We start from the raw sequence: 72,089 nt of genomic DNA on the forward strand, positions 1-72,089 counted from the left end.
CACTCCGATGTTTCCGCCATCGGTTGGGGTGTGACAGATTGGTATCAGAGCCATAACTATAGGGAATTAGGAAAAGTAGGAATGCTTTAGCCTAGTCTATAGTTTTAGAGCCTTATTCTTATGTTTTACTTGAAACTACTTGCATGCTACCTTATTTGCTCTTATTTATTCTCTTTTGATCTTTTAAGCATATATGTCGCTTATGTGTTAACACTTGACATGCTATACTTGCTTTATTATGTGCTAATACATGTTTTATTGTCCCACTCATTATGTGCTATTCTTAATATGCTTCATTGTGAGTTTATATTTGTTGTTTATTCCTTTAACATACTCTTTCCCTCATGCATTTTACTCGACTATTCTAAATCCGTAAACACTCGAGACGAATTCACCAAAATAGGCGTGAAACCCACAATTTGGTGAACGACTCTCAATCTACATATTCTTTTTTACACGAGATATCGCCATTAAGCTAGGAGTGAAGTCCACATCTTAATGGTAAAACTCAAATTTCAAATTCTAGTGGACCCTCGTCAACATGTCGAAATTAAATTTTGACCCGACGAGTACCAACCACACTTAGGATATGAAATCGTCAAGTTAGGGGTGAAACCCGCACCTTGCCGACTAGTTCCACTCCTTGGTATTTTTTTTTATAAATCCCGCCAAGTCTCGAAATTTCGATTGATTTGGGACATGTAGTAACCGGAAGGGTAAATACCGTTAACCGACTTGTCGGCGAGAGTATTTTACCTATTAGGCCAAAGCATGCTCCTCAAATTCAAAAGACTTTTCGACCACTTTGGTTAGTCAAAGTTCCGTTTTGGAACCATCCAAATTTTGATCAACATGTGTTCCTAATATTTATTTTATACGATGCAATCTTTCAAACTCGAGTATACTTTCGATATTCTCTTTTCATGCACACAACATATTGAACCTTTTCCATACATTTATATATATGCATGATTTCATATAATATAATTTCATATTCCTTGTAACGACGAGTGGAGACATATCATTAAGATTGGAGTGATTTCCTTACCTTGACGACTAACTCCACTCCCCTTTTTCTTAAAAAAAAAAACGACATCACCAACAAGTTAGGGGTGATTCCCTTACCTAGGTGATCGTTACCAAAACGTCTCTTCAAAATATCTTATTATGCAAACTCGATCATATTTTATACCCAAATTATTTATCATTATTCAAAATACCCACTCATACCGATTTCAAAATGCATTGTTTTATCAAACGTACTTCTTATTCTACAATCTATTTTCACTCAACTCATATACGCGAAATTCATAATCATGTCTTAAAACGTTTTATTGCTCGAACTTCAAAACCTTACGAAATGCTACCTACCAATTTAATCGGCTCAATGAAACTCTTGCCCATGAACTTCATATTCGACTTAATCACTAAAACATGCTCACCTTCTACTTTTAATCAAAATCCAACCAACCTTTCTCAAATACTTATAAGATCTTATAGAAGTTATATGATTGTTTTACCAAATACCCTTTTCAACATCAACAAATCATTTGTTAATTTTTTTAATCACTAAGTCCTTTTGCTAAATTTCTCTTCTAAGGATCCTACTTTTCACAAGAACCTCCTAAATTCATAATTTCTTCTTTGATGAAACGAACTTACTTTTTAACGAAAACCCTTTTCCTACACCAATTTACAAAACACGTGGGCAAGAAGACTTCATAGGGACCGACCATTTTTCGGATTACGTAAACCCTTTTAAACAAAATTAGCATTTCTATTTGTTACAAAATACGTTATGCATAACCAACGAGTACTTTATGTTCCTTTACATATACAAACTATATTCTACTTTTCAAACCAGGCTCAATCTAATTTTGATTCGATAAACTCAACGTTTTGTTGGAACAACTATACATGCACATCGTCATACACGTTTTAGTCGATATCTCGTGATAACACCATTTATATCGTTCGTATCTACATACTAAGCCTTTCTAATCCGCGATGCCTCAACGTACACCATATACGCAATATTTATTTTTCATACCTACACCTATGTTCATACGTTTTATGCTTGTACTCATACACATACTACTTATACGTTTTACGCTTCTGCTTGTACACATACTACTTACACGTTTTAAGTTTATGCTCATACATACATGCGTATTCATACTTAAACTTATGCTCATACTTTCATCCTTACTCATGATTCATACATTCGTACCTATACGCGAGCGTAACCTGAGGGATTCGCTTGCGTGGGTCCCACACATACTTAAGCATGGACTTGCTTATATACTATATTCTTGTACGTACACATTCTAAACTTTTTATGTATACCCCGATTCATACACAACTAGTACAAGCTATGCGGATCATGCGACGATCAAAATAATCACGGGTGCACACGGGATTATAGTGATAGGCGTATGAGAACCATAGAGTGTGCTACTGCGTATGGTAATACACGGAGCGTAACATGACACCGAAGACGAAACGGACGTAACATGGTCAAAACATGGTGGATATGCCGCTGGTACTTCCTATATATAAGTGTTTTCACCATGTTACCAAAATTTCGTAAAACGTGCCATGGGAAATTCAGTGTTTTACAGACCTCTTGGACCTAATACAAGCTTTAAGCAACTCACAAACACATTATGTCCGATTATCCATGACGAGACTTCATCCTTAACATGCTACTTTCATCTATCTAATGCCCATATCATTCGTATACTTGCGTTCATTTAGTGTCAATCGTTCCCCCCATGCTCCTATTTCCTTCCTTTCATACGAACCTCGTTCACAATCAAGCTCGTTTAAGCATTCAAATCCTAACTTATCTTATTACCCTTAGAACTTTCTAATTTTTAGCCATTTCAAATCGTTTTACCTATACCTGTTTACCCCTGCTTATGCCTCAAACCCATTTCGGCTCGACAAATCATTTTACAAACTTAACTTTATCTTCCCAAAATCTCGTACTTTTCAAAACGTTTCAAAATCTCGAGTCTCGAACTGTTACCAAAACTCTTTAAATCTACCTCTTAAATAAATTTCGGGACGAAATTTCCTAAAGGAGGGGAGACTGTAATGCCCTGCTTTTTCATACCTTCCATAATTAGAAAGCTCGCCTTGTAATGCTATTTTTGGAAATCTTGTATTATTGTAGTCTTCTTTTCGTTGTAAAATCCGAGACTTGGATCATAAATAAAATTCGTATTTCTTTAAATTCACCATCTACATATTCATACATGTTCATACGTTCGAATTCATTGTACATCGAATCCTTATTTGTAATTCATACTTATACGATACTTATTCACGATGCATGTCCATGCTCGTCCTTAAATTGTTGATACCTAAAAACCCCTAATAATATGCTTATTTATACAACGGTTAATCATCTAATATGTGACATATACTTGTCACTTACAAACATGTTACATACTTGTACATTACACTTTTTACCTAGTTAAATCATGTTTTATTTCATATTTCACCTTGTTACAAGTTAGGGGAAACATTGTTGCATATTATTACACAACTTAATTAACAAAATTACTCATTATAATGTTTTAAAAAAATAAAAAAATAAAGAAATATGGCAGCCCCAATTCAGCAAAATTCAGCCCCATATAGTTGGGTTTTGTGGGCTAGTTTCAAGGTGTAACCCCTTCTAAACACTTACAAAGCCCAACCCATTGAAACCCTAATCCTTCCCCCTATAAATACCGCTTATAACCAGCCTCCCTACCACTTTTGCAACACCAAAAACTCTCAAAACATCCTCCAAACCGTAGCTGAAAGCAAGGGTTCGAGCAGATTGACACCCCTTCACGAAAATGAGCATAACTCACTCATTTCTTAACGAAATCACTTGATTCTTTTTCCTACTTACTTGGATAATCATGGGGTTCGATTCCTAGACTTCTCCTTGGAGAAATCAGACCTGGAAATGCCCCGAAATCATCCATAAACTTTCTGTTTGTTTTTATGTTCATCAAAAACTTGTTTATACCTATGTAACTTGTGTTCAACACATCTCATACCTATGTCCTAATGCTTACAACTTATCCCATGGTTGGTTAAGCTTAAAAACAAGGTTGAGACACTTAAAAATCAGAGGATTAAACCTCATAAACTTGGTGTTTTGTTTAGGGTTTTTAACCCATAAGTCATGTCAAACTTTGTCTTTGATACATGAGTGATTATGGAACAACTTGGGTTGTCCAAACATACAATTCTCACATGATTTGATGATTTCTCTTAGTTAGTGTGTATATTTCTTATTCTTTATTGTATGTTCATGACCCTCCTTGATTGTTTTTTTTTACATCAAGTGTAGTGGTGAACCATAAGAGGTACCTAAATGGAAGCTTGTTCTTCCTAACTCCTACATGAATTCTATGACACAATAGAGGTACCTAAATGAAGATTTATCTTCTACCTCATGCTTGATTATTGGACTAAATAATACATATAATACTTATACATATGTTTACTATTCGAACCCTTGATGGTGGACTTGTGTTCATTCATCGAAATAGTAGAATACATCATCCAAGACATAAGACTTGTTACGATTCTAATGAGTATACTACTCATGAAAACATTAACCCTTGAGGTTTCATAGTGTCAAGAACAAGTACTTGGTGTTAAAGGACGATTACTTTTGAATACATATATTCTTGTGTTTTAACTTCCTAAATCCCTAAACGGACATATTCAACCTTCTAACCTCGTCAACTTCGTCACATTGGATAATCGGAAAGCTTATACAAATTTTGTGAGTATACTCGCAACCCCCTTTTTATGTTTACCACTTTTTGGGGTGTAACATGTTTTACTATTAAACTACACTTAAACTTATTCTTTATGCAATGCACAAAACAATCCTTATACATGAATACTATGTTATGATACTTGATGCTTACGTGGACCATACTTATGTGATATGTTTTAGTCATTAGCTCTCACGAGCCTCCCTTCGACATGTATAGCGCTATAGGAGTAACGCACCGCCCCCCTTAAACTTGGGTCATGTTGAATTAATTAAACTTTCTTGCGTAAACAGAGGTTGGCTAGAAATATTGCATGCCACGCTAGGTTGATCTCGTATAGACTAAGTTGCCATGTGGATTCGTTTTAAACTTTTATACTTATACTTATACCTATGCTTAAACTTGTATACTCGCCTTTGCTTTTGCATTGAACTTTATTTTAAACATGTTACAGGCTGAGGATGATGATGCTATGAAATGAAGTAGCGTTGATGCCTAGATACACATATAGACGTTTAGGTTTAATCGTTCTATCAATTTTGCTTATGTTGTTATATACTTCTTTGAACTTGTTGTATTTGAATTTTTTTTGTAATGTTGACAATCTACTTTATGAAATGAAATCGATTTATTAAATACTGTCACAAATAGCGTTATGTGTGATGAGCAATCTTTCTTCGTCTCACTCCGATGTTTCCGCCATCGGTTGGGGTGTGACAGAAACGGTAGAAATAATAATAATATAATATAATAATATATGTGTGTATGTGTTTTAAAAAAAATAATAATACGAATGCCTACTACTAGTAGTGTAGTTTTAAATTTCAGTCGGTATTGTGATTTTTTTTCAGTACTGGTGTGTAATAGATGCATAATATATGAATGGAGTAAAAGTCTCAATGCTCGACGCTTTTGATCAAAAGTGCGTGTCATGTGATTGGCTATATTCAAATATTATTGGTGATATTAATATTTGGTAAATGTTTAAAATCCAGATGGACAACGAAGTGAATCAAGAAAACCAGAATGATAATATTCAGAACGACAACCACTCGAATAATGATAATCTGAAGAATGAGAATCCGAACAACAATAACAATGGAAACCAAATGGATAATAGTTTCGTTCAACACATAGTGGCACAAGGAATTATAGATGCAATGCCATTTATTATTCAAACGGTTCAAGAAGCGAATAATAAAAGTAAGCATAGCAGTAAGCGACCAACTGAACCAGAATACAGCGTAAACAATGGACCCGTACTTCAGGTGCCCATTCCCAAAAGAAGAAGAACCATGCCATATGGTTGTTCTTACAAAGAATTTTGGTCCTGCAAACCAATAGAGTTCTCGGGCAATGAAGGACCCATTGCAGCTCTACGCTGGATAGAGAAGACTGAAGCTGTTATGAAAATAAGCAAGTGTGCTGAAGAAGATAAGATAATGTTTGCTTCCAATTTGTTTAAGAATTCAGCCCTAGAATGGTGGAACACTATCCTCCAGTCAAGAGGAAGTGATAGGATATACAACATGGAATGGGAGGAATTTAAAAATATGGTAGAAAGGAAATTCTGCCCTCCCAATGAAAAGGAGCAGATAGCCAATAAGTTTCTGAACCTTAGAATGACCGGGGTAGATAGTAAAGAGTACACTACCACATTTTTTGAATATGCTAGAATAGTGCCAACCCTTGCATCACCTGAACCGGTATTAATCTCCCGTTACATCTGGGGATTAATCGGAGAGATTAGGTATGTAGTCAAGGCAGCTAGACCTCAAACCATAGAAGAAGCTGTAGAATTAGCCAATACCTTGACAGATGAGTTAATCCGTACTAGAGAAGAAGACCAGAGGAGAAACCTAACCCAAAGGCTTACCCAAGAATTCCGTTATGGGAATTCCAACCGTAAAAATATAGGATCTACATCTTTAACTTATTGCAAGTATTGCAAAAGGAAGCATTCTGGAAAATGCTCCATATATTGCAATTTTTGCAAAATATCAGGTCACAAGGAAGAAGACTGCAGGAGGAAAGCCAACAATCGGATATGCTCCAACTGTGGAGAAAAAGGTCATATCAAGCCAAACTGTCCGAAATTAGCTCCAGCTGCAAACAACAAGAACCCTAAAAATGCTAAAGCATTTGTTCTAACCGCAGATGAAGCAAACCAAAGTTAATGATATTTTTGCTAAAGTATTATTTGACTCTGGTGCAAACCAAAGTTTTATTAATACTTCGTTTTGCAAACTTCTAAATCAATAATTAACTAAACTACCACAAGAATGTCTAGTAGAGACAGCAAATGGAGAAACTGTTAGGATTTCTGAAATCTTGCAGGGAGCAAGAATAGAAATTTTTAATCGAAAGTTTATTACAAACCTTTACCCAATGAATCTGGCAGGATTTGATATTGTGTTAGGAATGGATTGGTTAATAGCCAACAAAGCCAGTATTTTATGTGATCAAAAGTCAATCCAAGTAAATTCACCAAGGGGTGAAAAGATCACAATTAAAGGAGATAAATTATCTAGGTCCACTAAATTCATCTCTGTGATGAAAACTGCAAGTTATATAAGGAAAGGATCTATAGTGTATTTGATTTCTATAATGACTAACACTAAAGAAAAAAAATTAAAAGACATTCCAGTAGTGTCCCAGTTTTCAGATATATTTCCAGAAGAATTGCCAGGACTACCACCAGACAGGAAAGTTGAATTCAGAATTCATCTGCTACCAGGAACAACACCAATTGCCAAAACATCTTACCGCTTGTCACCCACAGAAATGCAGGAACTGAAGAAAAAGTTAGACAAATTATTGGAAAAAGGATTCATACAGCCAAGCTCATCGCCATAGGGAGCACCGATTTTGTTTGTCAAAAAGAAAGACGGATCAATGCGTATGTGCATTGACTATCGTGAATTGAACAAGGTCATGATTAAGAACCGGTACCCATTACCAAGAATCGATGATCTGTTCGATCAACTTCAAGGAGCTCGATTTTTCTCTAAAATCGATTTAAGATCAGGATATCATCAATTAAAGGTACAGGAAGAGGACATTCCTATGACTGCATTCAGAACAAGGTATGGACATTATGAATTTACTGTCATGCCATTTGGTTTAACCAATGCCCCAGCCGCATTTATGGACATGATGAACCGAATATGTAAGCCATATTTGGATAAATTCATAATTGTCTTCATAGATGATATTCTAATTTACTCTAAGAATAAAGAGGAACATGCAAACCACTTGCACCTACTTGTAAGTCTATTAAGAAAAGAAAAGTTGTATGCTAAGTTTTCCAAGTGCGAGTTTTGGTTAGAGCAGATACAATTTCTTGGACACTTAGTTGATCATGAAGGAATTCATGTGGATCCAACAAAGATCGAGGCAATTACCAAATGGAAAACCCCTGAATCACCAACCGAGGTTAGAAGTTTCTTAGGATTGGCCGATTATTATAGAAGGTTTATTCGAGATTTTTCTAGAATAGCCATTCCGTTAACCAAGTTAACCTGTAAATCCATTAAGTTTGAATGGGGATCAAAACAAGAAGAAGCCTTTAGAATCCTTAAGCAAAGATTAACCCATGCACCCATACTAGCGTTACCAGAAGGAACTGAAGATTTGGTAGTCTTTTGTGACGCTTCTAAGTTAGGTTATGGATGTGTGTTGATGCAACGACAAAAGGTTATAGCTTACGCCTCTAGACAGCTTAAGAATCATGAAGAGAATTATTCAACCCATGATCTAGAACTAGGATCCATAATTTTTGCCCTTAAAATTTGGAGACATTACCTTTATGGTAGTAAGTTTACCATATTTACAGATCATAAAAGTTTAAGGTATGTTTTTGGGCAAAAAGAGTTAAATATGAGACAAAGACGCTGGATGGAATTGCTTAGTGATTATGATTGTGATATTCAATATCATGAAGGAAAGGCCAATGTAGTGGCAGATGATTTAAGCCGAAAGTATCATGAAAAGTCAAAAAGGGTACGTTCTCTTAAATTAAATCTACAAGTAGATTTAAATGATCAAATAAGAAAAGTACAAGAATCAATAATCAAGGATGATACTGAAAAATTAAAAGGAATGATTCAAGAATTAGAACAAGGAACAGATGGAATTGGAGATTCCATAAAGAGAGAATGTGGATACCTAAATTAAGAAACCTACGCCATCGCATATTAGAAGAAGCCCATAAGTCTAAGTATACAATGCATCCAGGAAGTGATAAGATGTACCAGGATTTAAGGAAAAATTTCTGGTGGATAGGAATGAAAAAGGATATAGCAGCTTATGTTTCTAAGTGTTTAACTTGTTCACAAGTTAAAGCTGAACAGCAGAAACCCTCAGGTTTGTTGCAACAGTAAGAAATGCCAGTGTGGAAATGGGAATTGATAACAACGGATTTTGTTACCAAGTTACTCAAAACAAGAAAAGGTAATGATACAATCTGGGTGATTGTAGATAGGCTAACCAAGTCAGCTCATTTCTTACCAATGAAGGAAACTTTCAGTATGGAACAATTAGCCAAATTATATGTAAATGAAATTGTTTCATTACATGGAATACCTTTATCAATTGTTTCTGATAGGGATAGCCGTTTTACCTCTCATTTTTGGGCAAGTTTCCAAAAAGCAATGGGAACCAAGTTGAATCTAAGCACAGCTTACCACCCTCAAACGAATAGACAAAGCGAAAGGACAATTCAGACCATGGAAGGCATGCTTAGAGCTTGTGTAATTGATTTCAGAGGTAATTGGGACGATCACTTACCTTTAATAGAATTTTCTTATAATAATAGTTATCACACAAGTATCAATGCTGCACCATTCGAATCACTTTATGGACGAAAGTGCAGACCCCAGTCTGTTGGGCAGAAATTGGGGAAAAGCAACTATCTGGACCTGAGATAGTGCAGGAGTCAACCGATAAGATCATTCAAGTCAAGGAACGACTAAAAGCAGCACATGATCGACAGAAGAGCTACGCTGATAACCGACGTAAACCATTAGAATTTTAGGTAGGAGATAAAGTATTGTTAAAAGTCTCTCCTTGGAAAGGAGTAGTCAGATTCATCAAACGAGGAAAGCTAAGTCCCAGGTATGTTGGACCTTTTGAGATTATTAAAAGAATAGGACCTATAGCCTATCAGCTACAACTGCCAGAGGAAATGGCAAGTATACATGATGTATTTCATATATCTAATCTCAAAAAGTGCTTAGTTGATGAATCACTCGTAGTGCCTCTTATGGATATAGAGGTAAATAAACAACTTAAGTTTGTAGAGAAGCCTCTACAAATTGAAGACAGGAAAGTTAAGAATCTTAAACATAAAAGATTAGTTTTGGTCAAAGTAAAACGGGACTCCAAAAGAGGACCTGAATACACATGGGAGCTTGAATCTGAAATACAAAAGAAATATCCACATTTGTTCCAGTAGATCTCGAGGACGAGCTCTAAAATAAGATAGAGAGGATATAACAATCCTGACTAAACCGACACCCTTGATTATTTTCCGACACCCTAAAAGTATTTACGATATCCCAATTTGTCTTTAAATACACACTGTATGTGAAAACCGAGCCTGAAATACAACATAACATTAAAAACAAATTAAAAACAAGTTTACTTAAGCTGAGGCGGGCCTCGTAGACCCACCCCAACCCTTTACGCGGGCGGTATTAAGGCTAAAGTCTGAATTGGTTGAATTATAAGTTTAGGCGGGTCGCGTAAGCCTTAGCTTACACTTACGCGGGCCGCGTAAGATAGGAAAGATGGCGCAACCCGGTGCGGCCACGTGGCCCAACACCCAGCGACCCTACATAGTAACTCGGACTAGCTATACGTTTGACCAGGGTTGACGCGGGCCGCGTAACCCTTGTCTTTGTTTTACGCGGGCCGCGTGAGGACCAGAATCAGGCCCTATATAAGAAGGGCATCGGCTTTCAGTTCTGATCGCTCACAATCGTTTCTCAAATCTCAATTTCTGAATAGTAGAACTTATACTCAGGTCTAATACCCCCTAAATAGTGAGGTTCTGCTACGATGTAAGTATCATAACCCCTGGAGACGTATTAGATACTCTGCCCGATTGATCTAGGGTTCCGTAACTGCTGTCGTGGTTCTGCCCAACGTAGTCGTTGGAATGCCGTCTCGGGGAGGGTATTACTAATGTTAAAATGGGTTATTATACTAACACACGTGCATTTGTGTAATTTATAGATTATTCCCAGGAAATCCTTACTGAAAACCCTAAGACAGTAATGTGAGTTATCCTCTTTTTGTAAACCTATTTTGTAAACAGTTTTTTCCAAACCTTAAATATTTTACAATGCAATTTAGCAGTGATTGAGTCTTTGTAATTCTACGATTACTGCCGGTATGTTGGGGTTTTATATACAAAAAGTGAGTAACGTTACCATTGGACGAAGAGTTAGCCAACGTGTAATATGACACACCAGTCAGGATTGACAATACTGAATGAGTAATTAGGTAGATGTAAACATTGTAATCACCCTCAATACTGTTTAAATTAAATTAATGTTTCTTGATTAAACTGGGATTCACTCACCAGTATTTCCCACTGACAAATGTTTTTAAAACGCGTTTCAGGTAACACAATGTGAAAGCCAATTAGAAGCCAGCTGGACAGCACTGAAGGCTTGGAAAAGTGTCTATAAAAGTTACCTAAATAAAATAAAGCGTTTATTTCAATAAAATGGGATTTATCCCTATAAATCAGTTTGTAATGAAAACTTGGGTTTTGTCCCAGTGTGTTGATATTATAAAAGTGTTGTATTTTACTCTAATAAAATATTTCCTAACTACGGTCCTGATGTAAATTCCGTTGCCAAATTAGACAATAATGCGATACCACCGAAACTGGCTCGCGGCCGCCCATTCCCGAGGATTAGGGATCGGGGATTGCGACAAATAAAGCCAGGATCACGGCTAACCCCCCTCTCTGGTCTGCCAATCCCTCTCGAGAAAAGCCCAACCTGAACTTTCCTCCCATCACATGTCGGCCAAAAACCTCTGTTTTCTTAATGTTGACGTAAAGGCCAAGAGATGGCCCCTCCTCATTGATGATGTCTAAAGCCTTAACAACCTCAGACGCGTTGCCAATAATCGTTCCATCATCCAAGTACCAGGTATGGAATGGGAGGTTTCAATGGTCCTGCACCCGGAGAATAAGGGGGTGTTAGGCAAGGGGGAAAAAATGGGCCCCAAGGGATCTCCTTGTTGCACTTTGGTAGTAGCCCCCATGCAGTCATTACCCATATACAACCGAGCAGGTTGGGGGTAAAGGAATTGGACCCATCAATAGATTGATGGGCAACGCTAATGAACCTCTTCGAGGAAGACTGTGAGATCGACTGTGTTGAAAGCGTTGGAGAAATCCACAGTAAGCAAGGCCAAGGAACCATCTGCATGAAAGGAGTTGAGAAACCTCTTCACACTATGAGGCACTGCCTCTGCCCCATCTGGTGTCCGCACCCCAAATTGAAAGTCCCCCTTGGGCCATGTTTTTCCCGACCTTTTTCATCGCCACCTTCGAAACCAACCTTCGCTAGATACCCCCTACAGCAATAGGCTGAATACCTTTATCGAGCTTCAATAATGGGGTAAGAGGGGCCGAGGCAACAAATTCAGCCAACACCTTATGGCAGGATCCCCCAAGCCATAAGTTGACAACTTCAGTAATGCTCGTAAACAAACCCAAGGAAGTCATTGAGCCCTCGCCCCCAATAGCATCTAACAGGTGTTGGGCCCACACCCCGTCCCTACCACAAGACGTCCCTTTAGGAAAGGATCGGATAAATTTGAGCACACACTCCCCATCAACAACAAGAGTGGGTTGGGCTAGAGGGTTGTAAGGCAAGTACGGGGGCGGCACCACTGGGTGTTTCTCAACAAGAGCTTTCAAGGTCGAATTGCCTAGAGGGGCAACTCCATTAGAGCACAAGACCTTAACCGCAGTCGTGAAATGTCCATCCCTGACTTTCCGAAGACATTGCTTAATATTAGGGTCCCTTTCTTTGTCTCCCTCCCTCCTGCATTCTCCCCCAGGAGCCCATGCCTCCCCCATGCTATGCAATAGGGAAGAGACAAAATCATCAAGCCCGGACCCATCTTATAAAACTGCAAGCGCCTGCAAGATGTTACTACACTGCAAAGATTTCCTATTCCCTGGTCTCCGTTCTTTCTGGAGAATGGTCTGACCACCCGCAAGGTGCAACGCGGTAGCTAAAGCAATTGGACTCAATTGTCGACCAATCCTGGTGATGCCACCACTTTGCACAAAGCACCTATTAAAACCTAAGCAAACATCATCTGAGAACTGGGAGGAATACTTTTAACAGTCTTAATAGGGAGGGAAAAAACCCGCTCGAGAAGGCTAACACCACCTCCGAGCCCTGATGATTGACGTGGGTTAGCATCAACCACCATTTGGCATGGTTTCCAGTTCCCAACAATGAAATCTTCAACATCTCCTGAAACCATGGCAAACGACATGACCTTATCATCATACTTGCACCCCCTACTGAGTGCATGCATCACCATGCAACTTCCACATAACCATTTATCTCCTGCCCTAAGAACTTCCCCAACATCCAAAAAAAGGTCCAAGTCCTTGGAGATAGCCTCCTTCAAAGATAGCATTCAGTTTTCTGTCTTGAGGTGGGTGCTATGCATGTGTTCAAGTAGGCGGAAAAATCCCCTAGACCCCGGTTTGCCATCTTTACCTTCGTGGAAAAACTTGAAAGGGCAAGTCCTTAAACCACTAGCAGACCCCTGCACAGGACCCCCTGACATAACGTTCCGACCTCTCCTCGTAGGAGCCATACGCGTATGTTAACTGCCGCTGAAGATAAAAACACGCAAGCGGTAAATCGAACTCAAGATGAGTTATGTGGATAGAAAACCGATAAACAAGACGAAGGAGGGAAACAACCGCGAGTTGCCCACCCTCAAAATGGTACCCACATAACCCCTTTTATCCTGAAAAAATATTTATGGTTTTTTGAATTAAACGTACAAACAAAAACCTTTTGGTTTGTAAATAATAATAATATAATTCTTGTGATCATAATTTGGTTTGTATATAATAATGATATAATCCTTGTGATCATAATAATAGAAATAGGTTATAACCCCGTGTATTACACGAGTTGAATAAATAAATTTTATATACTAAATAATAAAACAATATATCTTTAAAAACCTCATTTATTGCACGGGTTGAATAAATGTAATTTTATTTGTTAAATAATAAAAAGTTATATCTATAAGAACAATATTGTACGAGTTGAATAAATGTAATTTTATTTATTAAATAATAAAAAGTTATATCTATAAGAACAATATTATACGGGTTGAATAAATGTAATTGTATATACCAAATAAAAAAGTTATATCTTTAAAACCATGTGTATTACATGGGTTGAATAAATAAATTTTATATACTAAATAATAAAACAATATATCTTTAAAAACCTCATTTATTGCACGGGTTGAATAAATGTAATTTTATATACCAAAAATAAAAAAAAAAAATTACATCTTTAAAAATATGTGTATTACACGGTTTGAATAAATGTAATTTTTTATACTAAATAATAAAATATATATATATATATATATATATATATATATCCTTAAAAAAAACTCGTGTATTGTACGAATTGAATAAATCTAAGGTTATACATCAAATAATAAAAAGTTATATCTTAAAAAATCTCATGTATTACATGGGTCGAGTAAATGTAATTTTGTATAGTGAAAATCAAAATACTTAATATATTAATACAAAGTTTGGTTTTAGTGATAAAAATAGACTATTCTGTCGTTGCAAAATTTGTTAACGAAGTCTTAATAAATATAACCCTTTATTTAAAACTCCGTAAATGTATAGATGATAAATAATATTAGTTAATTTTATTTTAAGTTTCGTAAAATCTATTTAATACTAAACTAAACAAAATGTTCAAATATATAGTTAAGATCAAATTAGATAATTAAGTTTAAATTTGAAGTAAATAGATAAATATAAAAGTAATAGTTAATTCAAATAAATAATATTATAAATTAGAAAAAGTTTAAACTAAATAATAATTATCCATAAGATATTAAACTAAATAATATCTAGTAGGAGAGTTATCTATAATTCATTAGAATAGATTAAACTAAAATAATAATTATCTATAAAAGATGCTCTAATATAATTACAACACCACTTTTGATGAAGGTGGTGGCTGCCTTCTCTTTTAATTGTCTCACAAAAACAAAGTGAACTCCTTTCACTTTTGTCTCTTACGGCAGTGTGTATCACAAAAAAAGAAAATTGAAACAACTATACATAGTAATATATAATTAGGTTAACCATAATAACCCTATCAATCATCCTTAATTATCTTTTAGGCCACTAAAACCCAACACGTCTAGTACAAGCCCAAAAGCGATACGAAGCCCGAAAAACAAAGTTTAATTAAATAAGTAATTAAACGTTATATTATAACGTGTATAAATAATAAATCCCGTTTCTCGTTGATATATAATTATTCTAGATAATTATATATTTCGTTCCGTTAATTGTTTATGGTCACCAGTTAATCAAGTTAAGTGGATTTAATGTTCGTTGCCCAAGGTGTAACTCTTACGGGTCATAGCTCGGTCAGCAGCGTTGACTTATCGAACCCGTACATATAAATCCAACAATCTCCCACTTGGACGGCCTTCGATAAAATCCTCAACACAGACAGTCAGCGCACATGGCTGCCCCCAACAAGGTATGACACTTTAAAGTCATTAACCAAAACAGCTTGCCATTAGTAACAACTTACTATTGCAAGACGATAGACTTATGGTAATTGTTGTCATTCATCCTTTCTGTAAATGACATAAATTGAATCAATGAGACATGGATTAAGTTCATTCTCATATGGTGTTCAATTATTATTGTTCTCGATCAAGAGTCAAAGTGGTCCGAACAAACACACAGTAAGTTTGGGTAAGGCCTTACACTTCACCAGTTTGAATCAACGAGGGCGCCACAATGTCTAACTGTTACATTTCATGTAAGAGTACAGAATCCCATATCGACTACATACAACTCCCACTGAACTTCAGAACTATTCCCAACTAAAGCCTTTATGACTGGCAGTTACGCGACAGCGGTTGACAGTAATCAAAGAATAATCCTTGGTAAACGGAAGTTCTAATATGTATCTCAGGTCAAAGGATACTAAATGAGTATACCAATATCAAAGCATCTTATGACTAAGATCCATGAAGATGATTTGATGCGAGTTACATCCAACGTCATTCTCAATGAGGTTTGTAAATTTGGAAGTCAACTCCTTGAGTCCAAAGTCAGAATAGTCTTAATTCAGAATCGTTCCCACGAGTCTGACCGACTACGGATAGTTTAGAATGCAAGATTCACGGAATAAATGTATTAAAATCGAACACAGTTATAAGATTCAAAATTGCATTTAACCAGTAAATCAAAATTGAATTCAAAAGTGCAACTGTTAAAAGTTCGTACATCCAAATACTAAAGCAAAACAGACTGCTAGCTAATCTAAGCCCGATAGCACCCATGTGCTGATCATGCTTGTCCTGAGTCATGGGCTTAGTAAACGGGTCTGCTAGGTTTTGATCTGTGTCCACTTTGCTTATCACGATGTCTCCACGTTCCACAATTTCCCGTATGTAGTGGAACTTTCTTAGAATGTGCTTGGCCTTGTGATGAGACCTGGGCTCTTTGGCTTGAGCAATAGCACCTGTGTTATCACAGAATATCTTGATGGGTTTCTTAATGCTTGGAACCACATTGAGGTCGGTTGTAATCATATTAGTAAGATAGAATGATTAAGGGGAAAGTTGGCAATGGGAGATTAATAAGATTTTGGTTAGATACATGGTTGGGGGCGGGACCTTTAAAGGAGACGTTTCCAACTTTGTTTTCGCTCGAAAAAAATAAACGGATTGTTGTTTCTGGTCGGTTGAGTATCGAAGGAAATACTCGGTCTTTTGGTTGGGAATGGCTGCGTGCGCCTGCTTCTGTTGAAGAGTTGGATTCGAAGCAGGCTTTGGAAGCTCTCTTGATGCAGGTTACTATGGATGATTGCCAGGATGGGTGGTGTTGGTCGGATGGTCGAGACGATGGCTTTTCGGTTGCTTCTGTGAAGAACTAGATGCGCGAACAACAGAGTTCGAGTGAGAGCTTTGATTTTTCATGGAGTAAATGGGTTCCAAACAAGTGCAACATATTCATGTGGTGCGCTTTTATTGATCGCCTTCCTACGAAGATGTCTCTTCTTCGAAGAAACATTCTAGTGGATAATAAAGCTTGTGTTTGGTGTGAGAGTAGTGATGAAATAGTCGAGCATATTCTTACAGGTTGTGGCATCTCTACGGGTGTGTGGAGTGCAATTACTAGTTGGTGCAGGATACCGGGAAGCTTCATCTTTCACGTCAAAGATTTGGTGAATTTGCACGATTATAGTGGTGCGTCCGGGAACAGAAAGTTGGTTATACATGGGATTATCATAATCGCATGTTGGAGGATGTGGAGAGCTAGGAATGAAAAATTATTCTCGAATAAAGACCCTAATGTCGTGGAGATGGTTGCGGATATCAAGTCTTTGAGTTTTTTGTGGTATAAACATAGGTTTAAACAAGGGGTTGTGGATTGGGATAGATGGTGTATGTTTGATTTGATGTAAGTTCTTGTGACTTTGTGATTTTCGGTTTGCTTTTCCCACCTTGGTGAAAGCTTGCCTTGGTTTGGTGGTTCAATAAAAGTTAATTTTCAAAAAAAAAAAAGGGGAAATGGACTGTATCACCCTAAACTATGCAAAATTGGCTAATAGCACGCCCAACTTTCAAGTTGGCTCCCACCACCCCCAACTGGACAACTTGGTGTCACTGTCACCCCTTCGTTAAAAAAACACTAACTGAGTTAGTTTTTTAAGCCTATGTGGCATTTAGATGATGAGTTGGAAGCATACATGGACAGAGACTTGTTATATCATCTCTTTAAATCAATTTAACCCTAATTCCCAAACAAACTCATCTTCTCCTCATCAATTGTAGACGAAGATTAATTCCCAAAACACAACACATAAATCATATCTTCCAAAACACAACTCCAATGTCTGAAACCATGTCAAGCATTGTTCAATGTTCTAAGTTCTTACCTTGTTTTCCACTAAACACAACTCCAATGTCTAAAACCATGTTGTTTACAGAACCGGATCCGGATCTGAACTCGGATCAAATCTTGGATTGGTTAGATGATTCAACGCCGCACTCGCCATTGATCCTGGATGATCTATATTGCACCATGGATGATACCCGAATCCAAGAACATTAGAACCGATCACTCCAGATCTTCACTCGACTGTCTCGCTCCACTTTCAGTGCTTTTCATTGTAGATCTCTTCTTTTTGTTGAAGGTGCACCGGCGTCGTCATCTGCATCAGAATCTTCAAGACCACCACCTCTTTGTTAAACAACCTCCGGCGTCGTCATCTGCACTTCACCGTCTCTGATTCACCGGTCAACCACCAGACCATCCACCTTCCGACCAACTCCATCCCCGTACACCCACACCAACTGTTACACATTTGGGAATCAGATTGTTTGGTCTTCCATTTGAGTAAGGCGTCCACAGCGGCGGAAGAGGGCGACTGGTACCAGAACCACCACAACTGTTACACATCATTCGACCGGAACCAGCACAAGTCCGGCATCCTCCGTCACCGTCACCTCTACCTCCACCACCCACCTGCAACCACCGCCCAAACCCACCCCTTCACTACACAAACTCACAACACCATACAAAGTCACCGTCATTGCAACAAAAAGAAGCATATACAAACCGATATACAGGTAATCATCGGTGATTGCTTGAGGATTTCGAATGGGATATAGGGTTGGCTTCTTACGGAGAGGCATATGAATTATGTGTTTGTAGGAGAGTTATGGATTGTTGTGGTGAAGTGAAGTGTGGGGAGTTAGGATTGCAGATCCAAATCCACATCGATGAGGATAAAGTTTTTTTTCTTTATTTTTTTGTTATTTATAAATATGTTCCAGATCCACATCCACATCAGCATGCCACATAAGATAAATTAGCCACGTCAGCAAAAAAAACTAACCTAGTTAGTGTCCAGTTAACGACGGGGTGACATAGCAACCCAAGTGTCCAGTTGGGGGTGGTGGGAGCCAACTTGAAAGTTGAGCGTGGTATTGGCCAATTTTGCATAGTTGAGGGTGATACAGTCCATTTCCCCAAAAAAAAAACAAGTGTCCTCAAAGTGGTTTCTTTTATTATATAGTAAAGATTCTTATTGTATCAAAACATGAGGTCAAATTTAATTATTTAAAAAAAATATAAACACCTTTAGAAATGACAACTAAATGCGATTTACAAGTATAAGTAATCATGTTTATTTATAACTTTAGAAAATTCACTCGCAAAAGATAATTTTAAGGGATCATTAAACATCTAATAGTTAACAAAATAAGATGGACTTAAAATATGACTTTATAATGAAAGATTAAGTTTAGTAAATATATAGACATTTGATTAGTTTGTTTATTGATGTATCCCTTTTACGTGGTTCGGTCGAGGTGATCTACGTCTATGGGTTGCAACTACGTTACTACGTATGACTTTTATTAGATGCTCAAAGGTTACAATTACATAATGAGTATTTATAGAAGAAGATTAGTGTTAGCTACTTAATCAATAAGTTAACTAAATGAGCCAAATGAGGTATGGCTACCCGAACTAGGGTCAGCTACCCTAACTAGGGACGGCTGCCCAAAAGCCTACGATCATGTTCTCATGCATAACATGATCATCAAAGACGAAGATAGAGCGAATTGTGAGTACGACAAAAATGCGGTAAACAAGAATCATGCTTCGGTTAGTCTGGAACAACAAGATTTGAACATGTTCTCGTTACATAACGAGTACATACATGGAAACCTTCAGGCGGACTTGGTGGAATACATTTAGAATAACGCAACAACGAACCAAATGACGATGAAACCGATGACGAAGATGGCGCCTAGTTGTTTTTTTATTTAATTTTATTTGACCTTTTTTTAGGTTTAGATTTTATTAAGTTTAGTGTTTAATTTAATTTATTATTTATATTTATTACATATTATTTAACAAAAATAAAAAATAAAAAAAGAGGATCATCCTCCACACCTTAGGCCCATCCTTAAGGTGTAAGGATGACCCTCTGATGATGTGGCAGCCGGCGTGACGGATCATCCCCAAAGGACTAGCCTCCTCCACACCCTTTGGTCTAAGAGATAAGTCAACCTTTCTCTAATAAGTTTAAGTCCTTCTCAAGTAGAAATATTTTTCTAAATTCGTGTCACCTACTCTACTGGTGACAATTAAGAGGTCAAAGCACACGATGTCAATAAAGCAACAATGTTATGTACTCTCATAAGGCTGCACGGTATGGATAACGGGATGAAGAGGGTGACGGGATGAAGACAGGGGGCGGCGTGGGAGGACGGGCGTCGCCGAGGGGGGGCCCACCTGTTTGCTCCATCGCAAACGGCGAAGAAAGGACGAAGAGGACATGACACGGTGGCGGCGCCAGGGTGGAGGACGGGGCCATACCCACCAGCCTAAGTAACAAAATAAGTTGGCTGGTCGAATCCGAGGATCAAATTATGACTCTCGAACTGCTCATAATCAACATTTATTGGTTAATGTAAATCTCAACTTTTAACCGTTAACAACTATTTCGCCCTTCAACACGCCTTTTTCCATTTATCATCCCTCCATTCCCATCCGAACATTTTCTTCGCATCACCTCACTTGTGTTTCCCTTTTGAAGCCCACAATTTTTGTTTCGAGTCTTAACATTGAATAAAGTGGGATTCATTTTGTAACACCTTGCAATAACTCAAAAAAACATTGAGTTGAAAATTCAAACAAATACCTTTGAAATAATGAATGATATCAACACCGTATTTTTTTTAAGCATCACGAGAACTTACAAACACTCTGCAATGATCTTTGACCTTAGAAAACATGGAAGCTAATGAAAATTTTATTGCATTCACATTACAAACCCTAATCCAAGATGAATTAGGTTTTGATAAGCATGAGTTGGCAAAATATGACTTTAAACAACCTAAAACGTGACATCTTATCTACACTACATGACTAGACTGAATAGGAAACAATTATGGATGGCCATATTTCACATCAGTAGATTTTGAATATTAGGTATAGTGATATACACATTGTGTAACTTGAATATTGGTTATATTATATTATATTATATTATATTAAGCCGGTTTACATTATATTGGTTCATAAACAATACATAAAACGATTCATATTTTATTTTAATTTGAGTAGATGGTTAAGACTTTTTCTTATTATGTGGCGAAACCAGATTTTTCAACCTTAATTTTTTGTATATTGTAATGTAAACCTTTTTTTTGATATTTTGACAAGAAACCTGGAAATCAAATCACTATTTATTATAAAGCTACTGATTGGAAATTAGGTGATTGAATATCGAAATAAAGAATAATAAAATCATATTATGGAAACATACGTAGAGCCTATAATATGTAAAATATAACATATAACCATATTAATAATTTGTATATACACCAGACTTGCATACCTAGTGTTCCCTATGACCAAGTGTTCTTAGAGCTGTAAAAGGAGACATCGTGGTCTAGTTACACTGTTGTACATCTGGTCAAATGCCACAACGTTATGAGTTGTTATGTTGGATTTAAATTAACAAAATTACAATAAAAATAATTCTGGAATATATTAAAAGTTTAATAAATTTTGATATTTTAAGTTAAACACAAATGGGCACAACTCAATTTGAGGGTGTAATTTGTCATATTATAAGAAATGCCTTTTGGTTTTTAGTGCATAAAATCTTGATAAATGTATACACCAAAATGGATAATTTAATACCCTCAAAACTTTGCTTCATGCAGTTTTGGCAATAAACCAAGTTTGACAAAACAAAGATGTTTGTGAGGAAAATGATTGACATTAATTTCAAGAATTTGTTAGAATGTATTTACGATTTTAGTTATTTGTAAACAAAACGTCTTAAAACTTCTTGAGACGTGTATAGATGAGTTGCCAAGCAAAAAAAAAAATTACTATATGACATGACATGTGTCAACAAGTTACGCGTTGCGGCGCTGGTACACAGTAAATATAGAATGGATTAGTCCAATGTTATTTTATGCGTTAATCATATGAAAACATACGTTTCGACGTATCTGATTGTGCTTCGTGTGACCTATATAAGCATTGCGATTCGATCAAAACATAAAGTAAATCGGGTTTATACCATACAATCATAACGTATTACATGTGATCCGACTCATACATAGAAAGCATTAGCGGGTATAAAGGAAAAACCAACACATGTAATCAAAAGGGATTAATTAGAGCTTTTGAAAAAAGGGAAAAGTAAAATATGACTCCACTCAGTTCGAAACAAAATTTACGAAACATACATAAAAAAGCACGAAAAAAATTGTATTTGACCTAACTCGTTTTCCAAAATAGTTTACGTTGAAACGTATACCAACTCGAATTTATAGTAAAATGCACATAAAAATATGCACGTAAAAATGGTTTTTTTAAGCGAAAACGTATTATATTTGATCTGACTCGTTTCTATAAAACGTTTACGTCAAAAATAGAGCAATCGAATTTATAACGAACGTATATAAATATATGCATGTAACTGTGCCAAGTAGCACCAATGTCACATCACAGCTAACGACCACCAACATCGGAAAAAACTCGTAAAACTAAAATAAATAAAAAAGGAAAAAATAACACTGGACGAAAAGCAGACATAAAATCGTTGAGCCACGCACGCCCGTTGCGGTGTGTTAATGAGAAGAAATTAGAATGAAACGTGAAACGTAAAACGTAGAAAAGAAGAAATAAGTTGATCTGGGACACGCACGTTGCGATGAATCTGTCAAACGGGGACGGGGAAAATAGACGCGTTGCGATGCGCCTGTCAAACGGAAAAAATTGACGAAAATACGTTGAACCTCACACGCACGTTGTGGCGTGTTAACTCGCAAAATTTAGAACAAAATATAAAACGAAAAACTTGCCAAATATGAAAACTCTGGGGGGACTAAAGTTGAAAATAAAAAGTGTTAGGATTAAATTGCAAAAGATGAAAGCTTTAGGTTAAAAGTTAAAAAGGCAAAAGGGTTAAAATGGAAAAGGTGAAAACCTTTGGGTTAAAAGTGAAAAAATAATTTTTTTTTTTTTTGAAAAACTCTCCATCATGGGATACAACACCAATAATCAACAATTTGTTGATAATTTATAATATGAAAATATCCCATTTTCACTACATGTTAATATGTATGATTACATAGAAGATTACGAAAAGTAAAATATTATTAAAATAAATATAAGCAATATTTTAATAAATATTAATAAAAGAGTGCCGAATCTTCCCATACTAATAAACCAACAATCTTTTTTTACACATGTCATTCTCTCTGGTGTTTCCTCTTTTTTAATAATAGTATTACATATTAATTTTTATACACAAAATATAATATAATATTAATTAATATAGTTAGAGATATACACGTATAAATTCAAATTTAATTAATAATTATCTATAACAGATATAAACGTATCAAATAATATAATAAGTATAATATTATTTAATATAGTTAGAGATCAAACGTATAATTTCAAATTTAATTAATAGTAAATTATTTTTTGAGTCCCTATGTTTTAGTGGTTTTAACCACTTGAATTCAAAATCAAAAAGTTTAACGTCCTGAGTCTCTAACCGCTCATTCACACCCCCTGTAAAAAAATTCAAAAAACCTTTTGTAAGGCCGAGTTCTCTAAGTTCTCATAACTTGTATAAGTTTTCATTTTACCCTAACCATATATATTTGTTAAGATAAAATATATTATTTGGATATAAACAATAATTACTAATAAAGTATCAAATCACATGTACAAGTACTTATAGTATATAACTTAGAAGATTAAAATTACAAGCGGATTATCTAAATAAAGTACCAAATTATCTTTAAAGCGAACACTAAATGGTTTTTAAAAGACATATTTTTTTTTTGCTATTAAGTATATAACATTATATTTACTTAAGCCGTGTAATACACGTGTTCAATATTGTCTTCCAATTCTAAATTTATGTTACCATCAATATGTTTTCATCTTAAAAGTCCAACTTCCTAATAACATTGAGTTTTAAATATTAAACTTAATTTCAATCATATTACGCAACTAAAGACATTATCATCATGCTAAATAAAGACATTATATAATATTATAAAATTTTTAATTTGAATATTTAAATGTCAACTACTAATTAAAAATCTTGTCTCATGATTCATATATCTAAAAATAGTATTTATATCAAAGTATTTATTATATCATTAATATACATAGTAGAATTTAATTACAATTCATTTATCATAACCTCATAACTTATAATTATTTTTAAAAAATACATACAATTTTATGATCATTATTTTTTTTTTTAGTGTTACTTCTTTTTAAGACATAATAAAATAGATTGTAATATCTCAAAAGAGAAGTGAAAACTTAGAAAATTATTTTGAATAGCAAAAATTAACTGTTCTTTTGTTTTACTATTTTATCTAAATAAGTCATTTCATTAATACGGATTATATACAAGTTTCTAATTTACATTTTTTCGTCATTTAACCCGTGTAATACAAACAATTATGATATTTTTTATTTTAAGTTTCGTTTATACCTCTTATGTGCATTTGTTTTTACAGCTATTTGTGTTGGGTTCTTTGTTTTCTTTTTCTTTTTTAACCAAGCCTTTTGCATCGTTAACCCATAAAATTAAAAAACGTTACAGATTTAAAAAGGATGTAAAATTTAAACCTTAAGCCTCTGGGCCTCATTTGAATGTAGCCCAATACTTTCGAACCCAACATGTGTCCGGTGATAAATGTGATATTATATATAGTCACTCACCCATACAGATTTTCTTTTCGCCGTAGCTTGGAACCAAGTTTTAGGTAGTGTTTGGTATGCAGGAATGAGAGGTGGAATTGAATGGATGATTACAAGGGAATGAAGAAAAGGGTGTTTGGTTGGTCAATGGAATGGAATCACCCATTCCAAAAGTCATTCCATTCCCTCAAAAGCATTCCTTCCATCCCCCATGTTTTTTTTTTCCATTCCATCACCTCTTCCACCATTCATCAACAACACCACAACCCACCACCTTCGCTACAACCCACCACCACCACCACCCACCCCCGACGCCACCCGCCACCGACGCCTTCGCCGCCACCGGCCACCACCTCACCCCGACAGCCACCGCCGCCGCCGCCACCCACTCGCCACTGTTATCACCCACAGTTGCGACCAACCGCCAACGCCACTCGCCGCCGCCGCCAACCACCATCGTCGACGCCACCACCAACCGCTGCCGCCGCCACCAACTGCCACCTCTGTTGCCAGCCACCACCAACCGCCACCTTGCCGCCACCACCACTCGTCGTCACCGCCACTCGCCGCCACCACCACCACCCATCACCGTCGCCGACACCCACCACCGCCACCTATAACCACCCACAATCACTACCACCGACCACCACCACAACACACCGCTAATTTTATTACTCCATTTTTCTTGCCTACCGAACAATACACAATAATAATTCATTCTATTCACACATGGTAACCAAACAAGACATGGAATGGTAATGATCCATTGCATTCCCTCGTCCATTCTATTACCTCGTCCATTCCATTCCTTCGTCCATTCCATTACCCCATACCAAACATACCCTTAAGGATTTCGTTACTAGGGTTGAGATCCTGTACAAACAGTGCTAATTATAAGAACCGTAAGAACAGATCTGAACCATTGATAATTTAAATCAAGGGTTGATATTGATTATAAATAAAACCCTTATAATTAAAAATTACTACTAACAAATTAGGGGTAATTTTGTAAAATTGCTAGTCATTTGACTATTTTCCATTAAATACAAATTCCACCAAGGTTTTTTAAACTAAAATAACTTTTATATATTTCATTATTTTTTTAAAAAAATATACCATAAAATCAAGTATTTTTTTATCTTTAATATGAGTACCATATTGCTATACCTTTTTTGTATTTATAAAAGTGATTTTTAAAAAAGTTAACAAAAGATGTTTTATAATTGTGCTGATAACGTGCTGATTATGTGTTAATTACAAAATAATACAAACAAACATCAAAAGTAGATATAATCAGCACATCTGGTGTGCTAATAATGGAGAACAATTGAGGATGTTGTGCTAATGTCGTTTATGTTGAAAATGGAGAACGATTGAGGACGATGTGCTAATAATGAAGAACGATTAAGGATGTTATGCTAATTATATAGTATTGTGCTGATTATATTTTTTGTAATTATTTTTAATTAGCTATTATTAAATATGGTCAAAAGGTCTAAATTACCCCTAAACTAATTTTTTATTGATGGACACTTGTCAATTATGTGTTGGTTCTTACGGTTCTTACAAACTTAAGTGTTTGTATTTGATCCCATTCCTTCGTTACTATCGGGATCCGTACAAGTACTTTTTTTTTTAAAAAATAATGTTGGTACCGATATTGATATTATACTTTTTCGCATTGTGGTATTGTGGTTTTGGTATTATGGTTTCTTGAATACCGATACATGTACCAATTTAGCCTATTGGCATCCATACCTTATTGGTACTCGCACCGATCTAGTCTACTTGGTACTCGTAAGGGTACAAAGATCAATGAAAAAGAAAGTGGTACTTAAACGGGCACCATACCAAAATACTGGTACTGACACCCGTATCGGTACCGTACTAATATATTCGATACGGTATTACCGTACCCGCAACGATACCCTACTAATATATTCGATACGGTACTCGGTACACAGTTTTATTCAAATTCGGTATTGGTATTTTTGGTACCAGTATAGATACGGGTACTATCGATGTTAGCTATCGTGTACTTGTGTATTATATTTCATAATATTATTCAATTGTTTTAAATTAACACCTATGTATATATAGGGTAGGGTTCATTTGAGAACCACTCTTATTGTGATAACCAATGTGAACACAAAAAAAAAAAACCTAAAAATACCTAAAAAAACATAGGGTAAATTACTTTTTGAGTCCCTGTGTTTTATGTGTTTTAATTAGTTGAGTCCAAAAGCAAAAAGTTTAACGACCTGAGTCCCCATAAACATTTTCTTTAACCATTTGAGTCCAAATTTCTAACACTGTTAGAATTTTTTGGTTAAGTATTGTTAAATGACCAAAATACCCTTATAGATAAAAAATAAAAAAAATAAAGTATTCGTAGATATCTCTCTCTCTCTTTATATATCCCCAGATCCCCAAATCCTATCAATCGTTCAAATTCATCACAATCGACTCAAATTTATCGTAAATCTGGCACCGACAACAGCCACAGCGGCGTCGTTTCACCGTCCGTCAACAACTCTCGCATCCAGATCGAGATCAAGACGGTGACAAATTCATTGATTTGCAAAAGTTTATTGAGCTGACTCACAGACAAAATGATATCCTGCCGCGTTCTGGTGTTAATCTCCTGCTCGCCCCACCGGAACCACCTCAAAATTCGAATTCGCCGCTGACATTAACTCTTAAAACTACCCTAAGCCAGCTTCGATCGAGGACCACCACATAACATCATCACCATCAGCGTCTCCAGTTCGAAACGGCAAGCCGGGCACAAGCCATCCCCCACAACTACCCCACCAAACCTTCAACCCGTTGTGGCCGGAGGCACTGGAACATGCCGGAAATTTCACAACCTTAAAATACACTTATTGATTTATTTCATAACAAAACCCTTCATCCTCACAAAAACAACAACAATGGCGTCCCCAATCTCCCGCCGACTTGCATCCAAGATTCTACACCCATTTTCAACCATAGTCTCACACTCCAATCTTTAACCCCAAAATTCTTCTCAACCTCCACTCCTCAACCCGATCCAGATCAAACCCACAAACCCAACAACAATCCAAACAAAACCCTTGAATATTTCCAGCATCAAGAAATCACAGGACCCACAGTCGAACGAGACCCGCCAAGTGCTCGATGAAATTTCTAAGAGAGTTTTCATTGTTAGTAAGAGTTTGGCCCTGTTGGGTCTGTTTCAACTGGAATCCGATCTCATTTTACGGCAATCATATGTGGAATCAATTTGACTCGCCAGAAACATCATACTGTCGCCCATCTTCTTCTCATCCTAGGGTGGTGGTGGTGTGGTAGTGCGACGGTGATGGTGGCCCCGTTAGGGTGGTGATGGTGGCAGCGTTAGGGTGGTCGCGGCGATGTTATGGTGGTGGTGGTGGCGGCGTTAGGATGGTGATGGTGGCGGCGTTAGGATGGTGCTGTGGTTGTGTGGTTGAGAGAGAAGGGGGATAGACATAAAGAAGAGTGATACAGAGTAATCGTGAGTGTGTGGGCATTTTGGTCTTTTAATGAACAACTAACAGAAAATTCAAACAGAGTTAGAAATTTGGACTCAGATGGTTAAGAAAAGTGGTAATAGAGATGCACATGTGCATATGTATCATTTCTTTGACAAATTCCGTAATACATAACAAGTATTAGACAATTGCACTTTCATTTACACTACTATCCGTAATACACTACTTTTTACATTAACAATATATAAAATGCACACGTGCATCTATATGTATGAACATGATATAACATGTTTTGGTACAAAAAAGTTTGTGATTTTGAATGATGAAGTATGCCAATATACATGTTTTTGGTTAGTTATATCTAGTGGTTGATGGTTTGGTTATATTTCTCAATTTATGATGTAATATGTTGTTTGGTATGGTATGAATGGTGTTGATGTACATGTGCATAAAGTGAAAAATACTATACATATTGGTATTGGTAGTGTATTATGGATAGTATGAGGTAATGGTAGTGCATTATGGATAGTAGGAGGTAATGATAGTCTATTATGGATGGTATGATAGATGAAAATCAAAGTGTATTCAAAGTAGTGTACCAAAAACACGTTATATCATTTCATACATATAGATACACATGCGTATTTCTAGTATTGGTAATGTAAAAAGTATTGTATTACGGATGGTAGTGTAAATGAAAGTGCAATTGTCTAATACTGGTAATGTATTACGGAATTTGTCAAAGAAATGATAGATATATATATGCACATGTGCATCCATAATTGTTACTCGGACTTCTTCTTTTTTTAGAAACGAAAAATAGCGATTTTTATTTAAAAAATAATAAAAAAATTGTGTGTTTTTTAGTTATTTTTAGGTATTTTTGGTTGTGTTCACATTGGTTCTCGCGGTTATCGCAATAAGGGTGGTTCCTAACCGATCCTTATCCTATATATATATATATATATATATATATATATACTATTCATTTTTTTAGAACCACCTTGAGTTGTGAGAAGCGTGAAAACTAGGCCTTCCAAAAGGTTTTTCTAAAAAAAAAATTCTCAAAAATCTTAAAAAAATCACTTGTTTCAGCAAAAAAAAAATGTCGCATGCAAAAATTTACATCAGGTGTAAAAAAAAATTTCATCGCGTAACAAAATTTACATCAGGCGTAAACAAAACTTAAATCAGACATAACTACCGACTTGACACTTTTTTTCACAGATGTGTTTATAGTATTTTCATCTATGTTTGTGCAAAAAATTGTGACCCAACTCGCGTGGGAAGTAGGAGTTCTCATGGTTCTCACAACTCGTGGTGGTTTTTAATTGAACAGAAGTGGAGGGTTCAAATGAGAAGAAATTTTTGTAAGAAGAAAAAAGAAAAAGTTTCAACCAATAAGAATGCTTCATTTTACTTATCTAATATTTGCATTTAATTTTAATATAAGGGTATATTTGTAAATTTACATAGATAATTAATTTGTAGTCTTCCTCTTTAATAGCTAACTACAATAAATTTGTAACTTATTTTCAAAATATAGATTTTTTCAAAAAAAAAGTAAATAAATAAATGAATTTAGAGTGTAGGACAAATTACTCGGTGTGTAGGATAAATTACGATTTGTGTAGGATAAATTTAAATATGTGTAGTATAAGTTTCGAAATGTGTAGGGTAACTTTTTATGTGTGCAGGCAAAAAATATTAATGTAGAGAATGATAATCTTTATGAGTAATTAATTACTTAAAGATAGTAATAAATGAGATAGAATAAAAACTACTTAACAATTTACAATTGTACCCTTTGTTCTTTTTCTTCTTAATTAAATTTTTTTCTCAAATGAACCCCCCTCTTGAACAGAATCCTATATATATATATATATATATATATATATATATATATATATATATATATATATATATATATATAGGGGACCGCTAAAATGAGAACCACCTCTAGTTGTAAGAACCATGGGAACCAGTTTTTAGCCCTTAGATCAACATGATGGATGGATGAGATTAAATGAATATAAAAATATTTTCCAACTCTTTTTGTCTTTTATGATTTTGATTTTTTTATTCACAAAAGGGTATTTATGGAAACTAATTTTAATGCCAGTAGTCATATCCTGCACATTTCAGCATGCATGTCTAATCAAATATTAAAAACTTTCAATTCTCTATGTTTACTTCTTGCCTTCTTCCAATCTTCGTCATAAACAATCAGAAAAACATCAAACCCTAGAGAAACTATTTGCTCTCCTCTCTTAGGCGACGAAGAAACACCCAAAAATTCGTTCGGCGATTCCGATTTCGGCGTCCACATTTGAAACGGCGAGGACTCCTAGGTTCAAATCCAGGAGAAAAAACGTTAACAGGTTGGTGTCTCTCCTTTTTCCTTTTAATAGTGAGAATTCTGTAATAGGGTTTTTTGAATGATTCTTTTGGATATTTTTATTGGGAACGAATGTGGGTTGTTTCAAGTTATGTAGCGGATGTTTGGGTGGCGGGGGGTCGGTGTTGGGGTCATTTATTGAATGGGGTTTGGGGTTTGATCCTCCGGGGGGGTTTTGTATATTTTGGCGATGATTCAGTATTTTATTATATATCGTAGGTGTTTACAAGGAAAAAATGGTTGCACATACCAGAAGCTTGAGCCGGGGGAAGGGGAAGACAAATTTAGAACCAGATGTTATATGCGTTAGTTCCGGTGAGAAAAGATAGTTTTCTTTCGTTACGTAATTAACAGCTGGATTTTTTACACCACGTGTAAAATGAAAACCTAAATGTACATAAAATGTTTTTCCTCCCGCGTACATGTAGGCACGAGGTCCCGGCGTCAGCGCAATAGTCATGTCGCTTGTGTGCTCTTTGACTCGACCGAAGAAGATGTCACGCCCCCACGGGCGAACATCAAACGGCAGATAACGAAGCGGAAGCAAACGGACTATTGTGGCTCCCCGACGAAAAAGAGGAAGAAACACAGACAACCAGCACAACAACAGATTCCAGCGTTGAATACACGATCTTCCCCGAAGCAATTATTCAGTGCCATGATGGTTTTAAGTGATCGTCAGAAAGAGTCTATTAAGGCAATGGGTTTCGGGGGCTTGTTAGGTCTGAGTGTCAATGGGATTCCTGAGAAGTTAGCCTTCCATGTGGTGGATAGTTTTGATGCGAAGTCGATGACGTTAAACATAGGTAACGCCAGCCTGGTGGTTGACGCGGGGTTGATTAGCAAATTGTTAGGGATACGAAACACAGGTTTGAGGTTTGCTGATGTCGAGGTAGCCAAGACGCTTCCTCCATCGTTGAAGGCGTGGCGGGCACGCTTCCCACCAACAACTTACATAGCCCCTTCACTGATTTCGGCCGAAATACAGAAGGACACGTATTCGGACATGGCGTTTTTTCGTACCGATTTTGCCTTGCTTTTCCTCACTGCGATGGGCAGTTCACAGCAGAACGGTTATGTCAAAGACAAGATTTTGAAGCGTTTGACAGCGGAAACAAGATACGAAGATTACAATTGGTGTGAATTCATTATCGAGTGTTTGAGGAAGTGTAAGAAAAAATGGAGGCCATCGGACCCCAAGTGTTGCTGGGTTGGGCCGTTGACGGTCCTGACGGTGAGCATGTGTTTGGTCGTTATGTTTTAATTTGATTTCTTTTTATTAAAAGTTTACGTTTATATGTTATTGTGTTTTTATCTTTTCCTACAGTTGTTGTATGTAGACTGCACGCAGCAGCCAGCGTGCAACACCGGCGTTGGGGTCCGCGCACTTCATTACTGGACAAAAGATCTTTTGACGCGTCGTCAGGACTACGAGATAGCGAACGGAGGGTTCGGGCGTGGACGGGTGAAACCTCTAAGTGAGGCCCCAGCTGAAAACGGTGGAGCTGAACAGGTATGACCATATTTAAATTTTTGGTATCCCCTTTTTCCCGTATTTCCTTATAATTGGTTTATTGTTGGTCCAGCCTTAAAACAAATTTACGTAGACCGTTAAAAGCATAGCGTTTTCAACGATAAAACTGTAGGAACCACAAAACACTTTTTTCGTAAAAAATGGAAGTTCTACGTGAATTGTAAAAACCCTAACGATGACGGTATGGGCGGGCAGGCGAGCATTGTGGATGAATGGTTACAAGAGTTAGCTGCTTTAAGGTCCAAAATAGAGAAGACCTTAAGCGATCGGTTGAACCTGGATCCGGACAACGAGGATCATAGGAGGTTGAAGCGGAAATACCTCGAAGTGTTAGACGTGTTGCCATGTCTGCCGGATGAGGGATTAGAGACCTTCGAGGAAGGCGACATGCTGAATAGAACAGCCGGGGGTTCTTCCAGCCCTCCGTCTGCCCTAGCAGGTAATTGAATTGTTTTTTTATTTTTATTTTTTTGGCTACGCTAGGTGCATTTTTTACCATGTTGTTTTTTATGCAGAGGGGGTTGAGCAAGCGGCGCAAGACGACACAAATGTTGCTTCTGATTCTGCCGACGAATACGAAGAGTGTAATTTAAATGTGTTGATAGCAGGTATCGCCAAAACCGCAGTAGAGGGGGACGGCGCGAGCCTGAGAGATGTAAGCATAGTCTGTGACACCTTTCCAGGTAATAAAAAGAAGGAAATGAGTAAACAAAACGCCCCCTCGAATTTTTTTCCATTGGAATTGTTGTCTTTGTGAAAAAAAGTGTTTATGTATTTTCATATTAGGGACACGTGGCGCTGCGGGTGGAGACGATGCCGACGATGGCGCCGATGAACCAGATATGGGCAATGTTGGGGCTGTTACCGCATGTAGTGGCGGTGCTGGGTACAAGCAGGCTGAAAGTTTGGAGGGGGTGAATCACGGGGAAGACCAGTTGGCGGTTGACAGCCAGGGTACAGTGAGCTTGGGGGATAATAGTCAAGTCGATGCTAGCGTGCCGGTCGAGACGAGAGTGGGGCGCTCGGATGTTGAGAGCCCGACGAATGTTGGCAAGTCAGGTAACGAAAAAAGGTCCCATGAATGGAAGAAATGGACCTGTTGGGTAACTACTTCCTTTGTTTACTTTTTTTTTCAGACTCGGGTGACGTTACGGGCGGTCCTGAAGCCACGCACGATGATGGGAACAAAGAAACGGGCGCAACTGTCGACGACGGTGTTGAAAATGCACAGGCGGATGTTGATGGGAGCCCACCTGCCGCCGACGTTTTGCAGCAGCAGGCTGCCTCATTGCTTCGGCCCCTGGCTGTATGCGGGCTGTTTGCTCCGTTGGTTGGATCACCCAGGCTCGCAGCCGAAATTGAAAATGTTTCAGAACCTGGAACAGGTATGTGACCAGAAAAAATAAATGGGATTCAACTTGTTTATAACATTTTTGTACTTTTTTAATTTTTATTCTTTTTTCAAGCTAGTAAAAAATGCTCTGATGCATGAGTTTTTTGTGCTTCTAACCAAGGGGTGGCCGCTGAACGGACTGATGGCGTGACAACGGAAGGGGTGCAAGTGAGCGTTAAGACTGGCGGAGGTGAGACGGTTGTTAATCGCAGTTCGACGATGGAACTGGGGATTGGGTCTGTTGGGCGGGGGCGAGGCTGGACCAAGTCATCAATTGCCGCGAGGCTTCTTATCGGGCCCCCGTCTGTCAGCGCAGGCTGTTCCTCGGGCTTGCGTGCAGCAGACTACGTGCCCGGGGTATCTTGCGAGGGGGAACAGCCCGTGGGTACGCGCAGTGGAGTGTATATAAAAAAATACCAATTCACGTTTCTTATTTGGGTTTAATGTCTAAACACGGTAAAAATGTGGGCCTTCATGTGTTAACTATTTATTATCGCTCCCGTAGGTGTTGACGGTAGCAGAAGCCGGGTGGGGGGCAGTAGCCAGCCGAGTTTTAGCTTGGGGATCTCGCAGGAAGTAGCGTGTGGCGCGGGAGCAGGCGAAAAATCACCTGGTACGTTCCGTGGGGTGCTATTATGTTTCTTATTTTCGTTTTGGTCCTTTCTTTTTAATTTTTTTTTTAACCTGTGCCAAACCACCCACCAGTAGCAGGTGTCCAGACTGACTTCGGACCCGGGCCTTCGGATGATCTGGACGTGTCGGCCACCATATCTAGCCCTGTCAGAAGCCCTCTAAGCTTCAAGTCATGGGTGCGCGAAGGTGAGGCCCCTACAAAGGTTGATGTTGCGTCGGGTAGCCAACCTAGTTTCAGTCTGGGGATATCGCAGAGTGTGCCTTGTGAGCGGCAGCCAAACGGGAAAAACTCGAGTACGTGCGCCGTGACTGTATAAAAAACAAATCACTTTCTTATCACCTTTGTTTAATATTTTTTATTTATTTTTTTTCATTTTCCTTGCGCTACGTAGGGAATGGTTTGTTTTTTATGTATCTTAATTTTTTGTCTCTCGTTCTGTTTTCTTCCTGTGTAATCCCCACCACCCAGCAGGTAATGAGGCCGGATCGGGTTCCGTACGTAGTGGTGGTGCGGGCGGCACCGACGGTGCAAGAAGACGTTTAGGAGCTGATATCTGCGGCTGGGGCCCTATTGCAACCCGGGGCCCGTTCGACATGGCAGAGGGCAGTAAGCGCACGGGGACTGGGGGGCACCCGAAGCAAACGGAGCCTATTCAAGCAAGACCAATCAGAGCGTTTCACGAGAAGCCGCGCTTGCGTTCCAACCCTGATGATGTCGAGATAGACCCAAAACAAAGCACGGCGCTGGAACTTTCGGCATGGCGGTGGCTTTTCCGTAAGCGGACAAAGAATGGGCTGTTGAAGCAAGCACTATTTGAAATGACCGAGAGGTAAAAAAGATAAACAACCACGATTTATTATGCCGCGCTCGTGTCGCCATTTTTACACCAAGTCTAAAAATGATTTTTATGTTTTCGGATAAGCGGGTTTTTTTATGTGTTTTTTTTTTTTCGCAGTGATCCATCCATACAGGTCAACCCGGACGATGCATGCGATAACTTTCCGTAAGTTACCCAATCGAAAATAAATTTATGAAGACCCCTATCGGTCGGATATTTGTTAGGAAACATACCTGATATGAAAACTTCTGGAAATTCCCCGTTTTAAATTTGTAAACTTTTTTTTTCCTTCTTGTTCATGCCCCGTAGATATGTGATGTTTGAAGACATGTTTGGGGCACGGGTGGAAACTATAGCCCTTCAATCCCTGGAGATTGGAAGCAATGTAGCCGGGTCAGTAGTCGATGCATGGGCGCACGTCCTCAACGGTGACCCAAAATTTTCAATCCCCGGGATGCCTAGACGCTTGTTTTGCGTCCACACAGCCGTGGTAAGATGTTAAGCGTACACCTTTCCGTTATACGTAAAACGGTTTCCGTTAAAAGGTAATCTAAAAAAAGGTCTCCGTAAATTTTTTACGTAAAAAGGTTTCTGCGAACTTTTTTTACCTGTAAAGTTCTTGCGTAAAAAAGGTTTCCGTAAAAATTAACGCTAAGCATAAAACCGCTTAAAATGTGCGTAATATGTAAAAAGTAAAAGGGTTTTCCGTAAAAAAAAAAGAAAACTTTGTAATTTGCGCAACAATACAAAAAGTTTTACGTAAACGGTAAAACGAAAACCTTAATATGTTTTGCGTATTCCTTATGCCGTAAAAAAAAATAATAAAACGTAAAAAAAAAATTATGCCGTAAAAAAAATAAATAAAAAATTATGCAGGTTGACTGGATGTTAAGCTTGGAGACAGACCCTGATGGGGGTCGCGTGTCTGCGTTTGAATGTGGGCTCAAGAGTAGCCTGGCCGGGCGACATCACCTGCTGGACCTGCGAGCGTTCGACATGGTCTTTGTGACAATGCTAGAGGGAGACCACTACTACCTTGTAGTTTTTGATTTGGAGGCCGAGTGCATGCACCTCGTTGACCACTTGGGCGACAGGGGGTCTGGGGCATTGTTAAGGGATGACGACAGCTATATCATGAAGTCAACACCGTTTAAAGTGGTATGTGTTGCATGTTTTTTTTCCTAGTACTGATATTGTATTTTTGTCCTTTCTGGTATAATTAAAGCTCAGGTCGTGTTACGTCTGACTTTTTTTCCCCTTGCCCGCAGAAAGATATTTTCGTCGATTACTTGAAGTTGGTGAATCATCCTAAAGCGACAGCAATGCAAGCGAGTCTCATTATGCGCGAGGACCTTCCATGGTCTACAACCCGCAGAATTGTAGCGCCGTTTGTTGAGTCCGGCATATTCGCAATGCGCCATATGGAACAGTTTGTGGGTTCCAGGCGAAGTTTCTTCTGTGGGTTTAGTGTCCACGGGGCGCGGAAAAAAGTCCAGTGCAATTACTTACGCAAAAGGTATGCTGCGGAGATAATGTTGTCCCCCGTGAACAAATATGGCGACGTCATTCGACGTCGGTTGCAGTTTGTGTAGTCATTGTTCTGACATGTTAGCCAGTCACTTTTTTTTTGAATGGGGGTATTATGGGTTGGGCGTCTTTTGGGGTGGTTTTTAGCAAGCTTAGACAATGACTTTTTTGTTTTGGGACGATTGACAGATGTGTTTCTGTGGGTCACTAGGACAACCGCATGTTGGTTGACTAAAAACACCCAGTAGGGGGGTGGTTTTAAAAAAAAATTCCCTTTCCTTTTTTGTTTCTTTCTTGGTTAATCGAAACTTTACGTAACCCGAAATAATTTTCTTGCTTAGAAGGTAAAAAACGTAAACTCCAAAAGGTATGCGTAAAACGTTAAAACGAGCATGTAAATTCGGGGAATAACGTAAACAGTTATACGTACAAAAGGGCCAATCGTATATTTTTTTACATGAACAGTTACGTAAACCGTACAATAGTTTTAAAAGGTTCATGTAAAGCCTGTTACATAAACAGTTGCGTACCCCGTAAAAACAGTTAATTCCCGTAAAACTTTTTTCGCGAAAATTTTTATGTAAAAATTTAAAAAATGCAAAGTTACATAACCCGTAAAAAGTTTTTGCGTAAAAAAAAAAGGACGAACATCGCCCAAAAATGCCCGTAAAAAGCTTTTTGCGTAAAAGGTAAAAACGTAAACCATAAAAGGTAACCGTAAAAAATTTGCGTAAAACGTTAAAAAATTTTACGCTAAGCGTACACCTGTAAAAGTTTTTGCGTAGAAAGTTTCCGTGAAAAGGTACACACAAAAAAGGTCTCCGTAAAATTTTTACGTAAAAAGGTTTCGGTAAACTTTTTACCTGTAAGGTTTTTTGCATAAAAACGGTTTCTGTAAAATTTTTACACTAGCATAACTGTTACATAAACAGTTACGTAACCCGTAAAAAAGTTACTTCCCGTAAACTTTTTTCGCGAAAGCTTTTATGTAAAAAATTAAAAATGAAAAGGTACATAACCCGTAAAAAAGTTTTTGCGAAAAAAAAAAGGACGAACATCGCGTAAAGAGGTTTTTGCGTAAACCGTAAAAAATTTGCGGAAACCGTTAAAAATTACACCTGTAAAAGTTTTTGCGTAAAAAGTTTCCGTGAAAAGGCAAACTAAAAAAAGGTCTCCGTAAAATTTTTACGTAAAGAGGTTTCTATAAACTTTTTACCTGTAAAGTTTTTGCGTACAAAGGTTTCTGTAAATTTTTTACGCCAAGCATAAACCGTTTTAAAAATGTGTGCAGTATGTAAAACGTAAAAAAGGTTACCGTAAAAAGGTAAACTTTGTAATTTGCGCAACATTTACAAAAAGTTTCCGTGAAAAGGTACACACAAAAAAGGTCTCCGTAAAATTTTTACGTAAAAAGGTTTCGGTAAACTTTTACCTGTAAAGTTTTTTGCATAAAAACGGTTTCTGTAAAATTTTTACACTAGCATAACTGTTACATAAACAGTTACGTAACCCGTAAAAAAGTTACTTCCCGTAAACTTTTTTCGCGAAAGCTTTTATGTAAAAAATTAAAAATGAAAAGTTACATAACCCGTAAAAAAGTTTTTGCGAAAAAAAAGGACGAACATCGCGTAAAGAGGTTTTTGCGTAAACCGTAAAAAATTTACGGAAACCGTTAAAAATTACACCTGTAAAAGTTTTTGCGTAAAAAGTTTCCGTGAAAAGGCAAACTAAAAAAAGGTCTCCGTAAAATTTTTACGTAAAGAGGTTTCTGTAAACTTTTTACCTGTAAAGTTTTTGCGTACAAAGGTTTCTGTAAATTTTTTACGCCAAGCATAAACCGTTTTAAAAATGTGTGCAGTATGTAAAACGTAAAAAAAGGTTACCGTAAAAAGGTAAACTTTGTAATTTGCGCAACATTACAAAAAGTTTTACGTAAACGGTAAAACGTAAACCTTAATATGTTTTGCGTATTCCCTATAAAGTTTATAGAAGACGTATAAAATCAGCAGGAACCAACATAATGTAGGACGTATACCTTTTTCAATGTGGCAACATAAAAACCGGGAAATGTTCCAGGAATTTTAACGTAGAGTGTAAAAACCTTTTCGTTTATTTATGTGAAACGCAAAAAGCTTTTTTTTACGGTAAGACATACACGAAAATCATTAAATGCAAACATAAAACCTTCATATTATATAGGATCGATTAAACGTGAATTTTTTTCTTTAAAACTTAATACATTCTGTGGGACAAAAAAGGATAATAAAAATCAATAATCACACTCAACTTGTAAACACACAAAAAGGGAAGTGGTAGGTATGTCTGTAAGGAGAGGTGTTTTGGAATTGGACAAAACATCTTTTCTTAGTTTGTCATTTAGTCAAAAATAGTAATGGGCTTGGAACCACTCATTTTTTCCTTTGGAGTTGAAGTGATAACTGCACAAGGGTCAAGTGTCATGCACCAAAAAGGTCAGGAATATCTATAAGTGCAGTTGGAGAAAAAAGCACAACTCCTCTTGTCACCTTCCTTTGTTTGTATCTCTATATATAGTATACCGAATTAGGTTGTTTTTCATCCCAAACCATAGAACAAAAAGACATTCTCTAAATCCACTAACCGACTTCAATAACCAAAAAGGAAAAGCAGATGGCAGATGGCCGGAAAGTTTGGCGCCCACGCAAACCTGTCCCCCCCGGAGGTGAACTAACAAAACATACATGTGTTACATTGTCTTAGCGCGTCGCTTATTTAATTTTTTTTTATTTTTAAAAAAACGTTTTTGTTTACCTTCTGTCCAGGCTCGTCACCAAGACCTCCCAATCAAAATGCGAAAGCCAAAACAGTGCAAGTGTGGAGCAAGACGGGATTGGTGTCTAACCCAGACACTATTTGGCTCCCTATCCAGCGCGAAGACGGTGTCTCAGGGGTGCAAGTATGGGATCGTCGCCGACTGGGTATGAATTCGGAACCAGATTTGGCTTGTTATCCCAGGCAAGCCACGGGGTCTCCCCCGACCCCCCGCCGCCCCCCGCAAACAGCCTTTGGTTCGCCGGCTCCCCGGTTCGGTTCACCTTCTGCCCCCTTGAGCACGCCGGGGCCCGTTACGCCGGTTCGTGGGAACTTTGGTTCCCCGCCAGCCCGTTTTGCTTCGCCCCCTCTTGTTGGAGTTGCTTTTCGTACTCCCCAAGGAGCTGCTTTCAGGACGCCACCATCTGTGGGTGGAAGCGAGAGGTCAAAGGGCAAGCAGCCAATGACTCAGGTTTGGGTTCCTAAGGCGACCCAAGGGGAGGATCCTGATCCCTATCATGGTTCCAAGGATGCAGCGGCTGGTTCGGATACGGGATTCTTTTCGTGGGGCGCGGACTGCGACTCTGATTTGGATTAGCCATTGGTGAAAATGGTTTTCAAGCGTTTCGCTGGATGTGTAGTGCATGTGGGGTTTGGTCGCTAGGGTGTTTTGTGTGTCATGTGTTCCATTGCAGTGTTGTGTTTTTTTAAAACTTCGTTTGTAACCGATGTCTGTTTCGTAGTGTCTTGTTTTATGCATTAAAATGCAACGTATGTGTCTGTAAAATGTTTCGTTCAACTAATAAAAATGGAACGCGGTGTATGTGCTGTAATGTTATTTTTTTTAGCAATGATAAAAATTGCCTGGACCGTAAAAAATGGAACGCGGTGTATGTGCTGTACTGTTTTTTTTTTTATCACTAAAAATGGAACGCGGTGCATGTGCTAAATTTAAGGTTTCGTAACACTTTTTTACGCCCAAACTTTTACAGATATACGGTAAGCGTAAAAAGTTTTTTATACGTTTTTAGGCATTTTTTTAACTTTAACCTTTTATGGGTTACGATCTACTTTTTACGGAAAAGCTTTTTTTGCTTTTACGCAAAACTACGTTTTAAGGAATACGCAAATTTTTACTTAAAACTTTTTAAGGAATACGCAAAACATATTAAGGTTTTTCGTTTTACCGTTTACGTAAAACTTTTTGTATTGTTATGCGAATTACAAAGTTTTCTTTTTTACGGAAACCCTTTTTGCTTTTTACATATTACGGGAAACCCATTTTTAAGTGGTTTCTGCTTAGCGTAAAATTTTACGGAAACCTTTTTATGCAAGAACTTTACAGGTAAAAAAGTTCACGGGAAACCTTTTTGACGTAAAGAATTTACGGAAACCTTTTTTTAGTTTACCTTTTCACGGAAACCTTTTTATGTAAAAAAAAGTTAGCGTTATATTTTTTTAACGGTTTAGGCAAAATTTTTACGTTAACCTTTTTACGAGAACACACAAAAAACATAAACTAAGTACTATTAACCATACCACAAAGGGGGGGGGGGTTGCTTTATACATTAATTGTCATACCAAACTTACAGATATAATATACCAAAAACTATTACCTAGTCCAAACACAGCCATACTGGTCAACAAAAAAGACACGTCAACCCAACCATGCACCACATAAGTCATAAGGTGAACCCCCGATGCAAAAAAAGGAACCCCCCCGTCACGCCGCCCCCTTCAGCCCCAGGTCTAAGGTTCTGCAGTCTTGCGTTTCTCTGGGCAGTTGCGGGAGTCATGCCCGGTTACAAATCGGTTGCATGTTCTGCATAATCGCTTGGGCTTTTGGTGGTTCTGGACTGCCCTCTCACCCGGCCCAATCCTGCGTTTGTTTGTCCCGCATCCCTTATTGCGTACGCCTTGAGGATTGGAGCAGGAAACGGGGGTGCTCTCCTCATCTTCCACCACCACGCCTAGCATATCAGCCATAACCTGTGACTCTGTTGCCTCGGCGACTCTTTTACCACGTCGATCATCATTGAATTCTTTTGTCCAGTCTTTGATTTTCTCAACGAAATCCTCCATCGCTGCCCGGTCGCCCATCACAGCCTCAAACGCTTCAGAAAAGCAGTCCACTAGGGTGTTCCTGGTCAACGAAACCGGAGACAAGTCTACCCCATACCTGAATTCTACACGGAAAACCGACTTCGGCAACACGTGACGTCCCCAGCGACTAACCACATACTTAGCCGGGATTTCGTCCACCTTTGTTTGCCGGTATACGCAAAATATATGCCTGCAAAGGTATCCAATACGGCACCAAAGGTTACATGAGCATGTTGTAGTGTCCTCGACTGGGTCCACTTTAACCTGCACCATGTCGGAAAACACACCCACGTTATAAAAAAAGCGGGTACTGAAAAGAAAAAAAACGGGGAGGGGCCATTACCGTGAATTCATTGACGACATCGGAACGCTTGTCCAAATGCGTAACAGTATAAACCTTTCTCCCGTCGACTTCTTCGACCCCGGTAGTATAGCAGTGTAAAAGGCCCTTCAGGATCTCTTTGCGGACCTCGATGAATATGGCCGGGGAATACAATAATGCGCAGTGCTTCTCTATCGCCAAACCAGATCTGAACTCGTGTGCGCGATCATCCGCCTTGAAGTCCCCAACCCTCTGCCTATAGCGTTGGGACTCCATCGTGGAGTCATAACACAAAAAAAACTGGACAAGGGTGTTCGCCCAGGACGAGCTCACCTTAAACGTAGAGTTCGAACTCTCGCACCGGGACGTAGTCTTCATCAAACATGACATTGGGATTTCTCTAAAGTATGCCGGGACCCACATCTCCTTTATGTTGTACATGTCTCTCAGCCACTCGTGACCTTCAAGCCCATACTTCTCTAGAAGCTTCCCCCATCTCCTCTCGAATGTCCCCGGTTTAATATAAATGTTCCACACCAGTTTGTGAACGGCAGCCCTGAATTCAGTGTTATGCGCGACCTCTCCTGTAATCTGGAAAGAAAAAAATGCCAAAAAAATGAGATAAATTAGTTCAGCCAACAAAAAGAATCTCGTATAGAAATAAAAATGAAAAAGACATGAAGGGGCGACAGTTCCACCTTCGCAGGTAGTTTCTTCATGATGTGCCACATGCACAGGCGATGGAGTGAACGATCAAACACAGCAGCCACTGCTTGCCGCATGGCCGGGTCTTGGTCAGTTAGCACCAGGGTGGGCTGCTTGTTGTGCGTGTCGAGGAAAGCCCTTAACAGCCACGTGTAGGCCTCAATTGTCTCACAAAACAATAGCCCCGCTCCAAAAGTGACGCATCGCTTGTTGTTGTCAACCCCGGTAAACGGAACGAAGATCAGATTGTACCTGTGTGTACGACGTCAATCAGTTATAACGCGATTAACCCAGTTGAAACTTTCGAAAAAAGATATATAATGAAAAAAATATATATATATAAACCCAAACTTGAAGGCTGTGAAAATTTACTTGTTGGTTTGATAAGTAGCGTCGAATGCGAGGACGTCGCCGAAAGCCTGATAGTTGACCTTGGAAATTTCATCCGCCCAGAACATGTGTCGAATTTCGCCGTTTTCCACGCTGTACTTAAAGGTGTAGTTCGGCAGGTGGTTGACCCGATCTTTCATCTTCTCGATCACCAAATGTGCGTCCCTTGATGCAAAGTTCCGAAAGTCATCAGCCGTCCCTTTGACGTTGTGGTGCCCCCCCTAAGGTTAACTTGTAGCCTATGTGCCATCGACGGTCCGACCTTGCTAAGACTTGCTCGATGGATGAATTCTTTAGTAAAAAAATCAAGCTTCCGGCGTTTTTTCGTTAGATCTCTGTTATGCCATGGGACCATAGGATGGTTATGGTTCTCTTCAAAGTGATACAACACCCAAACACCAGATGACTCATCAAACCTCACACGTGTGCAAGCTTTACAGTCACACACACGGAAAGTGGCCTGCCTTATCTTCAGCGATGTCTCGTCAAGGCTATTGAAGTCCCTATTCTGGCTATGCGGCTTCCCGTGGTTGGAACAAACAATGTACCGGTGCGTGATAACTCCTTTCTTTCGCTTAATTGTCCCAAGCCTAGTTGAAAACCCACAGTGACCTGCGTAGTGGTCATACATCTCCGGGACGTCTTCCCATTGCTGAAACACGACCTCGATTCTTGGTTTTATGTTTTCCGGAGCAGCTGGGCACCAGTAGCGTGTCCCATTTGGAGTGAACCAGGAAAAGCACTCGTCCTCTGACTCTGGGGCGTGGTCTGCGAAACAAAACACACCAAAAAATTTTATACACCTCAGTCATAAAAAGCCAACTACAATAAAAAAACTAATATTGGGTGGGGGGTGCAGCAGCAAAAAAAGAATACACACAAAACCATGTGTTTATATTTTTTCAAAAACAAAAAATCTATGATGACCAACAATTAACTACTTTTTTACACTGAACGTAAAAAATCAACCCCCCACTCTCAAAAAACATCTGTTTGTATACAAAAAAAAAAGGAATAACAAATACAACATAAAAGAATTGTGGGTGAACTGACATCAAAAAATGCAAAAACTAATTTTCACAATTAACATAAGAGGGTGAGCAAGTATAAAGTTAACCCCCATCATTCAACCCCCGCTTTTTATTTTTCTTTGATACCTATGCAAAGTCAGTTCCCAAAAAAAAATTAAGAAAAGTCAAATTAAGGTTTTGAACGGGATATGGGTTACCAATGTCTGTTGCCTGGTTTGGGGTCATCAATGGAGTCCGCGAACCACCAGAACTTGATCCTCGCTCAACACCCACAGTAACCGGCGTCCCAGAGAGAGCAAACTGCTCCAGAAACAGAGTGCCTTCGACATCAATCCCCGCTCCTGATCCCCGTTGTGGGGTGCAAATGATAAGATTATCTGCATCGGCGACTTCTCCTTCCAAGTCGCCACTCGGAGGTTTATACATTTTGCTGGGTGTTTTTGAATTTTGGTTTGGGATTCTCCAGTGAAGGGGGGTGATTGATGAAGGAGGTTTTTAGGAATTGGTAGATAGAAAAGAAAAGGCCAGAAGGTGAATGTGTGGGGTGATTCAAGAAGTAGAGCTTCGTTATATAAAGAATGAAGGAAAACATTGGGATCAATAAAATCTACAGTGCTATTCGTATTATTTCTGACAAATCGAAAAATGGAAAACGGAAATGACAGGGGGGCGGTGGCTGATTGAAAAGGGAAGGGGGGGTTAAATTACCATATTAACCTTCAGAAAAGCCATGTGGGTAAATGACATGTCAGCTTGTTATTGGATAATATTAGTTCTCATGGTTCTTACAACTGGAGGTGGTTCTCATTTTAGCGGTCCCCTATATATATATATATATATTATATAGGCCAATTAACGTACCAAATGGCTTAATGTACATTGTGTATGCGATTGTTTTCCAACGTGCGATTTTATGTTTCAACCATGCGATTTGTGATTTAAAACACCCCCATGCGATTTATATACACACCCATGTGATTTCACCCATATACACAACATGCGATTTTCCAGATTTTACGCATACGTCTATTTTATATAACATGCGATTTCAAGTCGCGTACGTTCGTACGATAAGGACTATTGTTCGTTACACTTATATATATATATATATATATATATTAACCATTTCTAATTTCTCCATACGTTATCATTTAAAAAAAAAGCACTAATATTTTTATCTTTCGTTCGAGTATATTTGAGCATATTTTTATGACATAAAAAAATAATTAAGGTGTCCTATTTTTTTCAGTACTACTATTTATTACTATACATCTGCGACATTACGAAAAAACTAAACCCTTAACCCTACTCCCACCCCCAAAAACCTAACCCCTTCAACCCCCACCCCCTGCCCACCCTCAAAAACTAAACCCGAAACCTAAACTCCCAAATACATACCCCTAAAAGCTAAACTAAACCCAACACTTAAACCTTAAGGCTAAATTACATGTTATGGTGCACATGTGGACTACTATAATAGTAGTATTGAAAAAAAAAAAGACGACACGTTAAATCTTTTGTTTGTATCAAAAAAAGTATGCTTGAATATACTTGAATGAAAGATAAGAAAATCTGTGATCTTATGGTGCAATTTTTTTTAAAAAATAATAACATATGAAGTAGAAAATGTTTGAAAAGTTATATATATATTTTCAATTTGCCCCTCCTTCATTAGAAATCTCACCGCCCCCCCCCCCCATTTTATGGTTTTGAGTGAGTTTTTAGTCTTCTCACATTTAAGTAGTTTTCTCATGATCTTCTCCCTATATTATATATATATATATATATATATATATATATATATATATATATATAGAGAGAGAGAGAGAGAGGATAAATCATGAAAAAACTAGTTTAAACGAGAAAACCTAAAAACTAACTAAAAATGTCTAAAAACATACCAATTTTTTTTTTGAATTTTTTTTATTAAAATTCGCTATACAAAAAAAAACCTAAAAAAAAGTTGTACTGAACTTGAGCAATAATACGAAAAAGGCTAAACCACCTAACCCACCCTCCACCGACACCCCCCAAAAACCTAACCCCCCACCCCCCCCCCCCTAAAAAAAAAAAAAAATCCACCTTCCCACCAAAAGCCTAAACCCCCACCCCCACCCCAAAAAAAAACCTAACCCCCCTGGATCTGACTCAGAATTACTCAAACCGGTTTAATTTCAGCTGAACACACATTCTCGCTTTATGAAGTTCTTGCTCGGATTTTGTTATTCTAAAGAACCCAAGCCACAATGGACCTCAGACACGATATTTTGTAGGTTGTTCCAAGGCTTCTGCAAACACGAAATTAGCTGATGCAAATACCACTAACCATTTGGTTTTTTTCCAATCACTTTCGGAATCACTGACTTTCAAACTTTTTCTTCATGTTATTTTTTTTGGATACTAAACTAAATGGTGATGTACATATCAGGTTCAGCTGAGAGGGTTCTAGTTTTTGTCCTAGTATGAGGTGATTATCTGTGTAGGCTAGTTTAAGGGATTTGTCCAAGGCAGTTGTGGGAATGAAGCAACGATATAATGAGGTAGGGTTTGTAATAACTAATTAGTTATAACTCATTATATATATAGGCGAAAGTGAATATGGTGTAGTCACACACCCAAGTTTAGATTCGAAAGTTGAAACCCTTCACAACCACGTCCTTTTGGTAAAAAAACCAAAAATTAAATCTAAATCACTTTTTTACATCCTCTTTTTTTCCTCTGTAATTTATGCCTTTTTTCTAGATTTATTTTTAGGGTTTATAATGAAAATGACGCAATGTTGAAGGTTAGCGTCTAAGCTTGCTTCTTTTTCTAGATTACTATTTATTTGTCGAACATCGATTATTTGCGTTTTATTTGGCGTTAAATGTTGAATAGTTATTTAGTTAGGTGTTATTTAGGCGTTGATTATTAGAAACTTTGTGGATTATTTAGGCGTTAATTTTTTGTTAAGACATAAATGCACATATTTCCAACTCGAACATGGTATATGAATTACCCTGGTTAGAATTAGAATTACAATGACATCCCATGATTCATGAGTCCATGTTATAAATACATACAACTTTTCATAAACTCTTATGATTATCTCTTTATCAAAAAAGTCACAGCAAACTAGGGATTTTACCACAGTAAGCCTTAGACGTAAATGACCCTTTGCCTATCAATATACTGGATGACTTAACAATATTTTTTTTTTTTTTGAACGGCAAATTTGGATCACTGACGGACCACTGGAGTATCATCGTGCCACCAACGGAACCACCCGATCATATCCATCTCCACTAGGCATACTGCCTATACACCAATTCAGGAGAAAACCCAATATATAAGGGAACCCCCCCCTTGTGGGAATCGAACCCAGGACCTATTGGTCCCAAAGCCTTACCCCACCCCCAAGATGCCACTAGGCTATAAAGCCCTGGGCGACTTAACAATATATTAAGAAACATAACAATCGTCACGACCCATCCGGGCCAACCGAAAAACCCAGGACCCTTAAAAGAAAATAAGTTATGAGTATTTACCTTTTAGCTAGCTTCCAACCAAAAACGGTTTTAGTATAGTAAAAGCCGTAAAGTCAAAATATCAAAACTCAAGTCCGAATATCTGGGGGGGGGGGTTTCTATAGTTTGGAGAGAACAGATTCAGTTATCTCTGTTAGAATGTATACTAGTCATAAGTTAGTTCCTTAGACATGTAGTTACTAAAGAATAAGATCGGTTCGCTAGATTAAGCGTAGATTTATTAGAATGTGGTTTATACCTATCTGAGTGTAAGGACTCATTGGATAAAGGTTAAGTAAACCAACATTCTGATTTGGGAAGGTTTTAAAAGGTTTTGACCCGTTTCGCTTAGTTTATGCGAACTAAGTTCGCATAACTAGTTATGTGCCTAAAGACAGGTTTAGAAGGTCGGATGGGCATATAACAAGTCCAAGTAGTAAAATATATTTTCCGTTGAAGTATATACTGATCTAAAGTCAGATTATAAGTCGGTTTAGTTTAAAACCATTTATTTAGCTACTTTGACCACATAAGGGTATTGTGGTCATTTTCAATAATAATTTCAAGACTTATCATTTAACCCATCAAACAGAATGACCATATGGTATAACTTTAGAGAGTTATAATCAACAATAGTATGGTCTCAAAACAAGTTTAAAACAGAAAGTCAAAACGCTTGACTTTTGACAAAAAATGAAGCTCTAAACTGAATTGGACGAGTTGAGCATGCTAACATCAGTTTATATAAGTTATAAAACTTGTATATATGCTAAAAAACACTTAGTTATAAGTTATAGAAACCATTTATACCATTTAGTCGGAAATTCAACTTTTACGTAACATGCTCAACTTATCAATTCAACTAGTAAACATGATTATCCGAGGGTACGATCACAGAGGGATCATACCAACGTTATTACGATCACGTAGGAAAGTTCGGATTGAACTTTACCTTACCAAAATGGTCATAAGCTAAAGTCAAACAGAAAGTCAACTGTTTGACTTTAAACTTCAATATAACTAAATAAAATGAAACAGAACAAGGGGAAACACTTATTTGGAAGTGTTGAGCAGAAAACTACTGAGAGGGTAGTCCTCTTGTCCAGAGGGAAGCTCCAAGAGTGATGAGAGTGAAAGAGAGGTGAATGAGCAAAGAATGAAGGAGTTACAATGGCTATTTATAGTTGAAGGAGTGGAATGAGATCATTCCAAGTGTTAAGGAGTGTTCTAGGATGATCCCAGGTGTGCAATGAGGTGCTAGAAGCTGCACAAGAGTGGTAAAATGCGAGATAGGTGGCATTGTTGCAGACTGCCTTGGTCTACAAGCATAAATCTGCCAGCTCGGTCCCTTACGGACCGTGAGGGTTTATAGCTTACGGTCCGTAAGGACCTCAGCGCCCCAGCATTATTTTCAGCTTACGGTCCGTAAGCTCCATTAGCTTACGATCCGTATGAGATTGCTAGGAAAAGTTATTTTGAGATTTTCACAACTTTAGTCCCTGGACTTTGATTCTTTAGCTAATTGACACTTTTATTCCATCTCCTTCCTTGTAGCTGGGATTAGTCGGAGATCCGGGACGTGTTTTATCTAAAGCACAATAATAATTTCTCTCTCCTTCATAGAGTCGGGATTAGTTGGAGATTCAGAACACGTTTTAGTGTACGTACAGTGTAGGTCCTTCCTCGTTCCACATAGTCGGGATTAGTTGGAGGTTTCTCCCTCCACGTAGTTGGGATTAGTTGGAGAATTGGACACATGTCATCACGTAGTTAGACGAAGTTTTCGGGGTGTTACATTTAGCCTATCAATATACCGGATGACTTAACAATATATTAAGAAACATAATTACACGAATCATATCATAACTTTATATATCTCCCTTATCTAATAAAGGAGAGTAGAGCATGGCATCACAATGCTGACGTGACAGCCTTCTAGGCTATCCAACAATACCTTTCTTATGTCATTTTTTGCATCATCAATTTTATATCTTCCAGTATTAACACCTTCTGTCGCAACCCCCGACCCCTACCCCGGAAGCGGGAGCCGTGAGACAGCAGCCGGTGGTATCGGTGTTTGTTAATTTGACAGCGGAATTTAAATCATCAGGAACGTAGTTAGGAAATAAATTTCAGAGCTTCAAAACACCAGACTTTTATATTTAAACAAATGGGATAAGACCCATATTTCATTCATAATATGTTTGTAGGGATAAACCCTAGTTGCTGAAAAACATAAACTTTTATTTAGGTAACTTTATAGCCACTTTCTTTAAGCCGTAAGTGCTCTACGGCTGGTGATGTGTGTAAAATGCAACATATAAATGACATCAATTAAGGCATAAAACTAACCCTTTTTAAGTACTAATGTTGGAAAAAGAGTGTTTTTGTCTTCCTTTTGTATTTTCAGGATGAAAAGAGATCAAAATCACAAAAGAAGCAAAAAGACAACTAATTCTACCATAAATACAAGAAAAGGAACAAAAGTAGACTGCCCGGACCCTCAACGGCACCTCCCAAGGCAAAAGAGAAGAAACAGAGTCTGAACACGCCCCGTGTCCAGCGAACACGGGGGCGTGCCCAGGAAGCAGCAGAAAAGACAAACCAGTAGAAGCTTCCATTGCCCACCACGGGGCCGTGTCCAGCGGGCACGGGGGCGTGGTGAAAGTACAGCAGGCGCATTAATTGTAATTGCGAATTACAATTAATGAAGAGAGAGAATGTCAGACGGGCACGGGGCCGTGTCCAGCGGACACGGGGCCGTGTCCAGCCTTCTGTTCAGCCTATAAATAGAGGAGCTTGGCTTCATTCTCTCTCATCCCTTGGCACACCACCTCTCTCACACTTCATCCACCACCCACCACCACCATAACACCATCATCCATTGTCCATCGTAGAGTGTGTGAGTCGTCTCGGGATCCAAGATTGATCGTAAGAGTTCTTGACAATCAAGGCCATGTTTGCCTAAGTCTCTTACATCACTTGGTGAAGACAAGTGTTTAGTATAATACTTTTTATTTTTAATCTTTTGCACTTTTTATTTGGTTTTGTATTAATGACTTTAATAACTAGTTACTTATGTTGAAGGTGATCTTTCCTTATCGTTTGTCCGTGGTGTCTTGGCATTATTTTACTGTCTATATAAAATAAAAGATTTTCACCATTCATATCTCCACGGTCTATATGGAGGTATGTTGGCTACCTGGTCGGGGGTTAAGGGAACGGTTTGGTAAGGGTCTTGCCCTTGTTCAGCGTTTAGAGGTCCTGCTTGGGACCTGGGTCAAATTTAGTAGGATCTCCTTCAATGCCCATAGGTATTGGATGGCGGGGATCCAAACTCTTTGACCCCCTGTCACACCCCGATTTCCACGTGTCTCACCGGTGGGCCCGGTGGGGGATTACCGTGACGATGTTGGCAACAATATAGTCAAACCACACAATTATATAATGCACAGCGGAAGCTTAAGATAAATATATAAACTTCAACCTCTGGTTGTAATATCAAATGTATTACAGAAGTTGAATATATCCACAGCGGATCAAAATAAATAAATATTGTTCATTCAGATACGGCATCGAGTTTGCGAGACTATTCGTGATGCTTAGGCAGCTAATACCAGCCAATTTCGTCTAGTACCTGCACTTAATCTTTTTGGGGAAAATACGTCAGTTTACACTGGTAAATACATTCAACTGACACATTTGAAAATGTTTATTAAAATTGATTTGAATGCACAAGGCACAAACTCTTTTATAATTTGGGAAAATTATAATAAAATCTTGTGAACGTTTTACATGTTCTTTTATGCGTTCAGTAGCCCGGGTCGTGCCGGGTTAAAGATTTATAGACACACCACATTGCGTAAAACCGTAGTATAAAAACCAACGGCTACGTCTTTTAATTTAATGTCGACACTTTATACCGGGTGTACGCCTACACCGGGATGTCGATGGTCGTGGCCATTTCGTAAAATGATGCCAAGGATATCCGGGACAACGGTCATTAAACCCCCCAAAGGCTTATAAGAAACAAAACTGTTTAAATGAGCCGATCATATTATTTAATTAACCACCTAAGCGATGGAAGAATACAATGCTCAATCAAGCGGTATTAATATACCGTAACCCAAGCCCATATAGGGGAAATAAGTTAAAGTATTTACCTTTGCAAGTATATTTCCTTAATTTGGATTAAATCACCGATAGCTTTTACTGGGGCTCCTAATCTGGAACGAAGGTTTTAATTAACCTCTTAGAATCCTAACGAGTCGTTATAATGGCCGTAGCCTAGACCGGTTGGTTCCGATATATATAGATATGGTTTAATCGCACGAAAAGGCAAAAACCGAGAATGGAATGTGATTCTGCCCCAAACAAGTTCAGAGACTTGTTTTATATGGGCTCAATGTTCACACTCTGGATTTTGGGGTTCAAATAATATAATTTGACCCGTATCGGCTAATTTATGAAAACTTGTTTCATAAGTCGAACCGTGCGCGCAATAGGCGAAACGGTTAACTATGAGAGTCGTACGCTTATTTCCTAAGTCAATATGCCTTAAAGAGGTTGTGGTATCAGTAGGATACCTTCCGTGATGCCCGTAACGAGTTTAAGTTAATATTATGCCCCGTAGGGGTTTTTCGGTCATTTTAAAGACTTTAAAAGGGCTTCTCGAGTTCTACAAGAAATCTGAGTTTCCCGAACAGCTTATAAAGCTTAAAATACTTTATTTATTATTTAAAACCAGTAGCAACTGGAATCGGGTCAAAAGACCTTGTAGAACTCATGTTTTGGCCGAAAAGGGCATATTCGGTATTAACCGAATCGTAGCCATAACCGCAGGTTATGAGCAAGGTAAAAATTATTAAAAATCTTTAAAATTCCCAAAATATTAATTTATAACAGTGGGTAAAAGATTTGGTGACGAAATCTCGGTTTAGATAGGCGTTATGCTAATTGCGCCGTTTATTACAAAAGTTTATTTTAATTTGCGCTAATTAGCATATCTCCCATTCTAGACCTCGGATTGACGTGAAACTTTATGGACATGCTTATAATTTAATAAGCAAGGTTCTGGTCCGTTCATGTGTCCGGAATACTCGTTTTATTTTCAAAAGGCCGTTATGGTCAACTTTTAGGCGAATGACGGAAATGCGCAAAAGACTCGGATAACTCGTGAACCGATCACAGAGGTTTATACCGACATGTGACCTGGTCCTAAGAGAGTCCTAAGGCATATCTATACCTCACTAAAACGGGTCAGAACTGAAGTCAATGCAAAAGTCAAACTTTTGTGACATTCGGCTCCGAACCGGGTCAATATAGCAAATGATCGATTCAAACGAGCGCAAACAAGTTTATATACTTATTATCATGTTTTATAAGTGTCAAAATAGGTTTCATAACATATACATTACAGATTATGCATAAATCGCTAAAATAGCTTTCTGTTGACTTTTTAACCGCACGTTTGACTCGATATTTGACATAGTTAGAGTGGTGATCAGGGGGAACCCTTTTAGAGGTTTATTACCCACATAAATACCAACTCATAACCACTTTTGATTCGTCATAAGACTGAACCATCACTGATTTATTGTAAAGTCAAACCGTAGTTACGACGGTTTGGTTTTTAGCTATTTACTAATCATAAACTGAATTGTAAATGATCTAGGCAACTTACAGAAGTTGAGAGCTGATTATAGAGCAGAGAAGAGGACTTGAGGGCTCTTGCAATGACCAGAGATGTGTGTTTTTGGTGTTGTGAATGTTATGTGCATAATGTGGCTATTTATAGCCAATGCCAAGCATCCATGATCATTACAAACACCTACAACAGTCCAGAGATGATGGGTAGGTGTCCCAGAGGGCTATGGGTCGAGTAGGGGGCGCCCATGCCTCATTGATTGATTGTTTGGTCGTTCATAAGCTCCAAAAGGCATGTAGTTACTAACATTCTGCATCTGGGCACTTTAGACGACCCGCATGGAAGTTCCATGCGTTTATAATGCGGGTCGCCTAAGATTCATATATCAGATGCGTAAAACAGGAGGCTCGCGGCCCGCCTCAACTTAAGTCTAACCTTCACGCGGGTCGCGAGAGGTTGAAATTCCAGAAATCTTAAATCTTTTGAAATGATTACGAAATCCTGGTAATTAATAACGAAATCTTTCGTAATGATTTACCTGACCTTTCGGTTTTGAAGGGGTAACTTTGCGGTTTGGCCCTCGGTTATTTACCGATAGGGGCCTCGTGTTATTTACCCGCATTTTTAAGTCCCCGGCTAGTTTATTAATTATTTGGAAAGTCTTAACTTTCACTGTTGATGCTTTTAACCCTTCTCCTACGAATTCGATCGTAACTTTCTCGTTTCATAACGAAACTTCGCGAAATTTATATGTTATATTTTAGTGAGTGTATAATACCGTTACAAAGCCTTGGGAACGTTAAAGGGTCACTCAGAGGTATAATTAAACATGTTGACACAGTTAACCCCTGTAGTTTGTAATCTCTAACTTTCTTTCGTGTTTCGCCTTCGTACGATCTATGATACATTCGTTCGAAGGTTCAAGCATTTATTTAGGGTTACTATACAGTATATTTACCCTTGTTGACATTTATAACCCTCGAATTTACATACTTTCAAGGTTTGTCAAAATTAGTCCTTTATTTATTATAGATGCCACGTGTAATCAAATGACACGTGTTAACACATTATTGGACACAAAAATTTGAGGTGTTACATCCTCACCCCCTTAAAATAAATCTCGACCCGAGATTTACTCAAATAAATAGGGGTACTTTTCTTTCATTGTTTTTTCGACTTCCCACGTATATTCGGGACCTCTACGAGCATCCCATTTTACCTTTACAATCGGTACGTGCTTTCTTCGAAGTTTCTTCACCTGTCGATCTTCAATCGACAAAGGTTTTTCTATAAACTTTAAGCTCTCATCTATATGCACATCTGTGTGTGGAATCACCAACGATTCATCGGCGAAGCACTTTTTGAGATTGCAGATGTGGAACACATTGTGAATTCCATTGAGCTCTTCAGGCAAGTTCAACTTATAGGCGACTGACCCGACCCGTTCAATGACCTCAAAAGGTCCTATGTATCTCGGACTCAGTTTGCCTTTCTTGCCGAAACGCATCACCCCCTTCCAGGGTGATACCTTAAGTAATACCTTTTCACCTACTTCGAAGTGAAAATCCTTACGCTTTGGATCAGCGTAGCTCTTCTGCCTATCGCGGGCAGCCTTGAGACGTTCCCGGATCTGGACAATCTTGTCCGTTGTCTGGAAAACAATCTCTGGTCCTGATAATTGGACCTCTCCTACTTCCGCCCAACAAACAGGCGATCTACATTTCCTACCGTATAATGCCTCGAAAGGCGCAGCCTTTATGCTGGTGTGGTAGCTATTATTGTAGGAGAATTCGATCAGGGGTAGGTTCTTATCCCAGTTACCACCTAAATCGATCGCACATGCACGAAGCATGTCTTCTAGCGTTTGGATAGTATGCTCACTTTGACCGTCCGTCTGTGGATGGTAAGCCGTACTAAAGTTTAGACGCGTGCCCAAAGATTGCTGGAAACTTTTCCAGAAGTGTGATGTGTATCTAGTATCCCTGTCGGAGATAATAGACACAGGTATGCCGTGTAAAGCTACAATCTTATCAACATACAGTTGGGCTAACATATCGGAGCTATATGTCTCCTTGATGGGTAGAAAATGAGCTGATTTAGTCAGCCTATCGACTATGACCCATATTGTATCGTTTCCTTTCCTGGTTTTGGGTAACTTGGTTATGAAATCCATAGTTACGCATTCCCACTTCCACTCGGGAAGTTCAGGCTGTTGTAGCAAGCCAGACGGCTTTTGGTGCTCGGCTTTGACTTGAGCACAAGTCAAGCACTTTGCTACATGGGCGGCTACAGACTTTTTCAAGCCTATCCACCAATAATTTGCCTTTAAGTCTTGGTACATTTTGTCTGCACCCGGATGGACTGAGTATTTGGAACTATGGGCTTCCTGGAGGATAACATCTCGTAGTCCTCCATAAATTGGAACCCATATACGTCCGTTCAGTCTAAGGATTCCATCCTTGCTAAGAGTCAACTGCTCCTCAGTTACTCCTAACTTTTCATTAGGATAATTAGCTTCCAACACAGCCTCTCGCTGTGCAGCCAAAATCCTTTCAATTAAATTGTTCTTGACCTCAATGCCCTTGGCATTGATTCGAATAGGTTTTACCCTTTCTTTTCTGCTTAAGGCATCAGCGACTACATTCGCCTTGCCGGGATGGTACCTTATTTCACAATCATAGTCATTCAAGGTTTCCATCCAACGGCGCTGCCTCATGTTCAACTCCTTCTGGTTGAACAAATGCTGGAGGCTTTTGTGATCAGAATAAATCACAAATTTAATACCATAAAGGTAGTGCCTCCACAACTTTAGTGCAAATACAACGGCACCCAACTCCAAATCATGGGTGGTGTAATTCTTTTCATGCACCTTTAATTGCCTTGAAGCATAGGCAATCACCTTGCCCTTCTGCATAAGCACACACCCCATGCCCGTGTGTGATGCATCGCAGTAAACTACGAATTCATCTGTACCTTCTGGTAATGTCAGCACAGGTGCGTTGCTTAGCTTTTGCTTCAGTATTTCGAAGGACTCTTGCTGCTTTGGGCCCCAAATGTACTTTTCTTTCTTCTTGGTCAAGGAAGTCAAGGGCGCAGCAATCCTCGAAAAATTTTCAATAAATCTCCGGTAGTATCCTGCTAACCCCAGGAAACTACGGATTTCGGTAGGCGTCTTTGGCTCTTGCCAGTTCATGACCGCCTCTACCTTAGCGGGATCCACTTGGATACCACGCTCACTCACAACGTGACCTAAAAACTGTACCTCTCGTAGCCAGAATTCACATTTCGAGAATTTGGCGTAGAGTTTCTCACGCTGTAGTAATTCGAGAATGCAACGGAGGTGCTTCTCGTGGTCAGCTTGATTCTTGGAATATATAAGGATATCGTCGATGAAGACGATGACGAAGTTGTCCAAATACGGCTTGCAGACGCGATTCATGAGATCCATGAACGCAGCCGGTGCATTTGTGAGCCCAAAAGGCATCACTAGGAACTCGTAATGACCATAGCGAGTCCTAAATGCTGTCTTATGTACATCCTCATCTCTGACCCTTAGCTGATGATAGCCCGACCTTAAGTCGATCTTTGAGAAGTAGCTTGCTCCTTGCAGCTGATCGAATAGATCATCGATCCTTGGTAAAGGATATCTATTCTTTATGGTAACTTTATTTAGCTCTCGATAGTCAATGCACAACCGCATTGATCCGTCCTTCTTCTTTACAAACAGGACAGGAGCTCCCCAGGGAGATGAACTAGGTCTGATAAAACCTTTCGCCAACAGTTCATCCAACTGGGTCCTCAGTTCTTTCATTTCCGTCGGAGCTAATCTGTAAGGTGCTCTCGCTATCGGAGCAGCTCCAGGAATGATGTCTATTCTAAACTCCACTTGTCTATCTGGTGGCAAACCAGGTAGTTCTTCGGGAAAAACCTCGGGGTATTCAGCAATGACAGGAAGATCCTCTATCTTCGGCTTAGGTTCTTCAATTATCACCTGAGCCATGTAAATTACGCAGCCTCTGTTCAAACACCTTGAAGCTTTCAGCATAGATACGTCTTCGGGCAATCCGTACTGCTTATCTCCTCGAATGGTAAGAGATTCACCACTCGGAGTCTTTAAAACTATCTGCCTTTTGCCGCAAATGATTTGGGCCTGATTACGGGATAACCAGTCCATGCCTAGCACAATGTCAAAACCCGCTAATTTGAAAGGAAGTAGAGATAAAGGAAAAGAATGGTTCCTAATGGACATTTCACATCCTTCTAGAACAGTTGAGACGGTTTCTATCGTGCCGTCCGCTAACTCTACTTCGTATTTCATATCAAGGGTTTTGATAGGCATATTTAGTAGTTGGCAAAATTTCTGGTCTACAAAGAATTTATCAGCGCCAGAATCGAATAGTACTCTTGCAAATATATTATTTACGAGGAAAGTACCTGTAAGTACGTTGTCGTTCTGGACCGCTTCCTTTGCATCCATGCGAAAAACTCTCGCATTTGACTTCTTTGTCTCTTCCGCCTTCTTGGCATACTTTGGGCAGTTACTCTTGATATGCCCCTTTTCATTGCAACCGAAGCAGGTTGCGTCCTTGATCTTTTTGCACTCTACAGTCTTATGATCCTTGGACTTGCATAGTCCACAGGAAGGAGTCTTTGATTGCGACTGTGAGTTCGATGCAAATCTGCATTTCCCCGAGTGGGGTTTCTTGCAGATCTTGCAGTTGGGCCTTTCACCAGTTTGCCCATCCTTCTTTGCTTCCGACCCTCTTTTGCCTTCACCGTTTCCACGGTGCTTCTTCCCTGATCTTCGTGAGGTATCATCCTCACGCTTTCTTTTCTCAGCCTCCTTGTTCCTTAGTGTCCTCAGACGGACAGCATCTAAAGTTAGAGACAAGGAGAGGTCAGTAACTGACCTGAAGGTCGTCGGCCGGGAGGCTTTTACACTCGCCTTTATTGCAGGCTCCAAGCCCCCAATAAAACGGGCGATTCTTCGGGGTTCTGGTGTCACAAGGTATGGGACCAGACGAGACATTGTATTGAAACTCGTCAAATATGCCTGGCAGTCCAGGTTCGTCATCACCAGTGACACAAAGTCAGCAGGATCTTCTCAACCTCATGCTGAGGGCAGTAGTTTTCCTTAATGAGAGCAATAAATTCCTCCCATGTCATCTTGTACAAAGCAGACTTACCAGATGCCTGCACCAACGCCCTCCACCATGCAAGGGCCTCGCCCTTAAATGACTGGGACACATATTTCACCACATCCCTCGCTGCACACCCGCTGATGTCCACAATAGTGTCCATCTCATCTAGCCAGGTGATACAATCAACAGCACCTTTCTCCCCTGTAAATTCCCGGGGCTTACACGATACAAAGTATTTGTAGGTGCAACCCTTAGCATTTGATGCATCAGTATATTCTCTATCGTGATGAACGCTGTTCTCAGTGGACGAGTGTTTGTCGTCATCTTTCTTGGGTTCAGAGGGTGGTTTGGAGTGTGTCTTTGGTTTAGAGGGTGGTTTTGACACGGTTCTGCCTTGGGACTCAGTATATTGACGATCAAGAGCTGCCTGAACATCATTGTCAATCAGAGCCTTCAGTTGTGCGCCTGTCAGATGTACTGGCGTATTGTCGTATTCATCATCATCAGTATGGCTATTCTCTCCGTTGGGATCCGCCATTGTAACTTGAATCTGTTACAGAAGATAACAAAATTTTATTCAGGAGATTATTATATAATTGTCTTTTATGACAATTTGTCAACCATGGTACAGAGACCATATTTGGTTAACTTATTATTTCATTAAATATTTGGATTTGAATATATCCTATTTCAGCTATATAAATAGTATTGGCGGCATAAAGCCTAATCACGAGGATGTTTTATAATATTAGCCGAGATTTCAGAGAATCAAAGGCATAGAGAGTTGAATCGTAGTTCTTTTATCTCTTTCTGACAGAGAGTCATAGACTACCACTGCCTTTTGTCTTTATAAGACAATTATTATGGCCCATAGGCACTACACCTCTAATGGATGTTTTAATATGGTTGGCCCGTAGGCACTACATCTCTAATGGATGTTTTAATATGGTTGGCCCGTAGGCACTACATCTCTAACGGATGTTTTTAATATGGTTGGCACGTAGGCACTACATCTCTAACGGATGTTTTTAATATGGTTGGCCCGTAGGCACTACATCTCTAACGGATGTTTTTAATAATACTGGCCGTAGGCACTACATCACTAACGGATGTTTTAATAATACTGGCCCGTAGGCACTACATCACTAATGGATGTTTTAATAATACTGGCCCGTAGGCATTACATCACCAATGGATGTTTTAATAATACTGGCCCGTAGGCACTACATCACTAATGGATGTTTTAATAATACTGGCCCGTAGGCACTACATCACTAATGGATGTTTTAATAATACTGGCCCGTAGGCACTACATCACTAATGGATGTTTTAATAATATTGATCACCTTTATTGGTGATTTAACCCACGATTTATAAATCATTTAGTTGGGTTTTCAAATCCTTAAAGGATTATTGTATAAGAATGACGTGCGTGATTTTAACGAATCACATCTGCCATGATTGTTAACATGCGTACAGAGGTTAACAGGGAAGCAGAATCTTTTCATTTAGGTCGTACCATCTTGACTGGATCTTAAAAGACACCAAGCTAGGTTTCACCTTTAAGATTCTTTATCTAGGCAGATCAATATAAAAGGAATGGTTTTGATTTATTTTATACATATTAAAACAAAACTCATAACATACATTCCAAAATCTCAATTACATTTACATATTGCCCTAAACGGGCCTTTCAAATAGTACATACCTCCATAGGGGTTTAAAAATAAGTGACAAGTCCACGCAGGGACTAGTACAAGATAGATGTCCATGCAAGGACTAAAGATAAGTCCACGTAGGGACTGAAATACGATAAGTGTCCACGTAGGGACTTATTTCAAAGTAGAAATTACATTAGTACAACTATTAAGGGCTAATGGTCACGTTTCTTCTTTTTGCCCTTTAGTAGGTTCGCCAAGCCCTTGAGAAATCCTCGGTGGCTTTTCTTTTCTTCCTCGAACTCTCTCTCCACACGATCTAGTCGATGGAGTATTTCTTCCTGTTCCGGAGGAGAGAATCGTGGTTGTGGCGCTTGATGCGGAACTGGAGGTCTGGGAGGTATTGGATACCCATGAGCTGAGTAGTCCGGTGGTCCCATGTTTCCATGTGCTCCGTCGGGGTAGCGCGCATTATATCTTGCCGACACCACATATGGGTCGCGCTCATAGCCGTAGTTGTATTGTGCTTGTGACGGTTCGAACGGGTTGTAAGCCGTTGGACCCGTGTAAGCAGGTATGGGTTGGTCATACCCAAATGGTGGCGAATTTTGTGCAGCTGGTGCGGAGTTCGCCTCCTGTATAGGACTTGAAGGTCCTTCTTCTTGTAGTGGCGGATAGTGGCTACTACTAGAATGTCGGGGAGCGCTGAAATGGATACCCCCTCCTCCTCGTGTAGACATACGAGCATTTGTTCTCCTACGCCTTGGCGGATCAGGTATTACTGGTTGCGCCGGTGGCGGAGGTGGTGGCGTAACTGCCTCAAAGCGTGAATCCTCAGAGGGATCCTGTGGATGTCGCGGTTGCTGAGATGTCTGTTGAGGTGGCGTGTAGTACCACTCATGTCGGTCAAACATCGCTTGGAAACTGTCAGGTCCTTGATAGGGCGTGCCATGGAAGGATGACCCATCAGAGACTTCTATCGGATGCGTGGGCGTACCACGGGCAGGTTCAGTTGGATTAGTATCTTCATCCATATGGTCTTCGGAGAAATGATCTTGTGGCCCTAATGGAACAAAGCCTGAAGGTTCCTGTATGTAGTCAGCTGGATTAAACTGACCTATGTAGTAGGGAGTAGGGTCGTCATAATTCCGGGTCGAAACCGAACGTTGTAGAGGTATGAAGGAAGGTTGTGGGTTGTTGGGATCATTTTCTGAGTTTGGCCCAAAGGAGTGCCGGTAGGATGGCGTCGAGCTGTGCGAAGTGGAATGCCTCGCGGGTTCGTAAAGATCTCTTCGTCGTTGTGGCTCTTCGCTCCGTGTCATCGAAGGATGTCTTGTACCAGATGGTCCAGCTTCGTTATCGTGATGTGTCACGACTTCTCCTCTGCCTCTTCTTCCCCTTCCTCTTCCTCGGAATATAACAGGTGGCATTTTCCTGCTTAATAAAACTTTAAATACGAATAATAAAAGAAAAGACAAAATTTTGCCATTCCTCTTCGAATTGTTATTCCAATTTTGTCCTAAGTTCTTGTCTAGACTCAAGTATGTGCAATTGTGTCATTGAGATTAAACACAATAGGGTAGTGTTTAATTCACTCAATGTTGGCTCTGATACCAACCCTGTCACACCCCGATTTCCACGTGTCTCACCGGTGGTCCCGGTGGGGGATTACCGTGACGATGTTGGCAACAATATAGTCAAACCACACAATTATATAATGCACAGCGGAAGCTTAAGATAAATATATAAACTTCAACCTCTGGTTGTAATATCAAATGTATTACAGAAGTTGAATATATCCACAGCGGATCAAAATAAATAAATATTGTTCATTCAGATACGGCATCGAGTTTGCGAGACTATTCGTGATGCTTAGGCAGCTAATACCAGCCAATTTCGTCTAGTACCTGCACTTAATCTTTTTGGGGAAAATACGTCAGTTTACACTGGTAAATACATTCAACTGACACATTTGAAAATGTTTATTAAAATTGATTTGAATGCACAAGGCACAAACTCTTTTATAACTTGGGAAAATTATAATAAAATCTTGTGAACGTTTTACATGTTCTTTTATGCGTTCAGTAGCCCGGGTCGTGCCGGGTTAAAGATTTATAGACACACCACATTGCGTAAAACCGTAGTATAAAAACCAACGGCTACGTCTTTTAATTTAATGTCGACACTTTATACCGGGTGTACGCCTACACCGGGATGTCGATGGTCGTGGCCATTTCGTAAAATGATGCCAAGGATATCCGGGACAACGGTCATTAAACCCCCCAAAGGCTTATAAGAAACAAAACTGTTTAAATGAGCCGATCATATTATTTAATTAACCACCTAAACGATGGAAGAATACAATGCTCAATCAAGCGGTATTAATATACCGTAACCCAAGCCCATATAGGGGAAATAAGTTAAAGTATTTACCTTTGCAAGTATATTTCCTTAATTTGGATTAAATCACCGATAGCTTTTACTGGGGCTCCTAATCTGGAACGAAGGTTTTAATTAACCTCTTAGAATCCTAACGAGTCGTTATAATGGCCGTAGCCTAGACCGGTTGGTTCCGATATATATAGATATGGTTTAATCGCACGAAAAGGCGAAAACCGAGAATGGAATGTGATTCTGCCCCAAACAAGTTCAGAGACTTGTTTTATATGGGCTCAATGTTCACACTCTGGATTTTGGGGTTCAAATAATATAATTTGACCCGTATCGGCTAATTTATGAAAACTTGTTTCATAAGCCGAACCGTGCGCGCAATAGGCGAAACGGTTAACTATGAGAGTCGTACGCTTATTTCCTAAGTCAATATGCCTTAAAGAGGTTGTGGTATCAGTAGGATACCTTCCGTGATGCCCGTAACGAGTTTAAGTTAATATTATGCCCCGTAGGGGTTTTTCGGTCATTTTAAAGACTTTAAAAGGGCTTCTCGAGTTCTACAGGAAATCTGAGTTTCCCGAACAGCTTATAAAGCTTAAAATACTTTATTTATTATTTAAAACCAGTAGCAACTGGAATCGGGTCAAAAGACCTTGTAGAACTCATGTTTTGGCCGAAAAGGGCATATTCGGTATTAACCGAATCGTAGCCATAACCGCAGGTTATGAGCAAGGTAAAAATTATTAAAAATCTTTAAAATTCCCAAAATATTAATTTATAACAGTGGGTAAAAGATTTGGTGACGAAATCTCGGTTTAGATAGGCGTTATGCTAATTGCGCCGTTTATTACAAAAGTTTATTTTAATTTACGCTAATTAGCATATCTCCCATTCTAGACCTCGGATTGACGTGAAACTTTACGAACATGCTTATAATTTAATAAGCAAGGTTCTGGTCCGTTCATGTGTCCGGAATACTCGTTTTATTTTCAAAAGGCCGTTATGGTCAACTTTTAGGCGAATGACGGAAATGCGCAAAAGACTCGGATAACTCGTGAACCGATCACAGAGGTTTATACCGACATGTGACCTGGTCCTAAGAGAGTCCTAAGGCATATCTATACCTCACTAAAACGGGTCAGAACTGAAGTCAATGCAAAAGTCAAACTTTTGTGACATTCGGCTCCGAACCGGGTCAATATAGCAAATGATCGATTCAAACGAGCGCAAACAAGTTTATATACTTATTATCATGTTTTATAAGTGTCAAAACAGGTTTCATAACATATACATTACAGATTATGCATAAATCGCTAAAATAGCTTTCTGTTGACTTTTTAACCGCACGTTTGACTCGATATTTGACATAGTTAGAGTGGTGATCAGGGGGAACCCTTTTAGAGGTTTATTACCCACATAAATACCAACTCATAACCACTTTTGATTCGTCATAAGACTGAACCATCACTGATTTATTGTAAAGTCAAACCGTAGTTACGACGGTTTGGTTTTTAGCTATTTACTAATCATAAACTGAATTGTAAATGATCTAGGCAACTTACAGAAGTTGAGAGCTGATTATAGAGCAGAGAAGAGGACTTGAGGGCTCTTGCAATGACCAGAGATGTGTGTTTTTGGTGTTGTGAATGTTATGTGCATAATGTGGCTATTTATAGCCAATGCCAAGCATCCATGATCATTACAAACACCTACAACAGTCCAGAGATGATGGGTAGGTGTCCCAGAGGGCTATGGGTCGAGTAGGGGGCGCCCATGCCTCATTGATTGATTGTTTGGTCGTTCATAAGCTCCAAAAGGCATGTAGTTACTAACATTCTGCATCTGGGCACTTTACGCGACCCGCATGGAAGTTCCATGCGTTTATAATGCGGGTCGCCTAAGATTCATATATCAGATGCGTAAAACAGGAGGCTCGCGGCCCGCCTCAACTTAAGTCTAACCTTCACGCGGGTCGCGAGAGGTTGAAATTCCAGAAATCTTAAATCTTTTGAAATGATTACGAAATCCTGGTAATTAATAACGAAATCTTTCGTAATGATTTACCTGACCTTTCGGTTTTGAAGGGGTAACTTTGCGGTTTGGCCCTCGGTTATTTACCGATAGGGGCCTCGTGTTATTTACCCGCATTTTTAAGTCCCCGGCTAGTTTATTAATTATTTGGAAAGTCTTAACTTTCACTGTTGACGCTTTTAACCCTTCTCCTACGAATTCGATCGTAACTTTCTCGTTTCATAACGAAACTTCGCGAAATTTATATGTTATATTTTAGTGAGTGTATAATACCGTTACAAAGCCTTGGGAACGTTAAAGGGTCACTCAGAGGTATAATTAAACATGTTGACACAGTTAACCCCTGTAGTTTGTAATCTCTCACTTTCTTTCGTGTTTCGCCTTCGTACGATCTATGATACATTCGTTCGAAGGTTCAAGCATTTATTTAGGGTTACTATACAGTATATTTACCCTTGTTGACATTTATAACCCTCGAATTTACATACTTTCAAGGTTTGTCAAAATTAGTCCTTTATTTATTATAGATGCCACATGTAATCAAATGACACGTGTTAACACATTATTGGACACAAAAATTTGAGGTGTTACACCCCCTCATAAGTTAACTACTATTAATACTATAACCCGGCTATTTAGGACTGTATCCCTGCTGACTCAGACTACTTAGCCGAGGGTAACGTCACCGCCAAAAGCGGGGCCTACCACAATTTGCATTAATAACTTAATTCATTATCTTTCAATAATCCGACCCTTTAGGATTGTATCCTTGCTGACTCAAACTACTGGGTTGAGGGTAACGTCGCCTTCAAAAGAGGGGCCTACTACAATAACTAAGATAATCTCTTAAACAAGTGTAAAAGTGCAAAAATAATCAAAGGTTATACTAATACACATGTCGGATCCAAGTGATTCATCTTGTCTATCTGTTTTTATTTTATTTTTATTTTCAGCATTTAGTTAGTTTTTATTTTTCTTAGTTTAAAACATTTTTCTAACTTTTTGATTTGATTAGACGTTGAGGATAAACCGGTATTAAAAGCTCTTGTGTCCTTGGACGACCTCGGTATCTGTAACACCTCGAAATTTTGCGTCCAATAATGTGTTAACACGTGTCATTTGATTACACGTGGCATTTATATTAAATAAAGGACAAATTTTGACAAACCTTGAGAGTATATAAATTCGAGGGTTATAAATGTCAACAAGGGTAAATATACTGTATAGTAACCCTAAATAATGCTTGAATCTTCAAACGAATAAATCATAGATCGTACAGAAGCGAAACGCAAAAGAAAGTGAGAGATTACAAGCTACAGGGGTTAACCGTGTCAACATGTTTAATTATACCTCTGAGTGACCCTTTGACGTTCCCAAGGCCGTGTAACGGTATTGTACACTCACTAAAATATAATATATAAATTTCGCGAAGTTTCGTTATGAAACGAGAAAGTACGATCGAATTCGTAGGAGAAGGGTTAAAAGCGTCAATAATGAAAGTTAAGGCTTTCTGAATAATCAATAAACTAACCGGGGACTTAACAACGCGGGTAAATAACACGAGGTCCTTAGTAGTAATTAACCGAGGGCCAAACCGCAAAGTTACCCCTTCAAACCCGAAAGGTCAGGTAAATCATTACGAAAGATTTCGTTATTAATTGCCAGATTCTGTTAATCATTACAAAAGATTTAAGAATTCAGAAAATATAACCTCTCGCGGCCCGCGTGAGGTTTAGGCATAAGTTGAGGCGGGCCGCGAGCCTCCTCATTTACTCGCCTGATTTCTTAAACTCAGGCGGCCCGCGTAAAAATGCATGGGAACTCCCATGCGGGCCGCGTGGGACGCCCAGATGCAGAAAACTTGTAACTACTTGCCTTTTGGAGCCTTTGAACGACCAACAACCAATAAATGAGGCATGGGCACCCTATGCTCGACCCATATCACTTAGGGGCACCTGCCCATCATCCATGATCACTTATAGCATGTGTTGTGATGATCTAATGGCCTTGTAAACACTATAAATAGCCACACTTGGCTCATAAGTTCACCACACCTCAAACACACTCATCTGATCATTTCAAGAGCTCTCAAGCATTCCTCTGTGTTCTTAAGTCTTCTCTCAAGCTTCTGTAAGTGATCTAACCCTTTGTGGTTTCACATTTCCTTAGTAAATAGCTAAAAACCAAACCGTCGTAAATACGGTATGACTTTAAAATAAATCAGTGATGGTTCAGTCTTATGACGAATCAAAAGTAGTTTTGAGTTGGTATTTATGTGGGTAATAAACCCCTAAAAGGGTTCCCTCTGATCACCACTCTAACTATGTCAAATATCGAGTCAAACGCGCACTTAAAAAGTCAACAGAAAGTCATTTTGCCGTTTTCTACATAATCTGTAATGTATACGTTATGAAACCTGTTTTGATGTTCATAAAACATGATATTAAGCATATAAACTTGTTTGCGCTCGTTTGAATCGACCATTTGCTATATTGACCCGGTTCGGAGCCGAATGTCGCAAAAGTTTGACTTTTGCTTTGACTTCAGTTCTGACCCGTTTTAGTGAGGTATAGATATGCCTTAGGACTCTCTTAGGACCAGGTTACATGATGGTATAAACCTCTGTGATCGGTTCATGAGTTATCCGAGTCTTTTGCGCATTTCCGTTAATCGCCTAAAAGTTGACCGTAACGCCATTTTGAAAATAAAACGAGTATTTCGGACACGTGAACGGACCAGAACCTTGCTTATTAAATTATAAGCATGTCCTTAAAGTTTCACGTCAATCCGAGGTCTAGAATGAGAGTTATGCTAAATAGCGCAATTAAAGTAAACTTTTGTAATAAACGGCGCAATTAGCATAACGCCTATCTAAACCCAAATTTCGCCACCAAAACTTTTACCCACTGTATTAAAATAATATTTTGGGAATTTTAAAGATTTTTAATAATTTTTACCTTGCTCATAACCTGCGGTTATGGCTACGGTTCGGTAAATACCGAATATGCCCTTTTCGGCCAAAACTTGAGTTCTACAAGGTCTTTTGACCCGATTCCAGTTGCTACTGATTTTAAATAATAAATAAAGTATTTTAGACTCTATAAACTGTTCGGGAAACTCAGATTTCCTGTAGAACTCGAAAACCCCTTTTTAAAGTCTTTAAAATGACCGAAAAGCCCTACGGGGCGTAATATTAACTTAAACTCGTTACGGGCCTCACGGAAGGTATCCTACTGATACCACAACCTCTTTAAGGCATATTGACCTAGGGAATAAGCGTAGGACTCTCATGGTTAACCGTTTCGCCTATTGCGCGCACGGTTCGGCTTATGAAACTAGTTTTCATAATTTAGCCGATACGGGTCAAATTATATTATTTGAACCCCAAATTCCAGAGTGTGAACCATAAACCCATATAAAACAAGTCTCTGAACTTGTTGGGTCAGAATCACACTCCATTCTCGGTTTTCGTCTTTTCGCGCGATTAAACCATATCTATATATATCTGAACCAACCGGTCTAGGCTACGGCTAATATAAGGACCCGTTAGGATTCTAAGAGGTTAATTAAAACCTTCGTTCCAGATTAGGAGCCCCGGTAAAAGCTATCGGCGATTTAATCGAACTAAGGATATATACTTGCAAAGGTAAATACTTTAACTTATTTCCCCTATATGGGCTTGGGTTATGGTATGTTAATACCGCTTGATTGAGCATTATATTTTTCCATCGCTTAGGTGGTTAATTAAATAATATGATCGGCTCATTTAAACAGTTTTGTTTCTTAAAAGCCTTTGGGGGGTTTAATGACCGTTGTCCCGGATATCCTTGGCATCATTTTACGAAATGGCCACGACCATCGACATCCCGGTGTAGGCGTACACCCGGTATATATTGTCGACATTAAATTAAAAGACGTAGCCGTTGGTTTTATACTACGGTTTTACGCAATGTGGTGTGTCTATAAATCTTTAACCCGGCACGACCCGGGCTACTGAACGCATAAAAGAACATGTAAAACGTTCACAAGATTTTTAATAATTTTCCCAAGTTATAAAAGAGTTTGTGCCTTGTGCATTCAAATCAATTTTAATAAACATTTTCAAATGTGTCAGTTGAATGTATTTACCAGTGTAAACTGACGTATTTTCCCCAAAAAGATTAAGTGCAGGTACTATACGAAATTGGCTGGTATTAGCTTCCTAAGCATCACGAATAGTCTCGCAAACTCGATGCCGTATCTGAATGAACAATATTTATTTATTTTGATCCGCTGTGGATACATTCGACTTCTGTAATACATTTGATATTATCACCAGAGGTTGAAGTATATATTTATCTTTAAAGCTTCCGCTGTGCATTTATAAAATTGTGTGGTTTGACTATATTGTTGCCAACATCGTCACGGTAATCCCCCACCGGGCCCACCGGTGATACACGTGGAAATCGGGGTGTGACAGGATCTTACCAACACTATACTACGTCCACGATGGGTGCACTTGCCCATATGTGTGTTTAGTGTTAGTGAATATCGTGTTTTATAAATTTAAAATTTGGCTAAAAGTGTAAAAAGGGGCTTAAATACTCATCAAAATAATATTACACTACACACGCATCAAGTTTTTGGCGCCGCTGCCGGGGACACAAGGATTTTAAGAAAGTTAGGAATCAACGGCCTAATCATATTTTTATTTTTCTCTAATTTTTTAGGATTTTTTTTTGTTTTTCAGCTTCTGCAGAGCTCAGCACGGGGCCGTGCCTGGTCGGACACGGGCCGTGCTCAGCATCGTTACTGGTAGTTTTTGTTTTTCAAGTTACAGAAGGCTGACCACGGGGCCGTGCCGGTGCAACACGGGGCCGTGTCCAACTTCCAGTAATTGGGATCTGAAAAACAATCACTGTAATTCCGACCACGGGGCCGTGTTCGCTCAACACGGGGCCGTGGTGAACCTTCTGACCAACATTCTTTTCTGTTTTTATTGCAGGACTTGGAACCCGACGCCAACCTCACGTAGTGTATGAGCTCCAGTTCCAATAAAGACATAAAAGAACCATTAGAAGAACCCGAACGCTTTCTCAGAAAAAGGTTAAAAGCCAAAAACCAAGAGAAGGTTTCGGGTGATCCACCTCCAATGGCGGACCAACGTACCCTTATGGATTATCTACGGCCCACCGTAGGTAATCTGGGCGCCGCTATCAATGCTCCGAATGTCGAAGCCAATAACTTCGAGCTTCGACCGCATTTGATACAAATGCTCCAAAACTCCGCAACCTTCCACGGGCTTGCGGACGAGGATCCCCATCTACATATAACTAATTTCTTAGAAATATGTGATAGCTTTCGGATCAATGGAGCATTAAACGACGCCATCCGCCTCCGTATGTTTCCATTCTCACTAAAAGACCGAGCGAAAGTTTGGCTCAACGCCCTCCCAGCTGGTTCGGTAAACACCTGGGATGAACTAGCCCAAAAATTTCTGTATAAGTATTTCCCTCCTGCTAAAACTGCTAAATTAATGACTGAAATTAATACATACTCACAAGAGGACGGGGAATCCTTATATGAAACTTGGGAAAGGTTCAAGGAGCTATTACACAAGTGTCCCCATCACGGCCTCGCAATATGGCAACAAGTATCCACTTTCTACAATGGATTGTTGCCACACACTAGGCAGACACTTGATTCTAGCTCCGGGGGACTTTTAGGTAACCGACGCCCACATGAAATATATAATCAGATCGAGGAAATTGCTCAAACCAATTTTCAATGGCACACCCCCCGGGGAAATAAGTCTATCGCCCCGGGCGCCCATAAGGTCGACGAAAGCACTTCTTTACAAGCCCAAATCGAGGCCCTTTCTTCAAAAATAAAAAAAATAGAAATGACAAAAACCGTCTCGGTTATGGCTTGTGAAGGGTGTGGTGGGTCACATGAAAATTGGAGTTGCATGAAAGAAACGGACGATCAACAAGAAATGGTAAACTACATTGATAATAGACCTAGGCCGTCAGGTCCTCCAACGGGAACTTACAACCAAGGATGGCGAAACCACCCAAACCTTGGTTGGAGGGAACCCGGCAATAGTAGTAACCAACAAACCCAACGAACAAACTTTCAGCAATCAAGAAATGAGTCACAAAATTTCACTCAACAACAAGGTGGACGAGAAAGGCTCGAAGATACTATATCTCGCCTCGTCTCTGACACTGATAAGAAAAACTCGGAAAGATTTCTACAATTAGAGTCTAATTTTAGGAATCAACAAGCTAGCATTCAAAACATAGAAAAACAAATAAATCAAATAGCTCAAAACTTTTCCGAGAGACCGCAAGGCGCATTACCTAGCAATACCGAAACAAACCCAAAGGCGCAAGTTCACCTCATCACACTACGAAACCGCACCGTAGGGCCTTAAGAAGTACCGCCACCTACGGAAGAAACAATGCCAACACCTCTGCAGGAAAAGAACTCTCCTCCATCACCAGAGCCTACCAAGGCTCCTCGAGTTCCGTACCCCGGTAGATTAATTCGTCAAAAGACCAATGAGCAATTCGCAAAATTCGAAAGTCTGTTAAAACAATTGCATGTCAATATTCCTTTTATCGAAGTCCTAACCCAAATGCCCAAATACTCTAAATTTATGAGGGACTTCCTTACCCATAAAAAGAAAATTGAAAATTTGCAATTAGTTAATTTAGGCGAAGAATGCTCTGCCCTCGTACTCAATAAACTACCCCAAAAGAAAATCGATCCCGGAAGTTTCACGATTCCATGCTCAATAGGGGAATCACCCGTTCGCAATGCCTTGGCCGACCTAGGGGCTAGCATTAACCTCATGCCCTCATCAATGTTCAAAAGGCTTGGCTTGGGAACCACGAGCCCTACAAAAATAAGCATACAACTCGCTGATCGATCCGTCAAGTTCCCACAAGGTGTCATCGAGAATGTCTTGGTAAGGGTAAGCAGATTCGTTTATCCAGTTGACTTTGTCATACTCGATATGGAGGAAGACACCGAGGTCCCCCTCATACTAGGGAGACCCTTCCTTGCCACGGCACAAGCAGTGGTAGACATGAATGACGGAACACTCACTTTGAGGTATGGGGATGATGAGGTGAAGTTCGGAGTTGGGAAGAGAATAGAGGACGACGACCCAGTAAACTACATGAACGTTATTGATTCAAGCTTGGATGCTGCTCTCCGACGGTGTAACATGGGAAGCAAGGCATCCCACTCAGAAGATATATAACCTCAAATCGGGTCTAGCCAAGGACCCTTATAAACGTGGCGCACCACGGAGGCATTCCGCGGAACTATCCTTAGTTTAGTTTAATCTTTTAGTTTTTGCAGAATAAAACACACTCATGGTGGTAATGGATGAAAAAGGGAACGAGAAAAATGGAACCATGCACGAAGGACAGAGCAACCCGACAAAAATCTCCATCACAGAAGGCTCAACACGGGCCGTGCCCAACCAACACGGCCCCGTGCTGAGCCCCTGCAGAAAATCACCCAGTTCAGGTAACTGGACACGGGCCGTGTTCAGCGGACACGCCCCCGTGTCCAGGCTTCTGTTTCAATTCTCTAATTTTTTTGTTACTGGCACTTGACCACGGGGCCGTGCCCGGTCAACACGGGGCCGTGTCCAGGATGCCAGTAACACAAAACTTTGCTTTTAAACCCACTTTTACACATTCTAATCAACCAAAAACTTTA

General features: G+C 39.0%; 3 protein-coding genes, 1 long non-coding RNA gene and 1 other non-coding gene across 9 annotated transcripts; 3 read left to right on the forward strand and 2 right to left on the reverse strand.

The window, feature by feature from the left end:
* Positions 1-30,282: 30,282 nt before the first annotated feature.
* On the forward strand, positions 30,283-33,412 carry LOC110943863. The gene is made up of 8 exons (XM_035990052.1): positions 30,283-30,715; positions 30,952-31,047; positions 31,161-31,966; positions 32,060-32,245; positions 32,462-32,705; positions 32,782-32,949; positions 33,053-33,338; positions 33,403-33,412. Exons 2-8 carry the CDS (start codon positions 30,969-30,971, stop codon positions 33,410-33,412), a joined length of 1,779 nt encoding a protein of 592 aa, XP_035845945.1. The 5' UTR covers positions 30,283-30,715; positions 30,952-30,968.
* Positions 33,413-33,476: 64 nt separating this feature from the next.
* Positions 33,477-35,028, forward strand: LOC118492395. 4 transcript variants are annotated; one of them, XR_004893548.1, is made up of 4 exons: positions 33,477-33,651; positions 33,733-34,272; positions 34,365-34,586; positions 34,765-35,028. It is a non-coding gene; the product is annotated as an uncharacterized LOC118492395 (long non-coding RNA). The 4 variants fall into 4 exon arrangements; XR_004893547.1 differs by having other exon boundaries at positions 33,781-34,272; positions 34,762-35,028; XR_004893545.1 differs by having other exon boundaries at positions 33,781-34,272.
* A 68-nt stretch (positions 35,029-35,096) lies between these two features.
* On the forward strand, positions 35,097-36,905 carry LOC118492394. Of its 2 annotated transcripts, none has more exons than XM_035990368.1 (5): positions 35,097-35,122; positions 35,249-35,296; positions 35,441-35,621; positions 36,008-36,289; positions 36,400-36,905. In XM_035990368.1, exons 1-5 carry the CDS (start codon positions 35,112-35,114, stop codon positions 36,721-36,723), a joined length of 846 nt encoding a protein of 281 aa, XP_035846261.1. In that variant the 5' UTR covers positions 35,097-35,111; the 3' UTR covers positions 36,724-36,905. The 2 variants fall into 2 exon arrangements, with proteins under 2 accessions (XP_035846261.1, XP_035846262.1); XM_035990369.1 differs by having other exon boundaries at positions 36,427-36,905.
* A 4,292-nt stretch (positions 36,906-41,197) lies between these two features.
* On the reverse strand, positions 41,198-43,108 carry LOC110943865 (protein FAR1-RELATED SEQUENCE 5-like). The gene is made up of 4 exons (XM_022185595.1): positions 42,951-43,108; positions 42,572-42,830; positions 41,895-42,464; positions 41,198-41,815 (listed from the first exon to the last, which is right to left on the reverse strand). Exons 1-4 carry the CDS (start codon positions 43,106-43,108, stop codon positions 41,198-41,200), a joined length of 1,605 nt encoding a protein of 534 aa, XP_022041287.1.
* A 26,774-nt stretch (positions 43,109-69,882) lies between these two features.
* LOC118492739 lies at positions 69,883-69,989 on the reverse strand. The gene has a single exon (XR_004894741.1). It is a non-coding gene; the product is annotated as a small nucleolar RNA R71 (small nucleolar RNA).
* Between the last annotated feature and the right edge of the window lie 2,100 nt (positions 69,990-72,089).

Source organism: Helianthus annuus, chromosome 5 (assembly GCF_002127325.2).
Source record: "Helianthus annuus cultivar XRQ/B chromosome 5, HanXRQr2.0-SUNRISE, whole genome shotgun sequence".
Taxonomy (NCBI): Eukaryota; Viridiplantae; Streptophyta; class Magnoliopsida; order Asterales; family Asteraceae; genus Helianthus; species Helianthus annuus.

What these genes read in the sequence shown, in the direction of transcription:
- LOC110943863 (XM_035990052.1), top strand. Translation starts at nt 30,969, where the DNA reads ATGGTTGCACATACCAGAAGCTTGAGCCGGGGGAAGGGGAAGACAAAT. An exon ending in TGTTATATGCGTTAGTTCCG is followed by an intron (nt 31,048 to 31,160) that starts GTGAGAAAAGAT and finishes GCGTACATGTAG; the next exon opens with GCACGAGGTCCCGGCGTCAG. An exon ending in GGCCGTTGACGGTCCTGACG is followed by an intron (nt 31,967 to 32,059) that starts GTGAGCATGTGT and finishes CTTTTCCTACAG; the next exon opens with TTGTTGTATGTAGACTGCAC.
- LOC118492394 (XM_035990368.1), top strand. An exon ending in GATGCATGCGATAACTTTCC is followed by an intron (nt 35,297 to 35,440) that starts GTAAGTTACCCA and finishes CATGCCCCGTAG; the next exon opens with ATATGTGATGTTTGAAGACA. An exon ending in TTTGCGTCCACACAGCCGTG is followed by an intron (nt 35,622 to 36,007) that starts GTAAGATGTTAA and finishes AAAATTATGCAG; the next exon opens with GTTGACTGGATGTTAAGCTT.
- LOC110943865 (XM_022185595.1), bottom strand. Translation starts at nt 43,108, where the DNA reads ATGAAAGATCGGGTCAACCACCTGCCGAACTACACCTTTAAGTACAGC. An exon ending in TGAAGAAACTACCTGCGAAG is followed by an intron (nt 42,465 to 42,571) that starts GTGGAACTGTCG and finishes TTTTCTTTCCAG; the next exon opens with ATTACAGGAGAGGTCGCGCA. An exon ending in ATGTCGTCAATGAATTCACG is followed by an intron (nt 41,816 to 41,894) that starts GTAATGGCCCCT and finishes GACATGGTGCAG; the next exon opens with GTTAAAGTGGACCCAGTCGA.